Source organism: Chenopodium album, chromosome 4, assembly GCF_948465745.1.
Source record: "Chenopodium album chromosome 4, dcCheAlbu1.1, whole genome shotgun sequence".
Classification (NCBI taxonomy): domain Eukaryota; kingdom Viridiplantae; phylum Streptophyta; class Magnoliopsida; order Caryophyllales; family Amaranthaceae; genus Chenopodium; species Chenopodium album.
In genome coordinates this window covers 52311230-52383318 of record NC_137837.1, presented here as the reverse complement: position 1 = coordinate 52383318, position 72089 = coordinate 52311230, and the positions used below count along the sequence as shown (strand labels likewise).

At 38.9% G+C, this 72089-nt stretch overlaps 2 non-coding genes across 2 annotated transcripts; one reads left to right on the top strand and one right to left on the bottom strand.

Moving 5' to 3' along the window:
• The first annotated feature begins 10998 nt into the window (after positions 1-10998).
• Positions 10999-11105, top strand: LOC145629679 (small nucleolar RNA R71). The gene has a single exon (XR_014111836.1). It is a non-coding gene; the product is annotated as a small nucleolar RNA R71 (small nucleolar RNA).
• A 35543-nt stretch (positions 11106-46648) lies between these two features.
• LOC145629766 (small nucleolar RNA R71) lies at positions 46649-46755 on the bottom strand. The gene has a single exon (XR_014111914.1). It is a non-coding gene; the product is annotated as a small nucleolar RNA R71 (small nucleolar RNA).
• Positions 46756-72089: the final 25334 nt, after the last annotated feature.

Below are 72089 nucleotides of genomic sequence, written 5' to 3'. Positions count from 1 at the left end.
GGGCGCTGCGATTTGGCTCTGTCGCTAGACGCTGGGATCTAGCGCCAGACGCTGAAATCTGTTTCCAGAAAAAGGGTATTCCCTATTCTGCTCTTGCTGCCACTGGGATGCACCTGTATTTATCTTTGACTATAGGACTTTGCTAATCTCTTTAATTATTTTAGGGTTGACCTAAGGTTTAATGTCGCTTGACTCATTGACTTGACATGACTCAAGGTATAAACTTGACTAAATGTGATTGACTCGACGTTGACTCGACTCGAAGTGAAATAACACGTGTGACTCACGACTCGTGGGTGCGTTGTATTGTGATCGTGCGACTCGAAAATGCAAAAAAAGCAAAAATAATCCGTCATTTTTGTGGAGAGTATTGACTTTCTCCCGAAAAAGAAAGACGCGAAAAAAGGATCAAAGTGTTTGAAGGGACATGTTGAATGAGCTTAGTAAAATGTTGTTTGATACTATCTCTCAAGGTGCAAGGATTAACCCATCCTAGGGTATCTCAATTGACTCAATAATGAAAGTATTTAGGGTAACTTAGGCACGGAGGCTAAGCACTTCATACTTCGTGATGCAATGACAATTATGATTGATGAGTGATGGTGATATGACAAGGCATGTTTCAACGTTGTGTTAAGATTCCATGACAAAGGGTTCCTAAGGGAAGTATATTTGGTCATGTATATGTGATGCGTGTGATAGTGACACTAAAGCTAGGCCGCAAGGGCTAAGTGTGTGGAAAGATATTATTTCAAGAAGAGTCAAATGATGGTAACTCTTTAGGCTAGGTAAGCTAATGATGTAAGGATCAAGCCCCCAAGTATAGCTCTAAATGAATGGGGATGAGCATAGGGGATTCCTTGATATGATCATGATGTGTGAATGTGAATGTGAATGCATTTTTATTACGGCCGCACCTCGAGGTGAGGTTGCCTACGTATCCGTTAGGAATCAGGCCGAACGTAGCTCTAGCCGAACCTCGCACAAGTGTATGTATACCTCAAAAAGGTATTTTAAGGGTTGTAACGTGGTTAGGTTAAAGATTGAAGAAGAAGGGGATAAAAGGCTCAAGACCCTAGATAAGCCCCCAAGGTGTGCAACCTTGCTTTTGAATCTTTATATTTTTATGCTTGAGGCTTTCTACTCTTTTTTAGCCTCTTTATTTATTTATTTATTTATTTTTTGCTTTATTTATTTTATTTTTATAAGTGTGGGCAATCTCGATCATGCAGTCTATCACTCACTTGGCATTCATGTTTCTCAGGCACGGTACCGAGCACTCAATAAGAAACGCAATCTGAGACGTGTTCATATTAAAGACATGTTCATGTCAAAGACATTGGAATACTTGCCCTTTTGTACACTTTTATTATTATTATTATTTTTTTTACTTTTTGCTATTTTAGTCACTCAAGCTTTTTGAAGTTGCATAAGTTGCACACCATCCCATCCCAAGGTTAGGTAGATGTGGGTTGAAAACTGAAAGGTCTATCGTTAGACGAGGCTCAAAGTGGTTTATGAAGAAAGGATTATAAATTTGAAGGGTGAAAGGTGATATGATGTGGCTACAAGGGGTGCCTCAAATCATTTGTATACCTTGTGCTTAGTTTGACATGGAATTTTTTTACTTTTTATTTTTTTTTTTGTGCAATGCAATGATCATATGCAAGGAAATAAATGCTCACTTTATTTAAAAAGTGAAGGGTAAAAATCAAACTCTAAGAAATAAATTCAAGGAGGATGAAGGGTGCCTATGCTAGACTTATTAGGGAAAGGGTTTGAAAAAAAAAAAAAAAAAGAAGAAGAAGAAAGCATGAAATCTTGGTGAGAAGTTTGCCTTGTGCATTTGTTTCATCATTACCCTCATTTTTTTGTCAATCACATGACTCAAACTCGATTCAAAATGCATGGATGGAAGAAAGTAGGAAGAATAAAGGTTGTGGTAGAAAATGGAAAGATGATGTTGATGGAGAGATATGACAAAATTAGGAATAGAATGTACCCCCAACTCAAATGACGAAAAAAAAAACCGACTCATGCATGAACCTAAAACATGGTCATGGTGTGAAACTAGTATGTACAAAGTGTGTGCTAAGACTAGTGAGTTTAGGTGACATGTTAACACTTGTGTCAAGACCATGTGGATAGACTATATGACTAGACTCGAACAAAGACTAAGTTAAGACTTCATGTATATGCATTAAACTGGACAGCTTGTGGTATTTTAGTCATCACTTTTGATCTGTGATTCTGATTGGGATAAAACTAACGTCAAATTAAAGATAAACTCGGGGCTACAGATCCATAGGTTATACGACTCGTAGTTCTTCCTATAACTCTGGCTATGACCAAAACAAGTTGACGTTTGTGCAGTATACGGGAATAAAAATTCGGGTTGACTTAAAGGGACTATGACTCGATTTTAGACATATTTATTAGCTCAAATTAATTAATTAATTAAACAAAGTCCTTTAGTCATTAATTAGTTTATTTAGGCTTAATCACAGGTCAAACCAAACGGTTAGTTTAGTCACATAATAAGTATGCACAAGTAAGAGATGCACAAGTAGTCAAGTAGTCACAACATGATGCAATGAGTTTGCAACCTAACCATGGCTCTAGCTCTCTAAAGTTCGGGATATGGGTTAGTTAAAGAGGGTCCATGGTGAATTATCCGGATGCACTGCGCGGAAGCCTAACCGTGAAGGGTTGGCGTGAGTGGATGGGACACCGCAAGTTAAGAAAAACTCGCTTCCATGGTTTGGTGAATTCAACATTCTCGGATTTATCCTTTGTTGCACAAAGCGTTCAATCAGGTAGATGGAGCATGAATTCCCAGAGGGTTATGTCCATATGTAGAACACATATGGGTTTCAGAAAAGTTAGAAAACTCAATCAGGAAGTAGGATCGAGCAAACAATGCTAAAAACTAGTCAAAATTAGAACGCATATTTCTGGCTCGGTATTAGAAGAACTTGGCGCCAACAAACAGAGGCCGGCGCCAACAATTTGGCTTTGGCGCCTGACGACAGAAACTGTCGCCTGGCGCCAGAGTCAAATAAGTGGCGCTAGACTTTGTTTTCTGACGCTAGTTCCTACATGGCTCAGCAACTTTCTGTGCTCGATAAAATTTTCCAGTTTCGCGCAGCATTATTTCGATTCTAGTTTGAAAGATATTCCTCAAATTTCCTACGTGTAAAAATCCTATGTTTTAACTCATTACGGATGGTCTTTCCAATGAGATCTTTTTTATGCATATTACAATAATGTTAATCAAAATTACGCACATGAAATACTTAAAACTTAAGCATGGTGGCGTCCAAAGGGAAAGAAGATAGAGCAAAAGAGTCGCCAACAAGTTTTAGGAACTTGTAAACCGTTCATGAGGTGAAGGTTACACCCCTTAACGATCCAGGAGATCGTCAACTCCAATAGGTCTGGAACCATGACTGGTAGTTCGGGGATGAAGGTACAAATCCAACCTAAAAGAGATTGAACCTGCCCTAATAATAGGCCTCTACTTTATTCTGATCGTATTCATGTGCGCAATCTGACTAACATGCAATCAATAGGATTAACCCTAAACCTGTTTATCTATGTTGGTTGAATATTAATGCACAAACAAATCTATTATTGGCAATCACTTGAATTATAATCATATTAACCCTAAACAAGATTATTAATTATCTTAGTAAGCGTGATTACAAGTACCAATTCCCTTTAAACATGCATAAAAGTTGTGATCAAGCAATAACAATAAATATCAAGCAACATAATAATAATAATAATAATAATAATAATAATAATAATAATAATAATAATAATAATAATAATAATAATAATAATAATAATAATAATAATAAAATAATCATAACAGTCATCATAATCATAATAATAATAATCATCATTAAAATAATCATGTTGAAGCATAATAATAGAAATATCCTAGGCATGATACTAATAAGATTAATAACAAACCCTAGCATGTTAGTAAGCAATAAAAATCAAAGCTTTAGCCTTAACATGATACTAACATGAATATTAGAAAAGAAATAGGAAGCATCATAACAATCATACTTGATTTAAGGAACTTATTCTTTACCCTAAACATGATACTAGGAAGAAATAAAACATCCTAACATGATACGAGGAATCAAAATAACAATTTAAGCATGATTTCTATATCATAATATCAATTAAATCAATTAAAGCACTTACTTAGATGCCTCGTATCTCTTTCTAATAACAAAATACACACGTTAGTAACTTCAAGGAAAATAATAAACAAAACAATTAAATTAAATAATTGAAATAGAAATTAGAAATTTTAGACTAGATTTGGGACCAAACCCTCAGAAATATCAAACCTTTCACGTCTAGGGAGAAGACAACTTCGAATTATGCTAGGTGTGTCTAGTGCTAATGTATGAAGAATTATGTTTGTAAAAATCTAGGCTTAGAAAACGAGAGAGAATCAAGAATTTCTTGATGAGAGTTGGTGAAAGAGAAAGGGGAGATATGACCTCTATTTATAGTGAAAAAAGAGGGTCGAAGAATATGAAGAGAATCCGAATTCGAATCGAAATAGAACTCGATAGACAACAGTTTTTGCGGATTTTGTTTTTATTATATCTTTTGATCCAGAAGTCCAAATAATATATCTAATTCATATCTTTTTCATTATAGCTCGGATTTAATATTATAATATATCATTGGAAAGATAATTTCAAGATCTATCTAACCATATAAAATTTGGATAAAGATTATGAGGCACGAAAATGAAATCTTACTGTCTTTGAACATCTTTAAATTCGAATAGAATTAGGATTTAAGAAAAAGGAAAGTTTTAAAAAAGGAAAGTTTTTATTGAACTCAAATTCTTTAATCTTATCTTTTCAAAAATGATAATTAAGATATTTTAGAAACTTATAGAAGCATCTAATCAATCCTAATTATTTTAGGAATAGGATTAGATCTTTGGACCCTTCACATATTCATTGGGTCGTAGGTAAAATCCGGTTTGGGCCTAGAATAGTATTTTGGTCATAACTTCCTCATTATTCATCGGAATTGGGCTCATAATATATCGTTGGAAAGGTCTTTTCAAGCCCCATCCAACTACACCATTATTGTACCCTTATCATGGACCAAACTAAATTGGAATGCACGTTTTTCAAAAATAGGGTAAGAACAGAAATATTTTCAAAAACAGAAAGAAGAGATATTTTAATAAAAACATCTTCTCACTAGACTTTTCACACTTTCGTTTTGTTCGATAATTAAATGACATGAAATGTATTCATCATTGGGTTTGGTTTTGGGGAGACACATTTGGGTGTCTACACATACGCACATCATTGTTAAGCAAACGGAATTAAATATGAGTAATCAAAGCATTAGTTTTAATCACATTAAAACTAGAAATAAATTCCAAAGTCAAATAATCATAAGTTTCATAATGCATTTGAAAAAAGCCACTCATTCCAATACCCTTGAATAATTTTTCTACCGGTTTATCAAGTCCTAATCTAGACAATGTAGGGTGGTGAACAAAGTGTGTAGAAATTACCTGCCTCTCAATGAGGTTAAGCATCCTAGTCTTTTGCTCGGTTGAGGTGATTACCACTTCGCTCCATCCTGGAATTTGGAGTTTCGGGTCAACCATTGGTTATTGTTGTAGCCTCAAACTCTCACCCCTTTGTTGCCTTGATCTTTTAAAAGTCATTTGAGTATGAATGTTAGGAGTTGAAGCTTTCTCTCTCTTAGGGTTTTGAGAAATCTTGAGAGAAAGTGGTAGAAATTTAGTGGAGAATGTATATGAAGGTGAAAGGATGAAGAATATGTAAATTTTTTTGATTTTTAATGGATGAATTTGAGAAGATCTTGGAAAGAAAGTGAGGTTGAAGGTATGAAAATGGAGGTTTTAGAGAGAGAAAGTGTGAATGAAGAAGAGGAAATAAGGAGGAAAAAGAAAAGAAGGGAGGAGAAAAAGAAATAAGAGGTACGCAATCTTCTACTTATTTTCTTTAAATCTCCATACTTGTTGATCTAATACCTGTACAAAAACATTTTGGAAAGGTAAAATTGCACTCTCCTCACCTTTCTAAAAAAAATAAAAATAAAATAAAGGAAAAACTAGTATAGAAAGCAAGAAATACGGGTTGCCTCCCGCAAAGCGCTGGTTTATCTAGGTTTCGCACGACCCTCTTACCACATTGAAGCTCAAGATGAACCAGAACCGCCTAGGTGAAGTAGTTCAACCGCACCAATTGTAGCCCCCTCATGATATAGCTTAAGTCTTTGGCCATTAACCTTGAACTCATTACCATGCTCATCGAATAACTCCACATAACAAAATTTGTTAGCCCTTTTGACTGTAAAAGGACCCGACAACCTTGACTTTAACTTTCCTGGGAATAGTTTAAGTCTAGAGTTGAACAACAACACTTTATCACCCTCTTTGAACTCTCTTAGAAGCATCATCTTGTCGTGCCATCTCTTTGTCTTCTCCTTGTAGACACGTGCACTATCATAGGGCGTCAACCTAAACTCATCAAGTTGGTTAAGTTGAAGTAACCTCTTTTCTCCCGCTAGTTTAGCATCCAAATAAATCTCCTTAATAGCCCAATATGCCTTGTATTCTAATTCCACCGGAAGATGACATGCTTTGCCGTACACAAGTCTATATGGAGTAGTACCTATTGGGGTCTTAAACGCAGTTCTGTATGCCCAAAGGTTGTCATCTAACTTATCTCTCTAATCTTTCCTCGATTTTGCCACCACGTTCTCTAGAATGGCCTTGATCTCACGGTTATAAACTTCAACTTGGCCGCTAGTTTCGGGGTCGTAGGCTAAACATGTCCTATGGTAAACACCATACTTTTTGAGGAGGGTATCTAACTTCTGCTCGTGAAAGTGGGATCCTCCATCACTGATTATAGCTCTAGGCACTCCAAATCTTGGAAAGATGGTATTCTTGAAAAGTCAGTGGACCACCTTGGCATCATTATTAGGAGTGGCAATGGCCTCAACCCACTTGGATACATAGTCAACGACGACAAGTATATAGCGATTCCCATTTGAAAAAGGGAACGGTCCCATGTAATCAATACCCCAAACATCAAAAATTTCAACTTCTAGAATCCCAGTTTGAGGTATCTCATGCCGCCGCGAGATGTTGCCAGTCCTCTGGAAAGAATCACAAGCCTGCATAAAAGTGTTAGCATACTTAAACATAGTAGGCCAATAGAAACCTGACTCATTAATCTTGGCAACCATTTTGGTGGGGTCATGATGTCCTCCATAAGGTAAAGTGTGGCAACTAGTAAGTACACCTTGAACTTCCCATTCGGGAACACACCTGCGAAATAAACCATCTGCACACTCACAAAACAAAAAAGGATCATCCCAAAAATAATGTTTAACATAAGAAAGGAATTTCTTTTTCTGTTGGTAGGACAAGTCAGGAGGTAGAGTACCACCCACTAAATAATTAGCAAGATCAGCATACCAAGGGTGTTGCTCTACAACTGCATGCAGGTTGTCATCAGGGAAAGAATCATCTATAGGAAGATAATCCTTACCCTCATCATACCTGATACGTGACAAGTGGTCTGCCACTACGTTCTCTGCACCCTTTTTATCCTTTAACTCAATATTGAAATCCTGGAGCAAAAGAACCTAACGGAGTAGCCTAGGCTTTGATTCCGCCTTGGCTATTAAGTACTTCAGAGCTGAATGGCCAGTAAAAATAATAACTTTAGAACCAACAAGATATGATCTTAATTTTTCTAAAGCAAAAATCACAGCAAGAAACTCCTTTTCCGTGGTGGCATAGTTGACTTAGGCTTTATCCACAGTTTTACTTGCATAATAAATAGCATGCAATACTTTGTTCTTTCTCTGTCCGACCACGGCTCCTAGTGCAAAGTCACTTGCATCACACATAATCTCGAAAGGAAGATTCCAATCAGGAGCACATATGATGGGTGCCGATATCAAAGCCTGCTTTATCCTGTTAAAAGCCTCAGGACGCTCGTCAGTAAAAATAAAAGGGGCATCCTTGAGTAAAAGTTGAGTTAGTGGTTTAGCAGTTTTAGAAGAATCTTTGATAAAGCGATGATAAAACCCCGCATGACCTAAGAAACTTCTAACTCCCTTAACATTAACTGGGGGAGGTAATTGCTCAATCATTGAAATCTTAGCTTTGTCTACTTGTATACCCTTATCAGATACAATATGACCCAGAACTACTCCCTCTGTCACCATAAAGTGACATTTCTCTCAGTTTAGCACCAAATTGCATTCTTCACATCGTTTTAAAATTTTAGCGAGATTTACTAAACATGCATCAAATGAAGAACCATACACGCTAAAATCATTCATAAAGACTTCCATAATAGACTTTATGAAATCAGAAAAAATGCTCATCATGCAACGTTGAAAGGTAGCGGGGGAATTACATAAACCAAAGGGCATCCTACGATATGAAAAAGTACCATAAGGACATGTAAATGTAGTCTTTTCCCGATCTTTAGGATGAATTGGAATTTAAAAACATCCCGAATACCCATCCAAATAGCAAAAGAACTTATGATTAGCTAACCTTTCTAGCATTTAATCTATAAAGAAAAGGGGGAAGTGGTCCTTTTTAGTGGCAATATTTAATCTATGATAATCAATGCACATACGTCACCCTGTAACAGTTCTAGTAGGAATCAATTAATTTTCTCGTTCTTAATCACAGTCATCCCACCTTTTTTTGGAACCACCTGTACAGGACTTACCCATTTAGAGTCAGAAATAGGATAGATAATACCTGCATCAAGTAATTTCATAACCTCTTTCTTGACTACTTCTTGCATAGTAGGATTCAACCTTCTCTGGGGTTGAATGCAGGTATTATAGTTGTCCTCTAAATGTATCCTGTACATACAAAAATCAGGACAAATACCTTTGAGATCATCAATGTTGTACCCAATTTCTCTTTTATGGGTTTGAAGAACCTCTAGAAGTTGGGAAGTTTGTAGGTCATCAAGTGCAGTACTGATGATCACAGGGTATAGTTCCTTCTCATCAAGAAAAATATATTTTAAATGAGAAGGGAGAGGTTTTAGTTTAGGTTTCTTAACCTCTGCAGGTTTTGATTCCTGAACTAAATTTACTACCTTCATTGTCTCTTTGGGGTCTAACTCTTCTAGGGAAAGAGCTTTTTCAATGGCATTTACTTCATTACCCCATACGCTTGCATTATCTTCAGATAAATCTCCACAAAGAATTTCCTCCAAGGGATCCCTTACAAGAACCTGTGGTAAGCTATCATCACAAATACCATCCATTATATCAATCACATCAATAAAACAACAATTTTCCTCTAACATAGGTCCTTTCAAAACTTTTCCTAAATTAAAAGTAACATTATCATCACCAACAAAAAGGGTTAGTTTACCATTTTTGACATCAATAATGGCTCCTGCAGTATGGTGAAAAGGCCTACCTAATATAATGGGGATTTGTGTATCCTCAGCCATGTCTAAAACAACAAAATCAATAGGGATAAAAAATTTACCAACTCTGACAGGGACATCCTCTAAAATACCTAAGGGGTACTTAACAGAAAGATCTGCCATTTGCAAAGTTATATTAGTAACTTTTAAATCACCTATATTAAGTTTAGCACAAACAGAAGATGGCATAACACTGACACTAGCACCCAAAACACACAAAGCTTTATCAATATAAACATTTCCTATATGACAAGGGATAGAAAAACTACCATGATCCTTTAACTTAGGAGGGGAATTATTTTGCAATAATGCACTACATTCCTCTGTAAAAGCTACAGTTTCTACCTCATTAAAGGCCCTTTTCCTAGTTAGAATATCTTTCATAAATTTAGCATATGTAGGAACCTGAGTGATTAAATTAGTGAAAGGAACTGTTACCTACAAGTTTTTCACAACCTCCAAAAACTTACCGAATTGTTTATCAAACTTACTCTTCAATTGTCTATTGAGGAATGGTAGTTTAATAACTAGGATTTGCACATCTCCTCCCTTATCTTGAGATTTACCCTGCAAAGAAATATTAGAAGGGTTAGTATCTTTTTGTAGCCCTGTAGGGTTAATCGGATTAGCGTTTGGTATAGAGGAATCAGGAACATGTCCATCTTCCTTTGGCATAGGAGGTCCATCATAATGTGAACCACTCCTTAGAGTGATTTCATTGGCATTATCTGTGGGATTGATTGGTTGGGATGGTAGAGCTCCCTGCTAACGGGTTTGTAGGGTAGATGAAAGCTGCGCAATTTTATTATCCATGATTTTATTATGAGCTATAATTGAATCAATTTGTGCATCCCTACTATCCATATGCTTTTGCATGTTTGTATGCATTGCTCTAATTTCTGTCATAGCAGGGTCAGAAGATGAGGAGGGTTGTGCTTGGTTTTTCTAGCCATAATTAGGATGATAATATTTCTACTGTGGTGGAGATTGCTGTTGTGTTTGTTGTGAAGGTGGAGGGTTTTGTACATTGGTACTCCGGTAAAAAAGATATGGATGGTTTTGAATATCAGGTTTATAAGAGTTAGAGTATGAGTTATTTTGCCTATAGGTTTGAAAGGCATTAACTTGCTCCATAGAACTCCTACAATCTTGCTCCCAATGCCCTACAATTCCACAAATTTTAAACAAAAGCTTCATTGTTAGCAAAACAGTAGCTAAAAAGTTAGGGGCAACAATAAGATTATCTAGTTTATGAAAAATCGATGTTAACTGAGCTTGCAAAAAGGATACGAAATCAACATTATGTTTTCCTTTGTTAGCAAACCCTCTTGGATTCCCGTATTGGGAATTGTGTATTGTCATATCTTCGATAACCTGTCCTGCATCTTCCACATTAAGATTCATGAATCTCCCACTAGCTGCAGAATCTAAAACTGATCTAGATGAATTTCCAAGTCCATTGTCAAAGGCTTGGATCAATTTCCATTGTGCCAGATTATGGTGGGGGCATTCTCTCTGTAGATCCTTGAACCTCTCCCAAGCCACATATAGAGTTTCATCGGCCTCTTGGGCAAAGATTTGAATAGCACTCCTTAGTACAGCTGTTCTCTCTGCAGGGTAGTATTTGTTATAAAATTCAAGGCAAGAGTTTCCCAGTCAGTAATACGAAGTGTAGTTCTAATAAAAAAAATCTCCCTGATTTGGTCCTACGTGACCCCAACTTGTCTAATGGTGTTGCAATACTGGCAGAAATCTGTAATGTGAAGATTAGGATCTTCACCCTTAGCCCCACTGAATTGCTTCCTCTCTATCATTGTGATAAATTGGGGTTTAATTTCAAATTGCACTCCATCAAGGGCCGGAGTGGGAGTAAGGTGTGGAAAATATGTGAGCTTTGGCTGCGAGTAATCACTAAGCTTCTTAGGTACCGCCAACTCTGATTCTGAATTTGAAGGAACTTCTGAATCACTGGAATCAGTTGGAGGGCCTCTTCGATTATTGTCTTCCTCAGAACCCGCTTGGATTTGTCTATAAAGGTTCTTTTGTCTATGGAACGAGCGCTCGATCTCAGGATCGAATGGACTGTAACCTGATCTGGAACACCTGGGCATAAACAAAGAACTAAAAGTGAAATATGAGAATTCCCTCAAAGAACTAATGTTCTATGAGACAAGAGGGGATAATCTAGACTACAAAAATAATTAGAAAATAAAAATAAAACCGTTTCCCCGGCAACGGCGCCAAAATTTGACAAGCTCCACTCATAATCTCCTAATAAAAAGTAATACCTAAATTCACTAACTATGTAGATAGGGAAGAAGGGTCGAACCATAGGGAAACTAGTTAATTTATTCCTAATTAATCAAAATAATCTAAATTATCAAGTAACCAAATTATTATTATAAAGGGTAACTAAACTACTAAGAGTAAGAGTAAGAAGGAATAAAAATATGAGGGAAATCAATGAAATAAAAGCCTAGGGCATAGGTTCACCAATAACCAATATTCCAGGGTAAAACATAACAATCAATCATCAATGTATCAATTAATCAGATCATAAAGGGCTTTCGCTACGTATTACAATCACAAAGTTAATTTACTAGTATTAAATCTCATCTCTCGAATCTCGACTTAACCATTTATAAATTATTCCGCCTATTGAAACTAAGCCTAAAAATCAATTCTCATCACTCGAATCTCGAATCAATATTGCTAAACTCATGCAATCAAACCATGCCTAACCTAATTGCATAGCATTAAATCAATCAATAGAAAAATAATTAAGCATTGACAATCAACAATCATAAATTACCCCTTCAAATTATTTATTGGATCCCCATAAACCCTAGAAATAAAACTACTCACACATAATTAAATCTAAAAAAAATAAACCAATTAAACAAGTCATAAGAGAATAAAGGAATAAAATTGCTGAAATTAATAGAGAAGGAATCGTTACCAAAATCAATGGAACTACAAAGTTGAGTCAAAAACAAGAGTTGAGAGAATTATAGAGAGAGAAATAATCTAAGTAGAGAGAAAGTCAAAGAAAAGAGGTAAACAAAAATCAAGTACTAAATTGTACTTAAACAAACTCTAAAACAATTCTATTTAGAAACTAAGAATTCGGCAAATCAGGTGCTCTAAAAACACGCGCCGATCGAGCGAAGGGCCGCCCGATCGGGCCCACCTTTTTCTTCGCACCTCTTCTAAGTAGCTGCGCCTGATCGAGCTCGACTTGCTAGCAACACTTGACTGCGCGCCCGCCCGATTAGGCGTAAGCTTTCCCGATCGGGACCGGCTTCACCTCGAGGCTTGGACTTCGATTGGGCTTGAATCTTCGCCCCAATCCGGATCTCCTCTTCGGGTCTTGAATAATTGGTCCAAATGCTCCAGTATCACTTATACTGAGCCCTTAATCACCGGCTTGATGACTCTAGTTGGCCTTGGGCTTTTAAAACGGTCGTGCTCCTCTAATTTCCGTAGTTGCTCCATGAAAACCTGAGAAAATGCTCCAAAAGTGCAATTTCCTACAAAACTCAAGCAAAACTACAAAAACACTAGAAAACACCAATTAGTAATAAAAGTGGCTCTAAAGAGCAAAATACACTACTAATCATGACCAAGGGACGGGGGTAAAATACTATATAAATTAGACACATCAGCATCGGTGTAAGAAATAAGACCACTTGTCAAGGAGGGATAAAGATGAAGACCGAGCTGCAAGGTTCCTTAAAGATATCGCAAAATACAGCGAAGAGCATGCATGTGTTCTTGCCTTGGATTATGCATATACAAACATACTTGCTAAACAGCGTATGAAATGTCGGGTCTTGTGAATGTTAAGTACTGAAGTGTGTCGGCCAAGCTACGATAGATACAAGGTGGCATCATCAACTGGCGGTCCAGAAGAGGAGCTCATCTTGGCTTTGTTGTCTATGGGAGTGGCAGATGGCTTGCAAGAAGACATGTTGGCACGAGCAATTATATCGGCCGCATAGGATTTTTGAGAGAGAAATAGACCACCAGAGTGCCTAGTTACCGAAAAGCCAAGGAAGGAGCTCAATGGACCGAGGTCGGTAATAGCAGACTCGGAGCTTAGACAGGACATAATGGAAGTTCGGACGGCATTGGAAGAAGTGGTGAGGACAATGTCGTCAACATATAAGAGAATGTAGGCCAAATCATGACCATGAGAGTAGATGAAAATAGAGTTGTTGGATTTGCTATGAGTGAAGCCAATAGTTGCCACAAATGATGCAAACCGATGATACCAAGCCCAGGGGGCTTGCTTGAGACCATGAAGAGCCTTTTTTAGAAGACACACATGACCCGGTTTGTCCTTATCACGAAGACCGGGTGGTTGATGCATATAGACAGTTTTGGCAATATCACCATTCAAGAAAGCTTTCTTGACGTCCATTTGATGAATGGGCCAAGAATTGGAGAGAACAATGCTAAGAACCATCTGGGTAGTTGCCGGTTTGGCTACCGAACTAAAAGTCTCATCATAATTAATGCCAACCTGTTGATTGCTGCCATTAACCACAAGACGAGCTTTGTGCCTCTCAAAGACACCATTAGCATTCTTTTTATGTTTATAAAGCCACATATAAGGAATGACATTGACATTAGGGGGACGAGGAACCACCTCCCACGTCTTAGTTTTAATAAGAGCATTGAATTCATCAATCATGGCATTTTTCCAATTAGGGTTAGAGAGAGCGACAATGGGATTTTGGGGTAGAGGTGAAGGGAAGGACTCACAGTTTAAATCAATTTTATTTTTTTTGGTTTAAAAATCCCTTGTGAACTCCTAGTTTTAACGACCAAAGGTGGAGGAGGGGGCTTGCGAGCTCTCTGGCCCAAAGCAGAGGGAGTAGGAGTAGGGAATGGCGAGTGGGTCTGAGTGTTTGGGCTTAGATTGGGCATGACATGGATGGATCCAACCTGAACAGGTGGGGTATGGGTGTTGCTGGGCCTAGGGAAGGTGGAGCTCAAAGGTGAAGATGGAGGAATATGGTTTGGCGGACCAAAAAGAGGAACGGACTAGGCCTGCATTGGCTGGGTCGTAGGGGAAGTAATGGGAGATTGCTGATGGGACTCTGAGATTGGGCTAGATGATTTTGAAGGTGATGGACCAAAGAAGGAGGTAGGTCATCGTTTAAGAAGTCATAGTCAGTAGGAGAGGGGGTGTTGATTTTTGCAAATGGGAATTGGGTTTCATAAAAAATCACGTGTCGGGAAATAATGATTTTCCGACTAGAGATGTCATAACATTTGTACCCACGATGATTAGGTGGATAACCCAAGAAGAAACATGGGGTGGAGAGGGATTGGAGTTTGTTGATGGAGGTAGAGGGAAGAAGGGGATAGCATAGACATCCGAAGACCCGTAAATGAGAGTAAGAAGGGTCTTTTTGATATAGAATTTTTGTGGGTGAGTGGTAGTCAAGAAGTTTAGTGGGGAGAATATTGTGGAGGTAAGTAGCCATTTGAAGGGTGTGATGCCAAAACGAGGGAGGCATGGAAGCATGGGCAAGAAGACTACGTATCATGCATATTGTTGATAGTACGGATTTTTATTTCGGCTTTTCCGTTTAGAGGGGAGGTGTGAGGGCAAGAGAAGCGGAACACCATTCCATGAGACAAACAAAAATTTTGAAAAGAATCATTGTCATATTCTCCTCTATTATCACATTGAAAACATTTCACATTTCGTTCAAATTGAGTATGAGCAAAAGTAGTTAATTGTAAGAAGAGAGAATACACTTGAGACTTTCTTGCAATAGGAAAGGTCCAATGAAAGTTAGTGAAAACATCCAAAAAGAGCACATAATAATGATGACCGGCACTACTTAATTTAGGAGAGATCCAAATGTCACTATGTAAAATGTTAAATGGTAAAGTAGTACAAGTAGTAGAGTCATAAAAAGGAAGTTTCACAAGTTTCCCCAAAATACAAGAAGAGCAAATAGTAGAATTCAAAATCCTATTACATTCAATAAAATTGTTCTTCTTGAGAGAGCCCAAAATAGAAGATCTGGGGTGGCCAAAGAGATCATGCCATAGAGTAGAGGAAAGGGCGGTGAGGGCGGTGGGTGTAGAGGATGGTGTGGCGGTGGCGATGAAAGGGTACAATTCCCCCGAGCTATCACATCTCATACGGATTTTCCTCGTCCGTAGGTCCTTCACAGTAAAACCAAAAGGATCAAACTCTATTAAAACCAAATTATCACAAGTAAAATTACGGACAGAAATTAGATTTTTTATGAGATTATGGGCATGAAGAACATTATTTAAAGTGAAGGGACAGAGGGAATCTTAACCATAACAATGAATTGGAATAAGACGAGAGAGTACCTTGATGTGAAGCCATGTGAGAAGTAGCTCCGGTATCCATATACCAATTATCATCAGTTTGTTGCAAGGACAGGGTATGCAAAGCTGCCCGTCGATATGAGCATAACCAATGGAGGAAGGAGCCGGGCTTAAGCGTTGAACGCTTACTGCTGTTGTTGAGGTCGAGGGCCTAGAATGCCCCCTTGAGGTTTTTTCGGCATAGCAGGTGGTCTAGGCCAAGAAGTGGTGGGATATGGGCAGGGCGGTACGACCCAAGGAGGATAGGCAGCCCATGGGAGATATTGCCAAGCATGTGAACCATTCCACTGCCATGGTTGAGAAGCTTGGTGTTGATGTTGTTGTCCATGGCCGCGACCCCCACGACCTTTGTGATGGAGACCACCATTGTTGTGGCCCCTGCCATGACAACTACAACCACTAGCTACCGCGGCCATTCTATTTCTTGTGGGGACGAGGTGTGGTAGGGGAGAGAGAATCAGGGCTGGATTGAGAGCTTCTTACAACAAGAAGAGCGAAACCAGCAACAGTAGCTTCATTAGAGGCTTTAGTGGCTTGTCGAGATTCCTCCAAAATTAGCATCGAACGTGCCTTGTGAAAAGAAACAATGGGATTCGTTTACTAGAGGATGGATGCAATATTGTCATAGGCTTTTGGGAGACCACGGACAAGAGTAATGACAAGACAATGATTGGAGACCTTAGCCCCAACATAAGCAAGTTGATCGGCAAGCATTTTGATGTGTTGACAGTAAGCAAAGACATTAGGGAAGTTATTTAAATCAATTTGAGAAAATTCAAGTTCTAGCTGGATGGCACGATTAATCTAATTGTCTTGGAAGATATCTTTCAATCTTCCCCACGCGGCCTCGGCGGTGGAATCGGGTTCGATGATGGTGTTGAGGAGATCATTAGATTTAGTGCCGTATATATTTATTGAAGTACGATAGCATCGAGGCGGATCCAAAGTTCAGGGTCAGTGGTGGACAGAGAAGTTGAAGGGTCGCTTTGTCAAAAGGAAGGATGTGATTAAGCACTTGATAAGCCCTAGCATGAATCTTGAACGACTCAGCCGAAGAAGAATACTAAGCGTATTTCATCTCCAAAGTAATTGGAATGAGGCTCTTGATGTTGGGAACGGCTAGAGTAGGGTGAAAAGCAGAAGTTTTTGGAGATTCTCCCATGGCGAATAGAAGAAGAAGAAGACAAAGAAAAGGCGGCTAGAGAGAGAAGCAGAGGGGAGAGAGATAGACCTAGCCTGATACCACATAAGGAAATAATCCCTTGGTCTTCCCATTATTGGAAAAAGGTTTATATACAAAGATTACAAATCACTAAGATAGGTCTAAGGTGTGAACATAATAAATACACAATTATATACATAATCTAATAGATGATTCATGATGGGTTGGGATATTTGGGTCGGATAATGATGAGCCATTTTATCCTAACAGGTCAAATCAAATCGGGTTGAACTTGATTAGATTCAAGTCAAAATTGGGTTTGAGTATGGATGAGTACAAACCGAATTTGGTTCAAGTTAAATTCAGGTCGAACCATATTGAGCTCATGTGAGCTCAGATTTGGATCTAACTGGATTTATTTGGGTCATAATGGTTTAATAGCCTTTGGATTGAGTCAAATTCTGTTAGACCTCAGTTCAAATTTATTCAACTATTGGTTAAAATTTGAGTTACAAAATGTTTTGGGTAATTTTACCCATGCCACGTGGCCCAATCAGGCCTTGACACGAGTCATACTCTGGTTGGTCTGAATTAGGCCAATGTCCTTTTGACATGTGTCTCTCCTAGAACTTGGGAGAAAAAGGCGGCCTTCAATTACCCAAATCCCGAGAAAGCCGCAATGCGGCGCAGCCCACAATAATTAGGTTGGAATGACCTACTTAGGGACACATTTCCTAACAATCCTATAAATAGGGAGATTTTACCTCAATTTAGGGACATCTACATTTATCGCAACATACCCTACATTCTCTTACATCAGAGAATCACCTAATCTCGGAATCCAAGAAGATCTTACCACTTTTTCCGCAATTTCTCCCTTTATTCTTCAATTACTAACTTGACCGTCGGAGGCGGAGCTCCAACCACCTGGAGTCTCCGTTGTTTTGTAGGTACGGACCGCGTGCAACTAGTCTCTGAGCTGTAACTCTCTCAAGGGACAAAAACACCCAAAAAATTTGGCGCCGTCTGTTGGAAGAGTACCTCAAGGATGGCTTAAGAGTCTGTACCACCTCCTGACCGTTCGGTTGACTAGCCGGAGGTCTTTACTAACCAGGAGGATGATGATCCTTAAGTCAAAACTTACATTGCCAAAGATGGCTCCCAGATCACTAAACGCATTCGTCCTAGAGACACTATGGAATGGGGAGAGAGCCAGGCGGGTACAAGCCGACCCCTTGGTCAGCCGAAAGGGGAAACCCGTACGGCAAGTGGATCCGCCCCTGTCACCCGGGACAAACTCATGAAATTTATGACTATTTTCAAGGGTGAAATCAAGGATCTGATTACCATGATTAAGGCTGGCCCAAGCAAGGGTCAATCGGCAAAGAAAACTCCTCAAGGGAGGAAAAAGCCAGTCCAGGACATGCAGTCAACTCCTCATCCAAAGGACAAGGCAGTCGGGACCCTCGACTTGTCAAAGATTCTTCTGCCTCAGAAGAACACAAGAAACCCTTGCCGGTTTGAACAGCCGGCGGGAAACAAAAAATCAACTCCTGACGCTCGGGAACGCTGAAGGGGTCAGCAGTTGTCTGAGTCAGCCTCTACTTCGAGCTTTCCAAAAAGCTTCAAGAATACATCAGCAGGGAATACGCAATCCTTGCTTGAGAGCCATACAGGCGGTAATACCGTCAATTCTGGTTCTCAAATGATTGGGAATGCACCGTATGTGCCCCCTATGGTTTACGGTCCGTACTCCCCTCACTTCATGCAGTCGGCCCTCTTTGGGTGTTAGGCGGCATATAACGTCCAACCTTTGAATTGGCAGTTCAGACTTCTCAAACTTGGTGAACAAACTTTGGCGTTCACCAAGGAAATAACCGAAGTCGCATAGCCGGCCAAGGTTAAGAATATGTTGGTAGGTGCTTATTATGGTACCACCAACCCGGAGGACCACCTCATGGCTTACTCTAACCTCATGCACATTTAGGGGCTGAAGGATGCTTTGTGGTGCCGGTGCTTCCCGGCTACATTAAAGGGCGTTGCCCAACAATGGTTTGACAACCTGCCAGCCGGGTGCATAAACATTTTCAGGAAGCTTGCCTTCCATGTCAGGCGGTTTAACCTGGTGATAATTCAAATTCAGGGGTTGTTTGACGAGGTAGCCTATACAGACTTCTTCAAGGGTTTGAAGGACGGGTCGACCTTTAAGTTCGACCTTGTTCGTAAGAGGGTTTTCACCCTTCAAGAGGCGTTGAAAGAGGGAGAGAGCTTTATTCAAGCTACCGACCTCTGCTCGTCTAGCCACCAGTCGGACTCAAAGAAGTCCGACAAGAAAAAAGAGAGTCGGCCTGCTCTGCCGGCTCAGAAAGTTGAAAAGAGCAAAAAGAGAAAAGAAGTTTGGGCGGCTGAGGAACCTGAGCAGCCGTCTAAAAATAAAAAGAAAGAATTCAAACCGTATCTTTCGCGGTATGAATTCAATAAAGACTGCTACACCATCTTTACAGAGGTGAAGGATCGGCTGACTATTGAGAAGCTGAATCCTATGAAAAGTTCCGTTCAGTTGCTGAACAAGAATAAATTCTGCCATTTCCATCAGGAAGTGGGCCATGACACCAACGACTGCTATAGTCTCAAGCTGACGTTGGACCGTCTGGCTAACAAGGGCTTGCTTAAGTCCTATTTCTTGAAGTCCAAAGCGGCTTCTAAGACGAATCCGGAGTAGTCATCAAAAATTGTCCAGACTACTAGTAGTTCAGATACTGATAAGGATCCGGTTAACACCATAGCAGGCGGGTTCGCAAGCGGTGGCCCAACCATCCGGGGCACCAAGGATCATCTGAAAAGGATGATCCATTCAGCCGATGATGGACAGTCCTCCTAAAGCGGGACATTCCCAGACGTCCTCATCACTTAGAAGGATTAGGGCAAGGTTCGCCGACCGCATGACGACCCAATCGTCATTGAATGCAAGGTCGCCAACCAGCTGGTTGGCTGGATCCTCATAGACACAAGTAGCTCTTCTGATCTCATCATCTACAAGTGTCTGTCCCGGCTTAATTACAGGCGGGATGGTCTACGCGACGTCTCCTATCCATTAGTTGGGTTTAGGGGAGGAGTCGTGCACTCAGTCGTGCAAATTGACATTCCCATCCGACTGGGGGAGAAGGGAGAAAGGCGACACATGGTTGTCCGATTTTTGGAAGTTAAGAAGTTGACCGCCTACATCATTTTTGGTTTTCCCACTCTGAACAAGTTCAAGGCCGTCATCATCCCATCTCTCATGCTCCTTAAATATGAAAGGGATGATGGCACCGTTGGCACCCTCAATGGGAATCAAAAGACGGCAAGAGAGTGTTATCTCTCAAACGTCAAGTCGATTGTTTTTGCAGGCGGTCAGCCGAAGGAGCTAATAGACCTAAACGAAGTCAAGAACCCTGGTTCACCCCCTCTAGTAGCCGCAAAGAAAAGAAAAACTGAAAAGCTGCTGGAGGTGAAGAAGGAGAAGAAATAGCAATCACTGACCAGGGAGCGGTCATATGATCTCCGTCCGCTGCCGGCTGGTGAGCACATTGATATCCCTCCGGACGACAGCCCTCCAGAACGGACGGTTAAGGTGGGGACGACTGCCTTTGAAAGGCTTGGTGCAGATCTGCACCTTTTGTTAAAAGAGTTCAAAGACATTTTTGCCTTTGAAGTGGAAGAGATGTCAGGCATCAGCCTGGATCTTGCTGTCCACAAAATCGTCATGGATCTTAAAAAGAAGCCCATTGGCAAAAGAAAAGAAATCACGACGAGAAGAGAAGTCAAGCGGCAGCTGCCAAAGTAAAAAAGCTGCTGGACGCTAGATTCATTCGGCCATGTAACTTCCCCGAGTGGGTTTCGAATGTTGTGCTGGTTAGAAAGTCGAATAGTACCTGGCGTGTGTGACTGTGTGTGTTTATTACACAGACCTCAACAAGGCATGTCCGAAGGACAGTTATCCGCTTCCTAAGATTGACAGTCTGGTCGATTCTACAGCCGGTCATGCCTTTATGAGTTTTATGGATGCCTACTCCAGCTTCCATCAGATACCCCTGTGGAAAAAATATCAAGAAAAGATGGCCTTCGTCACTGACCAGTGGTTATTCTGCTATATTGTGATGCCGTTTGGCTTAAAGAATGCGTCGGCTACCTTTCAGCGGATGATTAATAAGTCTTCATTAATCAGATTGGAAGGAATCCAAGCTACAGACGGATTACCTTGCTGATCTTCGAGAAACCATCACCACACTCACGCGGCATAAGGTCATGTTAAATCCAAAAAGTGTGTTTTTGGTGTTGAGTCTGGGAAGTTTCTCGGATTCCTGATTGATCAAAGGGGAATAGAGGCTAACCCCGAGAAGATACAGGCGGTGATTGACATGAAGTCACCCCGCACTGTTAAAGAAGCATAGAGGCTTACCGGTTGTCTGGCTGCGCTTGGGAGATTTCTCAGCCGGTCAGGTGACAAGTGCCGTTATTTCTTCCAGGGAATCTGGAAAAAGACTAGATTTGAATGGGGGGATGATGCTGAGGAGACCTTTTAGAAATTGAAAGAACATTTACACTCCTTGCCAAGGCTTGTTAGCCCTCTGCCAAAGGAGACGCTCTTCATGTACCTAGCCGTCACATATCATGCCCTCAATGCCATTCTCCTCGCTGAGAGAGACGACAATCAGCTCCCGGTCTATTTCATTAGCCATGTGCTCAAAAATGCTGAACTTTGATACCCCATGGTTGAAAAATTTGGCCTTGCACTTTACATGGCTGTTAAGAAGTTAAAACCATACTTCTTAGCACATCCGGTGGTGATCTATATTGATCAGCCCCTCAAGCGGCCAATGAGAACCCTGGACTCATCCGGAAGAATGCTTAAATGGGCTATTGAAATGCAGAGTCTTGAAATCACCTACGAACCAAGAAAGGCAGTGAAGGGTCAGGCGTTTGCCGACTTCATTATCGAAATGACAAGGCCGGCTTCTCCGGATAAACTTGATCATGTTTGGAAGGTGCATGTAGACAGGAGCTCTACTGTGAACAGTTGTGGTGCAGGCATAATATGTGAATCCCCGGAAGGGGACAGATATGAGTATGCACTACGTTTCAAGTTCCAGGCCTCAAATAATGAGGTGGAATACGAATCCCTGCTAGCCAGTATCCGCATGTGTAAGGCGGCATGGGCAACAAAAATTAACACCTTCTTAAATTTTCTGCCGGTCGTTAGCCAATACCATGGTGAGTTCAAAGCCACCCATCTGGCTATGCTCAAGTATCTGCAGGCGGTCAAAGCTGAAGCGGGGACACTTGAATAATTTCATCTAAGTCAAGTGCCCCGGTCGAAGAACAATTAGGCGGATGCTCTGTCAAAGCTAGCATCCTCCGCCTCTTGTGATGCGCCCTGGTCAGTCTTTTGGGAGATAATGGAAAAAGAAGCGTATTTGAGGATGAGCCCATTGGAATTCTGGACCGAAGTTCGACTTGGATGGATAGCATCCGGGTGTATCTTATAGACGACATGCTCCATGATTCACCCCAGGAGGCAGCCGTGCTTAAAATGCGTGCAGCAAACTTCGAGATCAGAGAAGGAGAGCTCTTAAAAGTGAGTTTTTTAAGCCCTTATTGAAATGTGTTACTCGAAAAAGGGGAGAGAAGTTCATGAAGAGCTGCATGCGGGATATTTCACCTCACACTCAGGCGGAAGATCCCTAGCCATCGGAGCCAAGCGGCATTATTTCTGGCCCACTCTAGAGTCGGATGCTATGGAATTTGTTAAAAAATGTAACAAGTGTCAAAGATTTGGCAAGCTCATCCATCGCCCGGCTACTGATCTGACGGCAATCCACAGCCCAATCCCGTTCGCTAAAAGGGGCATGGACATATTAGGTCCGTATAAGGCCGCACCAGGCGAAAAACGTTGTATTCTTGTGGCTATGGACTATCACACCAAGTGGGTGGAAGTGAAGGTGTTAAAAGGCATCAAGACAAAATATGGCATCTCCTTCATATGAAAGAACATTATCACCCGGTTTGGGGTACCTATGTCTTTGGTATTCGATAATGGACCACAATTTGAAACGCCTAAGCTAAAAACTTGGTTGGGAGATCAAGGGATCTCACACTATTTTGCGTCAGTCGGCCGACCCCAAGCATACAGCCAGGTTGAAGCCTTCAACAAACTCATCTCAGATGGTATTAAGAAGAAAGTTGAAAGAGTCAATGGTTTATGGGCTGAAGAATTAATTCATGTCCTGTGGGCCATCCGGACCACAGAAAAAGGGGAAATCGGAGAGACCCCATTTCTCATGGTTTACGGTGCTGAAGCCATTTTGCACATTGAGTATTATGAACCGACTCTTCGAGTCATGTTATATAATGAAGAGGCCAACTGGGAGGCCATGCGGCTGGCATTGGACTTCCTCCCGGAGCGCAGGGGCAATGCCACCTTGCGTCATGAGATTTACCGTCTGAGGATGACTCGTGCTTACAAAAAGAGAGTGCACAAACGGTCCTTGAAAGTTGGGGACTTTGTGCTACGAAAGATGGAGACAACCGGCAGGGCCAATGAGCAAGGCAAGCTAACTCCCAATTGGGAAGGCCCCTACCGGATTTATGAGGAAGTAAGAAATGGCACCTACCGCCTGGAAACTCCAGACGGCAGGCGGCTTCATAGAACATGGAATGTAGATAACTTGAAAAAGTACTAATTCTGAGGCTTGTAAAATTTTTGTAAATGAAAAGCCTATCAATGAAAAGCTGCTTTTTGTTTCAATATCAATTTAATTATTTTGTATGTATGCATGCGCAAGTTACTGTCTGTGTAAAACACAAACGGACAACAAATCAAATAAGCTAGGTTAAAATTTAGCGGCTAACATAATGCTTACATCAGAACCTCCGTCTGGATAATGCTTAGACGGATATTAAAATATGAAATTAAACTAAGTCAAAAGACATAGTGGCTAAAATTAGAATTAAGACCAAAACCAATGGCCAGATGCAACATTGTTTTTATAAATTTGTCTGCTCCGTTTTGAGTAGGGCGTTCGGCGACGCCCCTCCGGGTGTTATCGTCGCAGAGGGCATTCTATCGTCGACTCTAACAGCATATGATGACGACAAAGATTGAATTGCCAAATTGGTCAAATCATAGCTGTCAGACCAAAATAGTTTATAAGAATGATCAAGTTTAAGGTCGGATGTCAAGAGACATCAGCCGACAAAAAATCGAAGTTCTCTGTTAGACTATTAAACGAAGTTGTGCCAGTTGTTCTAATGGGGTAGGCGATTAAGGTACAATGGACTGAAGATGCCCCAGACGGCCTCTATGGTGTCTGAGACTCAACAAACAGGCAAACAACGTGTCTCCTATTCTATAGATGGTTAGGCGGAAACATCCTGCTTGGCTAGCAATGAAATACCAATTGCCTCAATGGGGCAGGTGATTGAAGGTACTCCAGATGGCCTTAATCCGTTCAAAGGCTATTAGATAGACGGACAGATGGTAATCGCCCGTGTGGCTAGCAGAGAATCCTATATAGATACCCGGATTGGGTACAACGGCTGATGATTGACGGTTGTGCACTTGGTTTGGGGAAATCGCTACTGTGATTGATTGACCTTGGAACATTCCATACTCTTCAAAGTATCAAACATTCCAAAGTCAATCAATCATACAAGTACCAAAACCAATCACACAGCCGCAAGGGGCAAGAATAGCCGGTATACTATTTGACTTTGCCACATGCTTTAAAAAGATGGGAAAAAATTTCAAATTGCAGAATATATATTTGCATAAATCGAAACAAAATAAAATTTCATAAAGCCGATTTAGTCAGCATATTTTCATTCAAAACCGGCAAAAAGCCGGATAAATATTGTTAACCGGATAACATCCGGGAAAAGAGAATAAATTGTTACCCGACTCCACAGTCAGCAAAGAAAACACAAATACTCGGCACACAGGCCGGTAAGATCAAAGAACAAAAAAAATGGCACACTGCCGCTGAAATTAGGGCTGAGGAAGGTTTGCCTAATTCTCTAGATGCTGAATCCCCTCGTTGGTAGCCGCCTGGTCCTCTTTGGGGTTCTCCCCATCAGAAGAGACATCGATGGCTTCCCCTTCTCCAGGTTGATTTTGGAAGGCTCGGAGAACTCTTTGTTCATCCAGGAGGAGAAGGACTCAGGCTCCGGCTCACCCTTCTCCCTTAAATAGACTACAGTCTCGGCATATTGGAAAGCCAGAGACCATAGGCGGTAGTCTTTATCAAGATAAAGGGAACCCGAGGTGATTTTTATCCGAGTGTCAGCATCCTCCTCATTTTGGCGATCACCCTCTCTTCAGCCGCCTCAATGGTTACCTTGAGGTTTTTCTGGACCAGCTCAACGTCCTGCTTCAACTTCTCAACCTCCGCCTTAAGGTCAGCATTCTCCTTGGAGACACCCTACAAGGTCAGGAGGTCTTCCTCCGCCTTCTTGAGCTTGGTCTCAGTCGTGCTGGTTTTCTCCTTTTCCTCCTCTAGAGCCTGCTTGAGACCCTTAACCTCCTCCGCCTGTTACATCAAGATGGCTTTAGTTTCAAGTTCACTAATTGTACACTCATATTCAGCAACATCTTAAGAATCCCTAGCCGATTTAATGGCTCTTTTTACCTCCTCCCTCTTTCGAGCATAAGGTCGCTTAAGTCCCTCAACCCTGAGCATGGTCTGCAAACACAAGCGGTGTCAATCATGCGGGATAATTTATTCTTAATTGCAGAAAAAATGAGTTAGGTGTGCCTCAAACAGCAGTGCCAAGATCCGTTCGACATTGAACATCTCAAAGCCGGGAATAGCATCCTTCTCCCTCTTATTCACAGCCGCCAGAATGGCCCGAGCATGTGCCTGGACATCCGGCCATCGGGGGGATTGATCTGCACCAGATGTTAAAGGTGAGTGATCCATATAGGCGGCACCAGTTTGATACCGGTTGTCTGACGAAGAAGTTTGTTGCGAGTGTGATTTAACTTGCAACGACCAGCCCAGCTCAAGCAGGGATTCGAAGGGATTGAATTTACCTTCAGAAGCTTGTGGGTTTGCTCCACCCACAGGTGCAAAAAGGCCGGATGGGACCAAGTCAAAGCTCACTCCGAAGCCTCCTACAACAATGTTCCTCCCCCCGATCTGGAGGCGGTTCTTTCTAGAAGACCCATTCGGGCCCGTCTTACCTAAAGTCACTTTCGCAGACTTAGCAGGTTTGGTTTGGGTGGAGGCGTCCTCCGGGCCCCGCTTGAAGAGGTTCTTGGTGAAGGATTTTCGGGGTTCTCCTCCCTGCAACATAAATAACAAAGTTTAGCATCCATTGCGCATGATAACATGAGGATATGGGAAGGGAATCTACCTCCGCCCTCAGCTTGGCAGCATTGGCCTCCGCTAGGTCTTTTCTTATTTGAGCGGAGGACTGTCTAGGGTCTTCTCTTTAGCCACCATGTTTATATCTTCTTCTGCAAAATATAACAAAACATTAGATAAATCTTGATTAAGTAGCATAAATACAAGTGGCATTAAACCGGATGCTGGCCAAACATACGTTTTGGAATCATGGTGCTGAGACCACAGGCGGACAAGAACGCCTCGTCTTTGAACCATGCGCACATGGGAATCCAGTTATTAGGGACTTTGATTACGTCCCCGGTTGAGAGAGTCTACGGATGGAGCTCAAAAAACTCGATCTCCATGATTGCGTCATAGTCATCTCCCGATATTTTGGGGAGAGCGCGTTTGCGACTTAGAAGGTCGGGTTTCTTATTATACCAGCGTATCTCCCGGTTCTCTCGGTGGGTTGGGGCAGACAGCAGATAAAACCGTGTCTTCCAACCATCATACTTGGACACTTTATCCAAGGTAATTTGATATTTGGGAAAGGTGGTCAGAGTGTACCACGCTTTCCAGCCGCCTGGGTTGCGACTTAGATAATGCATATGGGTAAAAGCTTGCCAGTTAGGGTTCAAGTTTTGCATCTCATAGGCAGCAACATACCCCAGAATGTTATCCCATGAGTTTAGTGAAAGCTTCCAGACTCCTAGGCCATAAGCTCTAAGAATGGCTCTCACCACATGGTGAAGCGGGAAGCGTAGGCCTACCAAAAACGTCGCCTCATAGTAGCCAAAGTAGGCGTCGGCGTTTGGCTGGTCGTCTTCCCAAGAGATGGTACCTAGCAAAGGCGGTAACCGGATGGTATAGCCTTTTACCCAAGGGCCACTTATTTACAAAGCCCTCAATTTCGCTTGACATGATATCTATATGCTTAGCGGAAATATGAATTTGGAAAGGATCGTCTTTATCCTCCCACTTTTTCTCTCCTCAACCTCACTATCCTCAAGTGGAAGGAGGGCAGTGTAATTGTAATCCTCAGAGCTAGACCCCGAGGCGGAGTCCTCATCGTCTCCTTGGTCACCGTCTGACCCTGAAGTAGACTCTTCCCCATTTCGGTGTACAAGGTCAACTTGATCGATTTCCATCTGGGAGACGGTCTCTTCACCGCCTCTACCCTCATGCAAAATTGTATCGATGGGGGTCCTTGGGATGCCAGGTGGGGAATACTCCCCAAAACTTTCGTTACCCTGAGACCCCTCAACCGGGATTACTTTCTCTAGACGGTACTTCCAAAGTACCGTCTCCTCGACGCCATCTGGTGGCCGTCTGTTTGGTTCTAGCCATCATGTCCTGCACAGACACATAGATGGTTGGTTGGGGAGTATAATGTTGCTCCATGCACCCAGAGCCGGCACTCCTAGTCCTAGACTCAGCTGTCTCAGGTGACCAGCTAACTACTGACCTAGGCCGTGTCGTGTGTGTTGGTGATGAGATCATTTATTGAATGAATTAAAATAAATGAAATAAGTTGAGAAGTGTAGAGGCGGTACCTTACGTTTGTCTCTGAAAGGGGGGCAAACGACGAGGTGCGATTGAGTTGCTGCAAAAGGTCCTGCTTGCTTGAGGCAAAGGCGGGGTGATAACCGGCTGATGCAGGCGGAAGAAATTAAAGGTTTGTGTTCACACACAGAAGGAAGGCAGACTCTCTCTCTCTAGAAACTCTTTGACTTTATCTCTCTAGAATTTTTTAGAAACATCCAAAACTAGAGGGGTAAAGTTAGTATTTATTGAAGTGTAAATTTGAGGGTAATTTCGTAATTTCCCGAGAATGTGAAAAGTTAAAATTTTTACAGCATAAAAAATCCCTTTAAATCGCCACCTATCGTAGAGTGACATGTGTCACAAATGCCATGTGGCGCACCACGTCACATCTGTAAGGGGCAAATGTTTTGTGTAATTTTACCCATGCCACGTGGCCCAATCAGGACTTGACACGTGTCATACTCTAGTTGGTCCGAATTGGGCCAATGTCCTTTTGACATGTGTCTCTCCTAGAACTTGGGAGCAAAAGACGGCCTTCACAACCCAAATCCCGAGAAAGCCGCAATGCGGTGCTGCCCACAATAATTAAATCGGAATGACCTAATCAGGGACACATTACCCAACGACCCTATAAATAGGGAGATTTCCCCCCAATTTAGGGACATCTACATTTATTGCAGCATACCCTACATTCTCTTACATCAAAGAATCACCTGATCTCGGAATCCGAGAAGATCTTACCTCGTTTTCCACACTTTCTCCCTTTATTCTTCAAGTACTAATTTGACCGTCAGAGGCGGCGCTCCAACCACCCGGAGTCTCTGTTGTTTTGCAGGTACGGACCGCGTGCAACCAATCTCTGAGCTGTAACTCTCCCGAGGGAAAAAAACACCCAAAACATGAAACATATCATTTTGATTATGGCCCTATTCTTATCAGATTATTTTCATTTCTCTTCAGATCTAATAAGTTAAGTTCAGTTCAGCTCCTAATTTCCTTTTCTCATAAAATATTCATTTAAGTTCAACTCAGCTCAGCTCAACTTTAATAAGTTTAGTTTAGTTCAATTCAGCTCTATTCAGTCAATGTGAACAAGCCCATATACCTCATTTTAGTTCGAAACATTTTTGTTTCGGATGGAGAATACGAGAACTTCAAACTTCAGTAATATTTGAATTTTAAGATTTTCAGTTAAGTTATACCCCTTCCATTTTGTAATAATTGTCATGTTTTCCTTTTATGTCCAATTAATATGATTGCAATATGTCCTTATGGAGGACTTAATACTATTTTATTAATTCTCTGTCCCGCAAACCTCGTATCCTTACCTAAACAAATATATTAATATGATTTGTTCTTACCAACTCCACTTACAAATGAATGGTGAGAAAGCAAACTTATTTAGGGTGGTTTGCTTTTGGGTGGGGGTATAGGGTTTGGGGCATATTTCGAGGTGGGGCTATAGGGTGAAGAGAGGAGGGTCGTTTTGGGGTGGGGGAAAGAGATGGTTGTTCTAGGGTAGAGGAAAAAGGGGTGGGTGTTAAAGTGGAGGAAAGGGAGGGGGTAGGGGAAGAGGGTGCATGGGGTGGCCGACAGGGGAAGAGGCTGGACACCAGCGAAAGAACACTACACCAAAAACTATATTAGAGATCGCAAAATATAGAACGGTTATTAAAGGTAGGAGTTCTCAAGAAGAATATAGATTGTTTTAATATAAGAGGCGTTCTATATGTTAATACATATAGAACGGTTAGCATAGTTAACCGTTCTGTATTTCAATTTACTCAAATAATTAAAAATAATAATTATTAATTATAGATGATATAGAACGGTCATCTTGACAACCGTTATGTATTATATTAATTAATTATTATTTTTAATTAGGAGGAAATTATATACGTACATACACAATAATAATTTATTCATGTTTTCAAAAACAAAAAAAATACCGAAATTTCCGTAAATTTTTTTTACCCAAAATACTAAAAGGGAAAATTGAAGCAATCATCACTTTCTCTTTCTCATTCATTTGTAAAAAATAAGTGAAACCTTCATTAAACCTTCATCAAACCTCCATAGCATATCTTTCATCAGCCGCTTACTGCACCGCCGCTCCACCGCCGTTCCACGTCTGCAGTACCGCACATGTCTACTGAGCCACCAGTAAATTGAGGTAGGCTCAATTTTTTTTTTGGTTCGAATTTTTATTGTGGTAGAGTAATTAGATTCTGATAATTGTCAATCTAATTGCATGAATCATTCGAATTATGGAGGAAACAGAAGTAAATTAGTAGAATTCGAATTTTAGGTGATTGAAAAAACCTTCAAAGTTCTTGTTTTTGGGATAAATTCATCGATTGTTTGTATGTAAATATTTAAGCCGAATTATTGCAGTATGTTCAATCAAATTACCCTTAATTTTGTCGAATTTACTCAATGAATTCCTGGGGTTTTGATTCGATTTTTTTGCTCGAAATTTCTCGAATTAATGCTCGAATTTGCTCAAATTTTTGCTTGAAGTTGCTTGAATTTGCCCATAATCGAATTTTCTCGAATTAATGCTCGAATTCCTAGGGTTTCTTAGGGTTTTTTTTTGTTGTTTTGCTCGAAATTGGGGGTTTAATTAATGCTCGAATTCCTGCGGTTTGGTTGTTGAATTTGTGGAAATTTTTTTGGTCGAATTTCTGGGGGTTTTTGGGTAGAATTTTTGGGGTTTTTGGGTCGATTTTTTGGGGTTTTTGGGTCCATTTTCTAGGGTTTTTGGGTCGATTTTTGGGTTGAATTTCCTTAAATTTCTGGGTGATTTTTGCTCAAATTTCCTTGAATTTCTGGGTGATTTTTGCTCAAATTTCCTTGAATTTCTGGGTGATTTTTTCCTTGGGGATTGCCTTGGACCTGGGTTTTTTCAGCCTGTGTTTAGAAACTGACTGCTTGAAGCTGTGCAATGCCTTGAAGAAAAGAGATATGCATCCTACTTAGTTTGGTTTGGTAGTGAATAATATCCTGAATTTAGCTGCTAGGTGTCGTGTTTGTTCCTTTTCTTTTGTGAAACGTGATGGCAATCGGGTTGCTCATGAGCTGGAAAAAAATGAGTTGTAAGGCCTTTTGAACAGATTAATGACTTGCATTGTGCAAATGTGCTTAATCCATTGTTTTTAAAACAACTGTCTAAGGCCTGTGTACATAACAGAAGGAAGCACTAATGTTGAAATGGGTGATCTTTTATAGGTAGTTTAAGGGGTCTAATGTTGAAATGAGTAAAATATAGATGATTCGTATGCAGCTAGGTTTGAGATTAGACAATTGCAAGCAATATAAATGATTTGCAACTTTCAAACATAATGTCTTCAAAAGGTTCTTGAGGTGATGTAGGTTAAGGCAGTCATCTGTGTTGTTTTCCTTTTTTTTTTTTCTTTTCTTTTTTTCTCTCTAAAGCTTGGTGTGTTGTGCAGCAAGATAGCAATTATCAATTATCATTGCTGTGAAGTCATCTGATAAACAGTCAACAACCGTGGTTCTTTTCTTTGACTATGTCTGGTGTGGAAAATAGTTAGCATGAATCTGATGTTTGCACTGTTTTAATTTATTTATGGCATATGAGGATTGAGATTCAAGTTTTTTTGTAAGCTTATTCCTTGTCTAAATGATGTTCTTGTAGTTTAATTGACTGATATCGGCTCATATTTATTTTTACAGTAGACAAATCTCAGACAGTTAAACAAAAGAACAATATAAATGGCAGAAGGGGTGATAGAAGAAGTTCTAAAGTTCCATTGAAGGCAAAATTTGTTCCATGAAAGTTGGCTTGACAAACTTCAGTCCCACATGTGGAGGAAGCAATGTTTTTGGTATGAAACGGTATCTCTATTGTGAGATTGCTAAAAAATTTCTGAGACATGCCTGACAGAAACTATTATGCACATGGTTGTTATGTGTATTATGAGCAGCCTTTTTGGATAGTATTTGTTCTTAGGAACTTAGATAAAAAAAAAGGATATGCTTATTTATATTTAATTAGATGAATTTATTGTATATTATTAACTCATATGTATATATTTTACATTGTTTTGTAGTATTTTAAGCAAGTTCCTCCTACATATTCTCAACAACTGATCGACGAGCTTAGAAAAAGGTGGATTTCATATGTTACCGGATACCATCAACCAAATGACGACAACGACAACGATTTCTGTGAATCGTAGATCAATATGGTATTGGTATAGCTAAGCATAATTTTTTTTTTCAATCAACATTAACTAGAAAGGTGTTTTGATATTTAACTCACGTATTTATTTGTATAGTACAAATTTTGTATGAATGATTCAATTTAATTGTGGTTCGATGTTTTAAATTATATATATGAAGTATATTCTGATGGCTTTCGTCATTTCTGGAAATATTTTTGTTGATTTTATTATACAGAAATTTATATTGCACGTATACAGGATCATGGATTTATTTTACATGGGAAATGTGGAATTTTTCTTACAGGATAAATGTACAAGATACAAAACAGGAATACAACAAATACAGGTCTAAATGAAATACAAAAAAAATACAGATTATTAAAATACAGGAATAATACAATATAAAATACATACAAAAGTAATTCGAATTATTATGGCTGGATTAAACAAAAAAAAAAAAAACATTAGAGAACTGTTATCTAACTTAACCGTTCTCTATTGTAATGCAATATAGAACGGTTAAGTTCCTAAGCCGTTCTTTATTCCTTCCTTAGTGTACAAATTTAAGAAGGGAAAAGAGAACGGTTGTGACTAACAACCGTTTTCTATTTGTTATTATATAAAACGCCTAAACGACCCGTTCTCTATACTTTATACATCGCTTAGCAGAAGATTGCCCCTAAGGCGATCTATAAAGCCTATTCTAACAATTCTCTAAGGCCTTTTTTGTAGTAGTGGAAGGGGTGTTGGGCACCGGCGGGGAAGGTGCTGGGTTGCTAGTGGGATAAAGCCAGGATGGCGGGTTGGTTAGGGATGTGGTGGGTTGTCTTTTTAAAAAATTATTTAATCGATAAAAAAATTGGCCATATTATCTTTGGTAATCCGTAATACAAAGTTACGATGATACGTTTTTGGGGATTTATCAATAGTACACTCCGGGTTATGACTTTTATCTTTGTTACATTTCATTAAACTTTCAATATAAACGATACAACCAAACTAAACTACGTTTTATTGCTATAAGCAAAACGTTAATTGTGATTATTGTAGCTGCTTTAAAAGGAAGGGAGTTTAAAAAGACTATAATGCCCCTCCCCTCCCATTTTACTCCCACCAAATTTACCATCATCCACAAAGTAATCACAAATGTTTAATAACACCCAATTTACACTAAATTCGTGTAAATCGGGCTACAATAGGAAACAATTTTGTTTCCTTTTTTAATTCACATGCGCCGGCGGTTTTTTAAAATTCAATAAAACAAATATTTTTCTCTCTCTTCCTCATTCATTCAGCAACTACTTTCTCTCTGTTCTTTCTTCCTCAACTTGCCATTTTCTCTCTCTTCGACCTGTGATTTTCGCTCTCTTCTACCAGAGATTATCTCTTGTGTTTCAGTTGCGAAGTTGTTATTTGCTAATTTCAGGTTTGTTTACTTAATTTTTTGATATATTTGTTAGTTTTAGTTGTTCTTATTCTTCGATTTTTAGGTTTTTCTTTATTTGGTTTTCATTTTTTATTGTGTTTTATTCTGTAATGGTGAAGAAGAGAAGTATAAAGAAGTATTCTGATACTGAAAAAGGTGTGTGTTTTTTAAGTTTTTCATCATTTTTCAAAAATTTCAATTCAATTTACACCTATAAATGTGTTGTTATATGTCGAATTACTAGTGCATATTATTTTTAGAGTTTCCACTTGTTTTTTTTTTTTATGCAGATTATGATAATTGGAATTGATTTTTGAAGTTAATATGTTTAAGTTTGCTTTAATTTTTTGTTCATTGTATTTAATTTGTTAAAAATTGGTTAAATATGTGTTGTTACATGTTAAACAAATTTTGCATTTAATTTTTTTAGAATTTGCTCTTCAATTTTTTGTTTTTGTTTTTTTTTTTTTTTTATTTAAAAAGGAGATTATGATAATTTGTATTGATAATTGTATTTACTTGCTTATAAATTGCTTATTATTTTTCAGAAGTTGCTCTTCGTTATTTTTTGCTTAGGTTTTAGACAGAGCATGCTAATTGGAATTGATCTTTGTTTTAGTTAGATTATGAGAATAGGCAGTATGTCATTATGTTTAAAAATCAAATAAAAGTAAAGGGGAGTAATACTATGTGACATATATGTCACTTATATGCATAACAAGGGTCACTTTATGAAGTTAAAAGGGTAACTTAATTATATGCAAACAAAGGGGATTTTAAAGGGCCACTTTATGCAGTTTAAAAGGTCACTTTTTGCAATTAAAAGGGTCACTTTTTGTAGATAAAAGGGTCACTTTTTTCGGTTAAAAGGGTCAATTTTTTTATATTAGAGTTTGCCTAGGGTAACTTATGAATTAGTAATTTGTGGTAATTTATGAATTGTTAATTTGTAGTAATTTCTTTATACTAATCAGATATATGTAGTTCTATAGGTGGATACTGCTATAATATGCCTTCAATGGGAAAACAATGCCTAAAAAGTCTGTTAAAGCCAAAATAGTTCCTAAGAAGTCCAAAACAATGCCAGAAGAGTCTCCTAAGGGTAAAATAGTACCTAAGAAGGCAAAAACAGTGCCCGAAGAATTTGCTAAGGTCAAAATAGTACGTAAGAATGTCAAAACAGCATTTGATGTAAAGAAGTGAAAGAGGAGTCCTCAATTGGAATTGGATTTTGATTCTGATATTGATACTTCAATGTAAGAGAACTTGTTTTCAGTGATTCTTGATTTGCATTTGTTTATTATATTGTTTTATTTATTCATTGTTTTTTGTTTATTTTTAATTATATAGGATCCAAAGACCTTTGATTACAAGGTATAGACAGTATACCTTGGAAAGTTTGGTGCAGAGCTTTAGTGTTAAACAAAAACAAGTTGTTAAAGAAGTTGGTTTTGGTGGTTTATTACATTTAAAATTGAAAACTCTCTATCGTAAAATGCTACTTTGGCTTGTTAAAAACTTTAATGGTGGTAGCTGCATGTTTAGCATTGTTAGTGGTAAAGAATTTTTTGTTACTAGGAGTTATGTGTTTTGTTTAGAATAAAAAAAACCCTCGCTATGTGGACTAATGCCACAACGACATGTGTCCCTAAGCTCAGCTCTCAATGAGTCAATTAGAGCATGACACGTGTCACTCAATGATAGAAGGGTAAAAATGCTCTTTAAGCCCATAACCCTAGAAACCGTAAAACGGTGGAAAGCAAATCTACGTAGGTTAAATAAACTAAAAGTCACATGTCCCAATGCACTATAAATACTGATCATTTACATCAGTTAGGATACAATCAATATCCTAAAGTGCAATTACTCCCAAAATTGTTCTCCCTTCTCTCTACTTTCTCTCTCTAAAAAACTTTTTTCCGGTCACTAACTTGATTGTCGGAGGAGAACCTCTGACGCAAGGAAAATTTAGGTCGTTTTCTACCCATTCCTAGAGCCAAACTAAATTTGTAAACACTCGACCAACCTAATACGAGTATATGGTAAGTCAAAGGTCGAACCTAAAGGAATGAGTAGGTGCAAGCTATAGCCTATGTCAAGCTACTTCAAAGATTGTAGAAGGTTATGGTTGGTAACTAAGGTATCAAGAAACTAGATAAATCCAAAAATTCAATATGCTAAACACTAGGGATATAGGTTCCACATGCAAGCTTAATGATTATGCTAAATTATAGATTACTCAATTGATTCAAACATTACAAAGGACAAACAATAGTTGCAATCAATGGAATCCAAAAGCTATCTCCTATAAGCCAAGATAGGGTTCACTATGAATGGCTAACAAGGATAATCACAATCAAATTCAATCAATTAAAGTAATTCTCAAATCAAGGGTTCATGTCATTGAAATTTGCAATGCAATCTAGATTAATCTTATAGGTTGATCACTTCTAGTCTAATTAATCACATGCACAACTATGTCAATCAATTTAATTGCAACAATTCAATAAATCATTGATCATCAACTAGCAAAAATCATCAATCAAGCATGCTTCCCCTTCTCCCTAGCCACTAATCTACTCACTAATCATGGAGAAATTGGAAGACAAAATAAATCCAATCGAAAAAAATATTCATTTCAAGTTTAATCAAGAAGGAATTCAATCATTCAATAATTTCTCAAACCTAAACTAATTTTCCAATCAAACATTCAAGTATTAAAGGAAATTGCAATAAAAGTAAATTCAAAGGAAAGAAATCTCACAAATCTTCATTGATATGAAGAAGAAATCTAAACTTGATTGAAGCAAAGTTGTAATACAAATCAAAATCCAAGAACTTTTATCTCTGCTTTCTCTCTAGTTTCTCTCTCTAAAAACTAAGCAAATGAAATCATCTAAAAGTTATCTTTTAAAAGGAAATACAAGAGTATATATAGACAAAGAAGAAAAACTGATCGGTTACGCCCTCTCAAAGAAATCCCACGGTCGCGGAAAAATGGGTACGAAACCTATAACAAACTCCACGGGCAATTTGGGAATCCCCCGCGCCCACGGCAATGACACCCGCACCTGCGGCTAAGGGCGCGACAATGACCCTGCTCCTAAATGAACTTCAGGGGTCCGCGGTCTTTCTATGTTGCAGCGGTCTCTCAAAATCATCCGCGCCCGCGGCTAGGCCGCGGCTAGGGCGCGGGGCGCTACTGCCAAAAATCCTCCATTTTGTGCACTTTACCCGCACCCGCAGCCTTCTAGACCTGCGCCCGCGACTTTTAGCAAAAGATGTGCGCCCTTTCCAAGGCCTCTCCAATCTTTCTCCAAGGAGCTTTTTTCTTCCTTTGCTTTGTCTTTATAGCTCTTCTTGATCCCTTTACAAAGCCAACTCCTTAAGTACCTACAAAAGTAAAAAAAAAGGAAAGAAATAGAAGAGAAATAGAGCCAAATAAAAGGAAAACACGAAGAAATCCACATAAAGGAAAGCAAAACACGAAGGAAATAGAGAATCTAAAGGAGAAAAGACAAAAAAAAATAGGGTGAAAACATCCTAAAAGACTACCCTATGAGTGCCATAAATGACACCCATCAACCTTCGACACCGGAGGTTAGTTGTTTTGCAGGTGACCGAGCCGTTCGGGAGTTGCATTGCAGATCTGTCTCCTGCGAGATGTACATACCCTCCATTCGGGTACGTAAAAAAAACCCCAAAATATTTGGCGCCGTCTATGGGGAGACACATCTGTAATGACACTAAACGGTAGTGGATCACCAACTCAAGAAGGAGAGCCGCCTCATTTTTTGAAAGAAATCCATACTTGGTCAAACAAAATAATCCATGTATGGGACACAATCGGCATTAACTCATCAACCTAGTGCAAAAGAGTTAAACAACCAAGTACAAGAGGCGTCATAAGGTCGTATGTCAAGTACAGCAGACGTCATGAGACCATATGTAAATTACAATAGGCCTCATGAGGCTAAAATATCAGAATATCAAAAAGTATCTATATATTTATGTAGATATAAAATCTATACACCATGCAAAAATTTATGTCTAGCAAGCCAAGTGTCTTGCCGTTCTCAAACAGCTAGCCATCTTGCAGACAAACACATAAGCGGCAATAATGCAATTGCAAAGTGGTTTTCTTTGTCAAATTAGCTTGTCCACCCTATACTTTGCATTAAAACTTGGACATTAAAGGCGGCAATCAACTATCAAAATGGAGACCAGCTACTCCACTTGTTTTAATAAGGTTGCCATGGTTGAACAACATGAACGCCTAACATATCCAGTTATACAGAACATCAAAGCCACTCAAATAGTGGAATCTCAAGCCTAATTGGTTGCATGCACTACTATAAAATTGGCCAAAGAGACCCAATATAAAAGACCTGTTATCTACATAACGGGTCTCTTTGATTCAAGAGACCGCTTATTATTAACAACGGGTCTCAAACTTCATTTATTTGAGGGTAAAAATATTCGACAGACCAGTTATCTAAGAAAATCGGTCTCTTGCGTTTTTTTTAAAATTAATTTTTTTTCGATAAAAATAGTTAGAGACTCATTTTCTAAGAAAACTGGTCTCTCTTTATAAAAAAAAAGAAAAAAAATTAAAATAATTTATTGGGAGAGACCTGTTATACCACTTAATAGGCCTCCCTTATTTACAAATTAGAAAATAAATGAAACCCTACTGCTTTACCCCTCTTCATTTCCGCCTCCATCTCTCTCTATCTCCTCCCTTCTTCTTCTTTCTCTCTCTCCTCCCTTCTTCCTCCTCGCCCTTTCTTTCTTCTTTAAGTCTCTAATCTAACAAATCAGAGCACAATTACAACAATTTTGGGGCTTCGGTATTGGAATTTGTCCCAATTTATACCGTATGTTTGAATTTGTTCAATTTAATTTGATTTTTGTTCGAAAAACTCAAATCTCCTCGATTTGGTTTTGTTCAAAAATAATCTATTCGCTTTAATGTGATTTTGTTCAAATACTCGATTTCTTTGATTCGGTTTGAATTTGTTCTCTCTTTTGTTACTATTGAAATTTTGATTTCTCGATTAGACCAAGCATGCAAGGCCACAAAGAAGGTTAGTTCTTGATTTTACTTTTCATGCTATTTCAAGATCTATAATTAACTTTTCGTCCACTTTTTTTTTTTATATATAACATTGTTCATTTTATTCTTCTTTTATGATAGCCAGATCTGATATGTTGATGTGTTTCTTTTATTTTTATTTTCATTTTCAATATCAGATTATAGTTCTGGTATTTTTTTTTTAAATTTATAGTTTTTCCAGCCAATTCATTCTTTAGCTAGTTTTTGAAATTGGTTAAAATTATTTTTATAAATTCTGGTTTTTATTTTTCTTATTGTGTGCTTAATAGTCATTCCATCAAATTTTTAGTTTTCGTCCTTGTAGGCGTCGTTTGAAGTGCGCCTACGTTAAAGCATGTGTGAATATACTTGGCACTCATAGGAAGTGGGAATAGACATATACGATTAGAGACAAGGAAAGTAGGGAGCCGCCAACAAGTTTTAAGGAACTTGTAAACCGTTCATTGAATATAAAAAGCAACCACGATTAAGGGACAACGAAAGGCAACAACAATTGACCCGTGAAGATTGCACCCCATTCATAATCCATGAGCTTACTAACTCCATATGGTTTGGAACCACGAAAGGAGGATCGAGGATGATGGAACGAAGTGAGTCATGGAGTCACATTCGCCCGTATTGGCCTCTACTCGATTCTTATAGTGAAAAGCAATCCTGCGATCTCAAAGGCATGGAAACAAAATATTCAATTTGCTCCAAACTATTATTAGGCTAAATTGGTTTAATATTAATGCAACATATAATTCTAAAATATTTGTGATCACTTGATTAAATAACAAGATTAAAAAGGAACCTAAACCGGTTGTCCAAATTATCCTATTAGGCGTGATTTTCAATTACATATTTTCTTTAACATGCAATATGGTGATCAATAAATAATAATAGAATCAACATTAATATTTGAAGCAATTTAACAATAAATTATTAGTCAAATCAAATCATAATAAACCTAATCATGATACTAGCAACAAGAATAAAAATAAGAGTAATTAAGTAATTAACTACCCACTTTTCGCGTTTCCTTGAATTGTTACATTATGAATAAACTGTTAGTAACATCAATAAAAATAAATCAAATTGAAATTAAATTAAATTAAAAGTAGAGTTGATTTGGTCCAAATCCTCAGTCAATTATATCTTTCACGCCTTGGTTAAAGTACAGAAATTCAGGTATTATATGAACTCCTTGGAGTGCTTAAAAGAAGGAATAGTGAAAGAATGGGAGACTAGTGTTTAGGCTAATGAGGGAGAAGAGAATGATTTGATGATCTAAATTGTTAATGATTGAAAAAGGTGAGATATGAACTCTATTTAATAAGGAAAAAGAGGGTCGAAAAATCAAGAAAAGATAAGAATTCGAATTGGAATAAAACTCTTGCGATAGACAACAGTTTTTGCGGTTTTTGTTTTTATCATATCTTTTGATCAAGAAATCGGAATAAGAAAAATAAGATATGGTTGGAAAGATATTGAAGTCTTATTTTTAACCTAATTAGAATCAGATTAAAATATTTTGTAGAATAAAAGATATGAACGAACTAATGGGACAATGTCAGTTTTGGATAGAGTTTGATATTTCGTTCATATCTTTTCCGTTATAGCTCGGAATTGATATTATAATATATCATTGGAAATATAATTTCAAGGGATATCAAACCATATAAGATTTGGATGAAAACTATGAAGCATGAAAATAATATCTTTCTATCTTTGAACGTCTTTCAATTCGAATAGAATTAGGACTTTCCAAAAGAAAAAAGTTTAATTAATTTCAAACTCTTTAATCTTATCTTATCAAAAAGAATAATTAAGATATTTTAGAAACTTATAGAATATTCCAATTAATCCTAATTGGTTTAGGGTTGGGATTAAATCTTTGGACCCTCCACATGATCGTTGGGTCATAGGTAAGGTGGGCTTAGGTTCGATCTGGACTCGGTTTAATATTTTGGTCATAACTTATTTGTTATAACTCGGATTTGAGCTAATAATATATCGTTGGAAAGCTATTTTCAAGACCCATCAAACTATTAAATCATTGGACCTATATTATGGACCAAAATAAACTAGACTAAACATTTTTTACAAAAAGGACAAAAAAATGAATGATTTAAAGGAACACAAAATGAATTATTTTTGGTTTAAAGGCACGAAAAGAGGAAAATAAGTTATGCTTTGGGGAAATGGGCTAGAAATTCGGTTGGTTTATGAAATGGAAATATGGATTTAAGCACTGCAAGATTAAATACTCAACCCGACCAATAATGGCGATGAAAGGTTGTTCATCATCGGGTTTGGTTTTGGGGAGACATTTTTAGGTGTCTACAGTCCCGTATTTCATTAATATTGATTATTTTCTTTTCAATTTTAAGATCTTTGTTTTTTGTTTTCATATCTTATTTTTTTTGTACTTTCTTGGTTAAGTTTCCATATTTTTCTTTGTTCTTTTGATTTTTTAATATTTTATTATGTTGGTATATGTAATCTGAATTATTTTACTGGAGACTAATTTTGTTTTGGTTTTAATGTGTTTATGTTTGTGGTTACAGGTAAAGACTTTTGCAAGTTATCATCTACAAGGTCTTTGAAGTAGGAAGTTATCATTTACAGAGTTTTGTATTTTTATTTTATTTTTGTGTACTTGATTTTTAATTATATTTGTATTATGTTTGTAATTTTTGAGGTATATGACATTCAATATTTGTGTACTCATTATTTAATAATGTATAAAATAATTAAATTAGTTATATTGATGAATTGTAATTACAAATTTAAAATTTGTATCAAATAAGCTTTTTTTTTTTTAAATCGATATCCGAGAGACCTGTTAAGTTTAATAACCAGTCTCAAAATTCTTATAAAAGAGATTACTTATCTTCCATAGGCGGTCTCACTTTTTCAAAAAAAAGAGTCTGCCTATATTCAATAGGCGGTCTCAGTTTTCTCATTCTAGAGACCGCCTCTAGTCAATCAGTCTCTTTGCCAAAGAGACCGCTTAGCTAGAGACCGCCTCTAAGGGAGTCTCTTTGGATGATTTAGACGGGTCTCTTTGGCCGATTTTGTAGTAGTGATAAGTTTGCTATGGTACGTGAGGTACCATATGGCTAAGCTTTATAAGCTTTTGTTATTATCATATCATTATTATGATTGTATAAATAAGAAAATAATTTTGATTAAAAAAAAAATTATTAGTGATTCGGCCAAATTGGCCAACAACACTTATATAATCCTTTAGTGATGAGCCGACTCATCATTACCTAAGGGCTACCCCCATATTTGTATGTACATGGCAGCTAGAAAAATATTATCTTGTTTTGCTTGATGATTTCTCTCACTTCTTATGGGTTTATCCTAAAGTATAAATCACAAGTCTATGATATCTTCCCACAATTTCGAGCATATGTTAAAACACAATTTGAAAAGGAAATAAAAATATTTCAATGTGACAATGTTTGTGAATTAGACAAATCACCTGTTCATAAATTTTGTGCGAAAAATGGCATGGTTTTTCGTTTCTCTTATCGAAACACTTCTTCTCAAAATGGCAAGGCCGAGATAATTATCTGTACCATCAATAATATGTCTCGTACTATTCCATTCCATGCCTCTCTTCCTCCGTCTTTTTGGGTCTATTCCGTTTGTATGGTTGCCTATATCCTTAATATACATCCCTTAAAAACCATACAAAATAGGTATCCAACCGAAGTCTTATATCGTAGAGTTCTCTCATACGATCACCTCCGTATCTTAGGTTGTCTATGTTACCCAAATATTAGTGTCATTGCGCCTAATAAGCTTGCTCCTAGGTCTAAGCTATGTATTTTCTTGGGTTTTCCATCTAATCATCAGGTGATATTTGTTATGATTTATCATCTAACAAAACAATAATTTCATGGCATGTTACCTTTGTTAAAGACCTTTTTCTTTTCTCCAATCTTCAAACCTTCAAAGACACTAACTACGAATTCTTGGATTCAAACACCTCTGATGATATCATCCCCATGCTCAACCCATCCCATTCCAAAACACACGGCCCAATCACACAAATCCTAGCAGCCCCTCAAACTCCTACCCAACCACACTCCCTACCTCACAATTAGCCCAGTCCGCAGGTGGGCCGAGGCCAAGGTCAGCAGGTCACAACCTACCGGCAGACCCCCCTGTCTTCTCCCCAAATTCCCCTACCGGCCCACCCGTGTCTCCCTATAGCCCAACTATCCAATTCGGCACTCTTCCCTCCAAAACCCCGGTCAAACATACAACTTAAACTCGGCCCATTCCTCAACCATCTCACTCCATGGCCACACGAGCCAAATGTAGGATATTCAAGCCCAATCCCAAATATCACCCAGCTCATGTCACATTTCATGCTATCTCACCATTGCCTAAAAACTCAAAAATTGTCATGAATGATCGTAGTTGGAATGCTGCCATGAATGAGGAATACAATGCTCTTACTAAACAACACACTTGGGATCTTGTTCCAAGACCAAAAAGGGTGAATATTATTCAATGTATGTGGTTTTTTAAACACAAATACAGGGAAAACAGTGAATTAGAGAGACATAAGGCAAGACTTGTTGTGAATGGCAAGTCTCAACAGGTTGGAGTTGATTGTGATGAGACTTTTAGTCCTGTAGTGAAGCCGTCAACGATTTGTACTGTTTTGAGTATTGCTATGGGTAGGGATTGGCCAATTCATTAGTTAGATGTCAAAAATGTGTTTCTTCAAATGGATATCAAAGAGACTGTGTTTATGCATCAACCATCGGGTTTTGTAAATCCAAATGCCGCCTCCTATGATTTTTGGCTCCACAAGTCACTTTATGGTCTTAAATAGGCCCCACGGGCGTGGTATCAACGCTTTGCTAACTATCTTTTGTAGATTGATTTTAATTGCAGAAAAAGGGATAATTCCCTCTTTATTTTGCGACACGGTGCTAATGTTGCATTTTTTTACTCTATGTTGATGATATTGTTCTTACATCTTCTTTTGAAAAACTCAAGATTAATATTATTGCTGTTCTTAAGTCCGAATTCTCCATGACTGACTTGGGGAAATCGATTTATTTTTTGGGGTAATTCTGTAACACGAACAAAGGACTCAATGATCCTTTGTCAGAGTAAGTATGCAGAGGAAATTATTCACATGGAAAAAATGGACAGTTGCAAACCAGTTGTCACACCCGTCCACATTAAGTCAAAACTCGGGGCTCACGATGGTGAGCCAGTGAAGGATCCCTCTCTCAATCTACAAGAGTCTTGCAGGTGCACTACAAATACCTCACCTTTACAAGATCTGATATTGCTTATGCTGTTCAGTAGATCTGTTTATTTATGCATGCTCCAACGGAACCGGACCTTAACGCTCTTAAGCGTATTATCCGATATATCAAAGGCACTTCAGATTATGGTCTACATTAATACCGTTCTGCACCTACGAGACTTCTTTCTTACACAGAGCTCCATGTTAGTAATAACTCATGTAAAATATCATGCTTGAGCATTTTAATTAATGAAGTTGGACAAAATTAGGTGTTCAGCTCACAACATAACTTCAAGAGCAACCAGCATTCCCCCAACCCCGCAATCACAAGAGAAAACTATGCTCTGGGTCGATTTGAGGGAGCAACTCTGCAAACCCAAGCGGCAAATATGCCGACTCAAAATATCAAGCAAAGCATCTTGTGACTATAAGAGACAAGCGGCATTATTACGCATGAGTAGCACAATTAGTTGGCAGTTAAGATCAACTCATGTCAAGCAGGCATAACCGTCTCTTGAAAGCCAAGAGGTCAAGAATTGAGCAAGGCATCCGGCCATGGTGCTGAGTGTCATGCCAAGAGCTTGATATGTCCAATTTATATAGTGTTTTACCCCATCCCATGGTAATAATTAGTAGTGTTTCTGGTTCTTTAGGGCCACTTTTATTACTAATTTGTATTTTCTAGTGTTTAGTTGAGTTTTACAGGAAATTGCACTTTTAGAGCATTTTCCCGGGTTTTCATGGATCAACTACGGAAGCTAGAAGGATACGACCATTCTTGAAGCCCATAATCGGTGAGAGCCGGTGATTAAGGTATGTGATACCGGGGCTATTGGATCAATTAATTAAGACCCGATGAGGAAATCCGGATTGGACCTAGTAATTAAGCCCAATCGAAATCCAAGCCTCGAAGAAGAAGCCGGGCCCGATCGGGCAAGCATACGCCCGATCGGGCGAGCGCACGCAATGCAGCCTCAAGGGAGAAGTCGCGCCCGATCGGGTGAGCGTAGGATCGATCGGGCGCAGCATACCAGCAAGGGGCATAGTAAAACGGCGGGCCCGGTCAGGCGGCCCTTCGCCCGATCAGGCGCGTGTTTTTCTAAGTAGCTGATTAGCTTTGTTTTTGTTTTTGTTTTTGTTTTAGGAGTGTTTAAGTACGAATTATGTACGTAATTTTTTATACCTTCTCTTCGAGATTTTCTCTCTCTACTTAGGATATTTACTCTCTCTTAAATTCTCTCTTAACTTTGTTCTTAATTACTTTCATTAATCTAGATTTCTTTTGGTAACAATTTCTTCTCTTTTAATTTCAGTTATTTTATTTACTTCTTTGATTATGTCTTGCTTTATTTATTTGATTAGTTTAGATATGATGATGCTTGAGTAGTTTTATTTCTAGGGTTTATGGGGATCTAATAAATATTATGAAGGGGTAAATTTGTGATTGTTGATTATCAATGCTTGGTTAATTTCCTATTGATTGATTTAATGCTATGCAATTAGGTTTGGCCAGATTTAATTGTATGAGTTTAGCAATATTAATTAGAGATTCGATAAATGAGAATTGATGTTTAGGCTTAGTTTCAATTGGCAGACTAATTTATAAATGGTTAAGTCGAGATTCGACAGATGAGATTTAATATTGGTAAATTAACTCTGTGATTATAATACGTAGCGAAAGCCCTTTATAATCTGATTAATCAATGCTTGATGATTTCTTATTATGATTTACCCTGGAATATTGTTTATTAGTGAACCTATGCCCTAGGTCTTTTAATATTTAATTTCTCCCTACTTTATTTCCTCCGATCTTATTCTTCGTATTATAGTATTTATTTACAACAATATTGGTTACCTTGATAATTTAGATTATAATAATTAATTAGGAGTAGAAAGACTTGTTTCCCTGTGGATTCAAACCTACTTCCCTATCTGCATTAGTTAGAGGACTTAGGTAATACTTTTGATTAGGGGATACGACTCTACCCTGTCAAAATTTGGCACCGTTGCCGGGGAAACGGTTTTATTTTTATTTTCTGATTTTTTTTTTTTTTTGTAGTCTAGATTATCCCCTTTTGTCTCAAAGAATGTTAGTTCTTTGAGGCAATTCTCATATTTGTCTTTTAGTTCCTTGTTTATGCCCAGGTGTTCCAGATCAGGTTACATCCCATTCGATCCTGAGATCGAGCGCTCATTTCATAGGCAAAGGAAAATCTATAGACAAATTCTGGCGGGTTATAAGGAGGACAACAGTCGAAGAGATCCTCCCTCTGATTCTAGTGACACAGAAATTCCTTCAGATTCAGAATCAGAGATGACGGCCCAGATAAACTCACTGACTACTCGCAGCCGAAGCTCACAGATTTCCCGCACCTTACTCCCACTCCGGCGCTAGATGGAGTTCAGTTTGAGATCAAGCCCCAATTTATCACTATGATAGAGAGGAAGTAATTCAGTGGAGCTAAGGGTGAAGATCCTAATCTTCACATTGCACATTTCTGCTAGTATTGTAACATCATTAGACAAGCCGGGGTCACGCATGACCAAATTAGGGAGATTCTTTTTCCCTTTTCATTATGTGGCAAAGCTAAATTTTGGTTTAATGGTTTGAATAGAACTGCACTTGGTATTACTGACTAGGAAACTCTTGCTTTGAATTTCTATAATAAATATTATCTTGCAGAGAGAACAACGGTATTAAGGAGTGCTATTCAGAACTTCGCTCAAGAGGCCGACGAAACGTTATATGAGGCTTGGGAGAGGTTCAAGGATCTACAGAGAGAATGCCCCCACCACAATCTAACACAATGGAAACTGATCTAAGCATTCTACAATGGACTTGGAAATTCTTCTAGATCAGTTCTTGATTCTGCAGCCAGTGGGAGATTCATAAATTTAAATGTGGACGATGCAGGACAGGTTATCGAAGACATGGCAATTCACAATTCCCAATACGGGAATCCGAGAGGGTTTACAAATAAAGGAAAACATAATGTCGATTCCGTATCCTTTTTGCAAGCTCAATTAACGTCTATTTGTCAAAAATTATATAATCTTACAGCTTCTCCTAACTCTGTAGCTAATGTTTCTGATGTTGCTAACAATGAAGCTTTTTGTGAAAATTGTGGAATTTTAGGGCATTGGGAGCAAGATTGTAGGAGCTCCATGGAACAAGTTAATGCCTTTCAAACCTATAGGCAGAATAACTCAAATTCAAAATCTTACAATGCCGGTTATCGGAACCATCCATATCTTTCGTACCGGAGTACCAATGTACAAAACCCTCCACCTCCACAACAACCACAACATCAACCCCCACCACAGCAAAAATATTACCACCCAAATTCCGGCCAGAAAAGCCAAGCATCACCCTCATCATCTTCTGACCCTGCCATGACAGAAATTAGAGCAATGCTTGCCAATATGCAAAAGCATATGGAGAGTATGGATGTGCAAATTGAATCTATTTTAGCCCACAATAAAATCATGGATAATCAAATTGCACAACTTTCATCTACCCTACAATCCCGACAGCAGGGAGCTCTACCATCACAACCTATCCATCCTATAGATCATGTTAATGCAATCAGTCTAAGGAGTGGTTCACATTATGATGGACCTCCTATGCCAAAGGAAGGTAGACCATTTCCTGATCTTGATTCCTTTATACCAAACGCTAATCTTGCTAACCCTGGAGGGCTACAAATAGATACTAACTCTACTAATGTTTCTGTGCAGGGAAAATCTCAGGATAAGGGAGGAGATGTGCAGAGCCCGATTATCAAACTACCATTCCCTAATAGACAACTGAAGAGTAAGTTTAATAAACAATTTGGTAAGTTCTTAGAGGTTGTGAAAAACCTGCAGGTAACAATTCCTTTCACTGATTTAATCACTCAAGTTCCTGCTTATGCTAAATTTATGAAAGACATTTTGACTAGGAAAAGGGACTTTAATGAAGTAGAAACTAGAGCTTTCACAGAGGAGTGTAGCGCTCTATTGCAAAATAAATCCCCTCCTAAATTAAAGGATCCCGATAGTTTTTCTATCCCTTGCCATATAGGGAATGTTTTTATTGATAAAGCTTTGTGTGATTTGGGTGCTAGTGTCAGTGTTAGTGTTATGCCATCGTCTGTTTGTGCTAAACTAACTTTGCAAATGGCAGATCGCTCTGTAAAAAACCCCTTAGGTATTTTAGAGGACGTCCCTGTCAGAGTTGGTAAATTTTTTATTCCTGTTGATTTTGTTGTTTTAGACATGGCAAAGGATACGCAAATACCCATTATATGAGGTAGGCCTTTTCTCCATACTGCAGGAGCCATTATTGATGTGAAAAATGGCAAACTAACCCTTTCTATAGATGATGATAATGTTACTTTTAATCTAGGGAAATTTTTTAAAGGGCCTATGCTAGAGGAAAATTGTTGTTATATTGATATAATTGATATAATGGATGATATTTGTGATGATAGCTTGCCACAGGTTCTTGCGAGGGATCCCCTGGAGGAAATTCTCTGCGGGAATTTATCTAAAGACAATGCAAGCGTTTGGGATAATGAGGTACAGGATATTGAAAGAGCTCTTTCCTTAAAAGAGTTAAGCCCAAAGGAAACAATGAAGGTAGTAAATTTAGTTCAGGAATCAAAACCTGCAGAAGTCAAGAAACCTGAACTAAAACCTCTCCCTTCTCATTTAAAATATATTTTTCTAGATGAACAGGAACTATACCCCGTGATCATCAGTATTGCACTTAATGACCTACAAACTTTCCAAATTCTAGGGGTTCTTCAAACCCATAAGAAAGCTATTGGGTACAATATTGATCATCTCAAGGGTATTAGCCCTGATTTTTGTATGCACAGGATACATCTAGAGGACAACCATAAGCCCTGCATTTAACCCCAAAGAAGATTAAATCCCAACATGCAGGAAGTAGTCAAGAAAGAGGTTATTAAATTACTTGATGCAGGTATTATCTATCCTATTTCTGACTCCAAATGGGTAAGTTCTGTACAGGTAGTGCCTAAAAAAGGTGGGATGACTGTGATCACTAATGAAAAAAATGAATTAATTCCCACTAGAACTGTAACAGGGTGGGGTATGTGTATTGATTATCGTAGACTAAATATCGCCACTAAAACAGACCACTTCCCTCTTCCCTTTATAGATCAAATGCTTGAGAGGTTAGCTAACCATAAATTCTTTTGCTATTTGGATGGGTATTTGGGATTTTTACAAATTCCGATTCACCCTGAAGATCAGGAAAAGACAACTTTTACATGCCCTTATTGCACTTTTGCTTATCGTAGAATGCCTTTCGATTTATGTAATTCACCTGCTACCTTTCAACGTTGTATGATGAGCATCTTTTCTGATTTCATAGAGTCTATTATGGAAGTCTTTATGGATGATTTTAGTGTGTATGGTTCTTCATTTGATTCATGTCTAATTAATCTCGCTAAAATTTTAAAACGATGTGAAGAATGCAATTTAGTTCTAAATTGGGTGAAATGTCACTTTATGGTGATAGAGGGAGTAGTTGTAGGTCACATTGTATCTAATAAGGGCATACAAGTAAACAAAGCTAAGATTTCAATGATTGAGCAATTACCTCCCCCCAGTTAATGTTAAGGGAGTTAGAAGTTTCTTGGGTCATGCGGGGTTTTATCGCCGCTTTATCAAAGATTTTTCTAAAATTGCTAAACCACTGAATCAACTTTTGCTCAAGGATGCTCCTTTTATTTTTACTGACGAGTATCTAGAGGCTTTCAATAGGATTAAGCAGGCTTTGATATCGGCACCCATCATATGTGCTCCCGATTGGAATCTTCCTTTCGAGATCATGTGTGATGCAAGTGACTTTGCACTAGGAGTCGTGCTCGGACAAAGAAATAACAAGGTTTTGCATGCTATTTATTATGCAAGAAAAACTTTGGATGAAGCCCAAGTTAACTTTGCCACTACGGAGAAGGAGTTTCTTGCTGTTATTTATGCTTTAGAAAAATTTAGATTATATCTTATTGGTTCTAAAGTCATTGTTTTTACTGACAATGCAGCGTTGAAGTACTTGATAGCTAAGGCGGAATCAAAGCCAAGGCTACTGCGATGGGTTCTTTTTCTCCAAGATTTCAACATCGAAATAAAGATAAAAAGGGAGCAGAGAACGTAGTGGCAGACCACTTGTCACGTATCAGGTATGATGAGGCTAAGGATTCTCTTCCTATAGATTTCTCTTTCCCTGATGACAACCTATATGCAGTTGTAGAGCAACACCCATGGTATGCAGATTTTTCTAATTATTTAGTTGGTAGTACTCTACCTCCTGACTTTTCCTACCAAAAAAAAAAGAAACTCCTTCCTTATGTTAAACATTATTTTTGGGATGATCCTTTTTTGTTTCGTGAGTGTGCAGATGGATTGTTTCGCAGGTGTGTTCCCAAATGGGAAGTCAAAAGTGTGCTTACTAGTTGCCACACCTCACCATCTGGAGGACATCATGGCCCCACTAAACCGGTGGCCAAGATTAATGAGTCGGGTTTTTAATAGCCTACAATGTTTAAGAATGCTAACATTTTTGTGCAGGCTTGTGACTCTTGCCAGAGGACTGGCAACATCTCGCGGCGGCATGAGATGCCTCAACCGGAATTTTAGAAGTTGAAATTTTTGACGTTTGGGGTGTTGATTACATGGGACCGTTCCCTTCTTCAAAAGGGAAGCGTTATATTCTTGTCGCCGTCGACTATGTATCCAAGTGGGTTAAGGACATCGCTACTCCTACTAATGATGCCAAGGTGGTCCACTGACTTTTCAAGAAGACCATCTTTCCAAGATTTGGCGTGCCTAGAGCGATAATAAGTGATGGAGGATCTCACTTCCATGAGCGGAAGTTAGACACCCTCCTCAAAAAGTATGGTGTCTACCATAGGACAGGTTTAGCCTACCACCCCCAAACTAGTGGCCAAGTTGAAGTTTCTAACCGTGAGATCAAGGCCATTCTAGAGAAGGTGGTGGCAAAGTCAAGGAAAGATTGAAGCGACAAGTTGGATGACACCCTTTGGGCGTACATAACTGCCTTCAAGACCCCTATAGGTACTACTCCGTATAGACTCGTTTACGATAAAGCATGTCATCTCCCGGTCGAATTGGAATATAAGGCATATTGGGCTATTAAGGAGCTCAATTTGGATGCCAAACTAGCGGGAGAAAAGAGGTTACTTCAACTTAACTAACTCGATGAGTTTAGGTTGACGGCCTATGATAGTGCTCGAGTCTACAAGGAGAAGACAAAGAGGTGGTACGACAAGATGATCCTTCCTAGAGAATTCAAAGAGGGTGATAAAGTGTTACTGTTCAACTCTCGACTTAAACTCTTCCCAGGATAGTTAAGCTCAAGGTGGTCGGGTCCTTTTATTGTAAAAGGGGCCAATAAATTCGGTTCCGTGGAGGTTTTTGGTGAACATGGTAACCAGTTTAAGGTTAATGGCCAAAGACTCAAGCTATATCATGAGGGGGCTACAATTGGTGCAGTTGAATTACTTCACCTAAGCAGTTCCAATTCACTTTGAGTTTCAATGTGGTAAGAGGGTCGTGCGGGAGGCAACCCGTATTTCTTACTTTCTAGACTAATTTTTTTGTTATTTTTATTTTTATTTCTTTTTAGAGAGGTGAGGAGAGTGAAATTTTACCTTTCATGAGTGTTTTGTACAGGTTTTAGATCACAAAGTACGGAGGTTTCAAGAGAAAAAGGCGAAGAAAGAGAAGCTCTAGGATTGGATGGGGCCCGATCGGGCGAGGCTCGCCCAATCAGGCGCGCACTTGAGGGACAAAATTTAAGAATATTTCGCCCGATCGAGCAAGGAGTCCCGATCGGGCGCGAAATATTTATTTTATCGTAGCATTATTTCGCCTGATCGGGCAAGGAGTCCCGATCGGGCGCGCAAGTGAGGAAGAAAATCAAGGGAATCTTTGCCCGATCGGGCGGAAAATTTGAGAAATCGAGTGCCACAAAAAGAAATATCGGGCGAGGAATTTGGCGATTTTGAGGTTCGTGATCGCGCCCAATCGGGTGGAGGTCGCCCGATCGGGCGCGCACTTTACATTTCAGCAAAAACTACCTTCCCCCGATCGGGCGCGCCTATTTATCCGGAGGTTTCAATCCTCCTTCTCCCTTTCTCCTTTATTTTTCTTTCTTAATTCTTCTTCCTCATTCACACTTTCTCTCTCTAAAACCTCCATTTTCAAACCTTCAACCTCACTTTCTTTCCAAGATCTCCTCAAATTCACCCATCAAAACCTTAAAATTTTTGCATATTCTTAATCCTCACACCTTCCTCTACATTTTCCACCCACTTTCTCCCACTTTCTCTCATAATTTCTTCTAACCCTTAGAGAGAGAAAGCTTCAATACCCAAATTTCCACCTACATATGGCTTTCAAACATTCTAGACAACAAAGGGGCGAAGGTTTGATGCAATAACAACCAATGGTCGACCCGGAGCTTCAAATACCGGGATGGGAGGAGGTTGTTATCACCTCGGCGGAACAACGGGCAAGGATGCTCAATCTCATCGAGAGGCAGGTAATCTCAACCCGTTTTGTTCATCATCCTTCATTATCTAGATTAGGTTTTGATAAATATGTAGAAAAATTATTTAAGGGTATAGGCATGAGTGGTTTCTTCCAAATGCATCATGATACTTATGATTATTTAACATCAGAATTTATCTCTAGTTTTAATGTTATTAAAATGAATGTTATAATCACTCATGTACAATTCCGATTATTAAACAACGATGTGCAATTAAATCTAAAAGAATTTGGGAAGTTGTTTGAATTAAAATCGGATAAACCTATCGAACCCTCCCAAGACCACATTGTCGTGGTCTACAAGAGACTCACTGGGGAGGGTTTGGCTAACCTCCAACACGCTAAAGGGACGTGGATTCAACATCCCGTCCAAAGTTTTGGCAAAGGTTTGTCGGCCTCACTATTTTTGGGAGGCATGGACCGACAAACGTGAGGAGGGAGGAATTAGAATTATTGGCATCCTATATAATCCCTAATGCTGAAAAATTAAACATACCTCATAGAATTGCCAATCACTTTCAAAGGGCGGCCAATGCGGCCGAAACGGGTAGGTCTAGGGCACCTATCTATTTTGGGGGGTTAGTGACCCATATTGCCATCAAACACCTAGGTTGGAACCCGGATGGGCATAGGAAAGTAGTGGGCTCAACCCTCATGGACCTAGCTGATTTAGGGAGCCTAAACTGGTGCAACCCATGGGAGGTGAGACTTGGTGGATGGTCCACCGGCAATCGGGTAGGAGAGACCAAGCCTTTACCTTACCTAACCCTGCCTTGACCAAATTTGAAAAGGGGAAGCCTTCTTACACTTTCGAGATAAACGGTCAAGACGAGGTTCAATAACCTCACCTTTCTCCATAACCCCACCAATTACCCCAAGACCATTTGTTGATATTAAAAAGTTTTGATGATGAGGAACTTAAACTACAGCAAACTCATTTAATAAAGGTTTTTCAAGTGTTTGTTTAGTTTAGGTGAAATTGATCTTGGAGATGAAAGAAGTAACTGAAACTAAGAAGACTTGATGAAGTTCTTTATTCAAGAAGGTTATTCGAAACAGAAGAAGTGTTCCCTCACAGGAACTGAGTTCCTTAACAGGAACGTTCCTTTACAGGAACTTGAAGATGGCTGGCTAAGATCTTTGGAGGAACTTAGTAAGCGTGGAGCCCAAGTAAACCTACCAGTACAGGAGTGCGGCGCAGCAATGAGTTAGTTAAAGATTTTATCTTTTAGATTTATTGTTAAATATGTTAAGCAGGATATGCATGAAGTCTATTAGAAGCCTGACAAGTTAGCTTGGCAAATAAATTAAAATCGGAAAACATAAAAGATAGAATTCGAAAAAGATTTTCTTTAAATGTTTATTTCTTAAAATCAGTTTGTTAAAAAGATATTATGCTTTTTAACTAAATCTTTCTATCTTATTTTTCGGAAAATATTTTCTTCCAAATGATTAACATAAAAACCGTGTATAAAGACAAGTTAAGTTTAACTTATTTATCTTTAAGAAAACCTACTTGCTATACAAGTAATGCTTGTATAAATAGTAGAGAAAAAAAGGAGTTTAGGTTTTTTTGTGAGTTTTATCATCTTGTTATATTAGTTTCGGGTTTCATGCATAGCTTGCCGATCATATACTAGGTGTCTTTACTTGTAATTGGTTCGGGTTATTTGGGTGAGAGTGTTTTTATTATCATTGCATACAGAGAGAGAGCTTCTGTTGAGAAGTTGAGAAGATCTGTGCTTAGGGAGTACGAGAGAAAGTCTGAGTGTGGGACTTAGACTGGGTAGAATAGAATCCTATTCTGTAGCAAGTTCGTTCAGGAACTTGTGAGTAGAGGTTTGATTATAATAGGTTGTTACTTGGTGTTTGCCCTATTATAGTGAAATTGTTTGTGTTCAAAATCCCTAAGGTAGGGTCGAGTTTTTACTTCTAGTTGGGCACTAGAAGGTTTCCTCGTAAAATCCTGTGTGCATTGCAAGTTCCTATTTTATTCAGTTTTATATTTGAAAAAGTAGTCACTAGGAACTCACCTACAATTCACCCCCCCCCCCTCTTGTAGTGTTCGTCTTAACTAACAATTGGTATCAGAGCAAGGTTCTCACTTGCAAGCAGATAACTTTGCTGAGTAAGTTTAGGGAGAGATGAATTACAAGGAGAAACTTGAAGAATGGTACTCAACCCAACGTCCACCTATGTTCAATGGTAAGTTTTATGCCTACTGGAAGAACAGGATGGAGATCTTCATCAAGGCAGAAAATTACCAGGTTTGGCGTGTTATTGAAACTGGTGATTTTGAAATAACTGCAACCAATGACAAACATGAGGTAGTTTCTAAATCTATTTCTGATTATGACAAAGAAGATTATCATAAACTTGAACTGAATGCTTTAGCAATAAAGTATTTACACTGTGGACTTGGACCCCATGAACATAACCGTATCATGGGATGCAAGTCTGCCAAACAGATTTGGGATTTGCTACAGGTAACTCATGAAGGTACTAACGAGGTAAAACATTCTAAAATAGATTTATTGACGTCTAGATATGAAAGGTTTGAAATGCAATCTAAAGAAACCAAAGAAGAGATGTTTACCAGATTCAATGATATTATTAATGAACTGAACTCCCTTGGCAGGCATATTCCTATTGATGATTAGGAAAGAAAGATCCTAAGCAGTCTACCACAAGATGAACGTTGGAGATCCAAGGTTACTACTATGCAGGAAGCTAAGGATTTCACCAAGTTTAATATGGAACAACTAGTTGGATCATTGATGACACATGAACTTCATCTGAGTTCCAATACTGAAAGTTCCAGAAGTAAAATCCTTGCACTTAAGGCTCAAGATTCAGAAGAATCGGAAGTTGATGAGGAAGAGATGGCTATGCTAGTGAGGAAATTTAAAAAGATGATGAATAATAAGAAGTTCGACAGGAAAAAGAAGTTCACAAGTTCCAGAAACACAACGTGCTTCAGGTGTGGGTCAAAAGATCACTTCATTAAGGATTGCCCTGCATAGGTGGAGAGAAAGGAAAGACAAAAGGAAAAGAACAATCCAAAGAGTCAAAAGTCTATAAGCCTTACTTCACCAAGGACAATGTGAAGAAAGCCATGCTAGCTGCTTGGGGAGATACAGATTCAGAAGAAGAGGAGGACCAACCATTAGAAGAAACCGCTCATTTATGTTTAATGGCAAAAACTGATGAAGCTGCCAAACTAAAGGAGCTTGAGTCTAAGGTATGGTTCTCTTACAACCAATTAAAACATCTGTCTAAAGATAATCTAATAAATACTGTTTTGGAAATTCAAGAAGATTTAAAGGAATTACATAGATCCAAACAGCAAAGTGATAAAGCTTTAGTTACTTACAAAGAGAACAGTGAATGGGTTGATAACATGAAGTTTGACATTCAATACAGGTTCTTTAGTCTGTTTGATGATAATAAAAATTTAAAAGAGACTATAGAGAATCTGAAACAAGATAACATACTCCTGAATGTGGAATTGTCTTTGTTAAAACTTAGTGTCGATACTCCTAACTCTGAAGTTCCTCCACCTACTGATTATCCAAATTTTGAAAAATTAAAACATGATTTGGAAGATTTAAAAACGGATAAGGCACGTCTTGAGGGGGAACTTGAGAGAGCTAGGAAAGGTAAGCAACCAATAGAGTATAGAGTTCCTGATTGGATCACTAAGGCTCAAACCAAGAATACTGAAGGTTTAGGTTTTAAAAACAAGTTCCAGAAAGAAAAGAAGTATGTAAACTTGCCTAGTAGCATGGTTTGTTATTTCTGTGGCAATACAGGACATAAGCAGGTCAAGTGTCCTAAGAAAAAACAAAGCACACAGAAGAATGTCAAACATGTAGAACAAATCTAGATCAAGAAAAATGAATCAACTCCTGTTACACAGGAACCCAAGGAAACCTGGGTTCCTGACTCTAACGTTTAATTCTTCTTGCAGGTTCCAGTGAGGGGGAACAACACTTGGTACCTCGACAGTGGTTTTTCTAAGCACATGACTGGAGATAAATCTAGATTTCTCTCACTGGATGCCTACTATGGTGGAACAGTGACCTTTGGTGATAATATGAAAGGTGATATAATTGCTATTGGAAAGATAGGAAGGTCACGTTCCCATGCCATTGATAATGTATTTTTAGTCGAGGGCCTCAAACACAATTTGTTAAGTATTTAACAGTTTTGTGACAAAGGTAATTCTGTTAGCTTTACTTTTAATAAGTGTAGAATCATCCACAATGACAGTGGGAACATTATCTTGGAAGGAACTCGTAAAGGGAACACATATATTGTGGATCTAAATGAGGTTCCTAACAGCAGTTTAACATGTCTTAGTGTTATTGAGGATGATCCCCTTTTATGGAACAGAAGGTTTGGCCATGCAAGCTTTTCTTTACTTGATAAAATAAGATCTAAGAACTTAGTGGAAGGACTTCCTTGCATTAAGTTCTTGTATGACAAAGTGTGTGAAGCTTGTGCTAGAGGAAAACAGACTCGAATTTCCTTCAAGTCCAAAAAGATGGTAAGTACCAAAAGACCTTTGGAACTCATTCATATGGATCTCTGTGGTCCAATGAGAATCCAAAGTAGAAGTGGTAAGAAATATGTAATGGTTATTGTTGATGATTTTTCAAGGTTCACTTGGGTTTTCTTTCTTGTAAGTAAGGATGAAACGTTTGATGAGTTTGTTGCTTTTGTAAAGAAAGAACAGAGAAGAACAAGCAATCAATTGATACATCTTAGATCAGATCATGGAACAGAATTCGAGAATTCAAAATTTGATGAATTCTGTACTGAGTATGGTATGAATCACAACTTCTCTGCCCCAAGAACTCCACAACAAAATGGAGTGGTGGAACGCAAGAATAGAAGCCTTGAAGACATGGCCAGGACAATGCTGATATCAAGCAGGCTGCCTAGGAACTTTTGGGATGAAGCAGTTAACACATCATGTTATATACTTAACAGAGTATCTGTTAGGGCCATCATCACCAATAAAACTCCCTATGAACTTATGAAAGGGAGAAAACCTAATATTTCCTACTTTAGATCTTTTAGATGTAAATGCTTTGTTCACAATAATGGTAAAAGGAACTTGGGTAAATTTGATAAACGTAGTGATGAGGCAGTATTCCTAGGATATGCCTCTAATAGTAAAGCTTACAGAGTCTATAATAAAAGAACTATGTGTGTTGAGGAGTCTGTACATATTATATTTGATGAAACTAAACATTTGGTTGATGTACAGGATTGTGATGATGATTTCGAAATTGGACTTGTGCGTAAGCAGAATCCAGATGAGGAACCAGCATCACAGCAGAAGCAGCAAGTTGAAATTGCTGAAGTAACGAATCTTGAAGCAAACGCTGAACCTGAGATGGAGAATGCACCAGGAACTCCACTTCAAGAACAGACTTATGTTCATAATGAAGACCAGGATGTGGAAACACCTGAAGAAGTTCAAACTGAGTTCCATGAACAAGTTTCTACAGAAGAACCAGTCAACAATGATGAAGAAAAATTGTATCAAATCAAGGATTTCACTCCAAGGCCCTGGAAATATCAGAAATCACATCCAGTTGATGTAATCATGAGTGATATCACAAAAGGAACTCAAACCAGATCTCAGCTTAGGAACTTCTGTGCATTCAGTGCATTCCTTTCCTTCATGGAACCTAAGAATTATGTTGAAGCTTTAACTGACGCTGATAGGATTAATGCTATGCAGGCTGAATTAAATGAATTTGAAAGAAATAAAGTTTGGCATCTGGAACCTAGACCAAAAGATAAGAAGTCCATTGGACTAAAATGGGTATTCAGAAACAAACTAGATGAACATGGTATTATTGTCAGGAACAAAGCAAGACTAGTTGTACAAGGTTTCAACTAGCAGGAAGGAATAGACAATGAAGAGACATTTGCTCCAGTAGCCAGGTTAAAGGCTATTCGTTTACTTATTGCCTTTGCTGCTTATATGGGATTTAGGTTGTACAAGATGGATGTGAAATGTGCTTTCTTAAATGGATATTTAAATGAGGAATTCTATGTGGAACAGCCTCCTGGGTTTTAAAATCCAGAGTTCCCAAACCATGTCTATAAGCTTGACAAAGCTCTTTATGGGCTAAAGCAAGCTCCTAGAGCATGGTATGAAAGATTATCTAAGTTCCTTTTGGCTAATGGTTTTAAACGTGGCAAAATTGATAAAACTTTGTTTTTAAAGTCAAATGGAACTGATATCTTAGTTGTACAAATTTATGTTGATGATATTTTATTTGTTGCAACTAACGAATCTTTATGCAAGTATTTTGCTGACCTTATGAGTGGATAATTTGAAATGAGCATGACTGGAGAATTAAATTTCTTCCTTGGCTTGCAAATCAAGCAAACTGAAGAGGGAATCATGATTCATCAGCAAAAATATATTAAGGAACTGATCAAGAAATACAAGTTGGAAAATGCCAAAACCAATAATACTCCTATGAGAATTGCTACTAGATTAGATGAAGATCCATCTGGAACTTGCATAGATCAATCTATGTATCAAGGTATGATAGGATCACTACTCTACTTAACAGCTAGTAGACCTGACATATCTTTTAGTGTAGGTCTGTGTGCCAGGTTCCAAGCAAATCCAAAGGAGTCTCACCTGACAGCAGTAAAAAGAATTCTAAGATACTTGGAAGGAACTGATGATTTGAGTCTCTTCTATTCCAGAAGTGATTCTTTTGATTTGAATAGTTTTACTGATGCTGACTATGCAGGTGATCTGGTTAATAGAAAAAGCACTTCAGGTATGGTACAATTTTTAGGTCCCTGTTTAGTTTCTTGGGGTTCCAAGAAGCAAAACACAGTTGCTTTATCTACTGCAGAAGCTGAATATGTAGCAGCAGCAGCATGTTGCTCACAAGTTCTATGGATAAAATAACAGGTCAGAGATTTTGGAATTATTTTTGAATGTATACCTATTTACTTTGATAATACTAGTGCTATATGTATTTCTAAGGATCTAGTTCAACACTCAAAGGTAAAACACATCCACATTAGGCATCACTTTCTAAAAGATAACGTGGAGCAAGGGAATATAAAGTTAGAATTTTGTCAAACTGAAAATCAAATTGCAGATATTCTAACCAAGCCCTTGAACAGAGAAAGATTTAAGAAATTGAGACTGGAACTTGGGATGATCAAGCTGAAGTACTAGCCTCTGAAGTTCCAAGATATGGCAAAGTAAAAAATAATGTAAATAAAGCAAAAAGAGCTTCTGCCACAACCTTGGTGTGATAAACATAGCTAAAGTGTCACCGTTGTTAATCACTGAAGGTAAGTTCATTAAACGCTCAATTAATTTTGCTAATAGTAATGTACATTGTATATGTGTAGAAAAAGTGTTCCAATTGCGTATTTATAAACAGAAACTTCTTTTTTAAATGAACTTCGAAAGAAAAGGAGTTTTTGGTAAATTCATCCTGCGCATTTTATTTTTGGAAAATTAATTGAATTTGTTCAATTAATGTCTGCTCAGTAAACCCCTTAAAATTCCTTACACCGCTTCATTAAATATAAAAGGCACTCACAACCACCTTACATCATTACACTGTCAAATCAAATTTACTCCACTGTGAAAAATTTCTACACTCTTCTAAAACCTCTTAAAGAAGAAAACCATGGCCATAATCACATCCCTCAGTTCATCTGAAAATTCACACAACAACCATCCCTCTGAACAAGAAGAAGTTTCATCACTTCCGATTGTTTCTTGCACTGAGACTCAAATCATAAACCCTCCTTCATCTACCATGCAAAACCCTAACCCTAAACAGCTGGAGAACATCACCAAGACGGTACTAGACAAATTGAAAGAATGGAAGGAAAAGAAAGGTCAAGAAAAGACTCTGGAGGATCACATTGAGGAAGTTGAGGAGTTTGCTCGCAATTTGGAGGAGGAGGGATCTGAAAAGGAGAAATCAGAGGACGAAGAAGAAATTGATCAAGCTGAGCTTGAATCACAAGCAGGAAGGTATGTTGTTGGTCATCGTATTGATTTAGATTGGTGTAGAAGTGCTAGGTTTCTAGAATTCGTTGATTTGATTAAGTTCTAAGGATGGGAGTATCTGTTGGTTAAAGTTTCTGATAATTTCATGTATCCGATTGCTATGACTGAGTTCTGTCAAAATTTTCAAGCAAAATTGGGTATAATTACCAGTAAGGTGGGTGGTATAAATATTGAATTAGATGTGGAAACACTTAGTAAAATTCTGAAAACCCCTATGGAAGGGTATGAGACTTACAGTAAGGGTAAGACAAGTGTTAAGGTTGGGAATTACTTAAGTGGTGACATAGTTGAAGCCCTTGGAGGAAAAAGGGGGAAGAACACTATGAGTCATAATGATCTGAGTCCTTTAAATAAGCTATTGTTTAACCTTGTTAAGAAAACCATCTTGCCAAGGACTGCAAAAAAGGGTGAAGCATGTTTGATGGACATGGCTGTGATTTTCTGTCTGTCAAGGAGAATTAAAGTTAATTTTCCCTCTCTTATGTATCAGCACTTGGCACACTGTGTTCCAAGTGGAACAAAAGTAGGATATGGTGCTATTTTGTCCACTGTGTTTGAAAGTCTTGGAGTGCAGTTGAAAGGAAAGTATGGGGGCTTAGATGAGAAGCTAGAGAATGTGATTAACGCTGATACTCTGGCTGGTCTGAGCTTAGAGGTGGTTCAAGGAATGATTCAGAAGTTAGAGAAGGAAGAAGAGAAGGCAGAAAGGTCTACAGGGAAGAGAAAACAGAAGGAAATGAGTGACAAACCTGTAAGAAAAAGCACGAGGTTATCTGAAAATGCTTTGCTTCAGACCAGCATGGAGAAACCTTTGGAGCTGGAAACTGATGAGAAAGTACTTGAGGGGCAAGTGGCTGAACTGACGGATTGAATGGAGAGGGTTGAAATTCAAGCCAAGGAATCAGCTGGAAAGGTTCAGCTTTAGAAGCTGGAGATAATGGTGTAGGAGCAGGGCAAGGCACTAAAAGATCAGAAGAAACTTGTGCAGGTACAGGACAAGGCTCTGAAGGAACAGAAGGAGGAGTTCCAACAGAAGCTACAGAGTCTTGAGCAAAGGTTGACAGCTCTTATTGCACAACAAAAAGAAGACAGCAAACAGATTCTCAACCTCTTGCAGACTTAGCCATTTCCCTCTTAATCTTCCTAAAACTAGCCTGCCTTAACATCCTTTAGCAGTCATGAACAATTTCAGTTTATGTTTTTTTTTAAAAAAAAAATTCTTGAACTTTTTCCTTGGTTTGTAATTATTTTTATCAAGCAGGATGATAAATCTTTTGATTTCAATGAATGCTTTTGGAACTGTCTATACATGTGTGCTTTAGTATGTTATGAATGCTTAAACAGGAGAGTGGAAATTTCCTAAGGGAAGTTAGCAGCGCTGCCTTTAGTTTCCCACACTCGATAAATTGATTGTGGGGCTGTGGGTAGTTTCTTAATAAACTTGAAAAAGCAGGACTTTTTGATAATGCCAAAAGGGGGAAAAGAAGAAGCAAACATGGAGGCTGAAGTTGTTCTGGGTTCCAGTTGATAAAGTATCAGAACGTTCTTCTGATATGATTCTGGTAGATTAGTTTACTTTTTGTCTTAGTTATTTCTGTCTATTTTTTATTTTAATTTCTGTTTTTAATTCAGTTGTGTGTTTACTTTTTAGTTATAAATAAAAAATACAAAAATACGTCCTTATATTTTGTTTTAACTTTCTCTAGAGTTTGCTTAAGTTTGTCATCATCAAAAAGGGGAAAATTGTTGATGTTTAAAGGTTTTGATGATGAGGAACTTAAACTACAGCAAACTCATTTAATAAAGGTTTTTCAAGTGTTTGTTTAGTTTAGGTGAAATTGGTCTTGGAGATGAAAGAACTAACTGAAACTAAGAAGACTTGAAGAAGTTCTTTATTCAAGAAGGTTATTCGAAACAGAAGAAGTGTTCCCTTACAGGAACTGAGTTCCCTAACAAGAACGTTCCTTTACAGGAACTTGAAGATGGCTGGCTAAGATCTTTGGAGGAACTTAGTAAGCGTGGAGCCCAAGTAAACCTACCAGTACAGGAGTGCGGCGCAGCAATGATTTAGTTAAAGATTTTATCTTTTAGATTCATTGTTAAATATGTTAAGCAGGATATGCATGAAGTCTATTAGAAGCCTGACAAGTTAGCTTGGCAAATAAATTAAAATCGGAAAAAATAAAAGATAGAATTCGAAAAAGATTTTCTTTAAATGTTTATTTCTTAAAATCAGTTTGTTAAAAAGATATTATGCTTTTTAACTAAATCTTTCTATCTTATTTTTCGGAAAAGATTTTCTTCTAAATGATTAACATAAAAACCTTGTATAAAGATAAGTTAAGTTTAACTTATTTATCTTTAAGAAAACCTACTTGCTATACAAGTAATGCTTGTATAAATAGTAGAGAAAAAAAGGAGTTTAGGTTTTTTTGTGAGTTTTATGCGTGAAGAATTTACAGAGCTTTAATTGTGTAAGTTTGCCAAGCTTATCATCTTGTTATATTAGTTTCGGGTTTCATGCATAGCTTGCCGATCATATACTAGGTGTCTTTACTTGTAATTGGTTCGGGTTATTTGGATGAGAGTGTTTTTGTTATCATTGCATACAGAGAGAGAGCTTCTATTGAGAAGTTGAGAAGATCTGTGCTTAGGGAGTACGAGAGAAAGTCTGAGTGTGGGACTTAGACTGGGTAGAATAGAATCCTATTCTGTAGTAAGTTCGTTTAGGAACTTGTGAGTAGAGGTTTGATTATAATAGGTTGTTACTTGGTGTTTGCCCTATTATAGTGAAATTGTTTGTGTTCGAAATCCCTAAGGTAGGGTCGAGGTTTTACTTCTAGTTGGGCACTAAAAGGTTTCCTCGTAAAATCCTGTGTGCATTGCAAGTTCCTATTTTATTCTGTTTTATATTTGAAAAAGTAGTCACTAGGAACTCACCTACAATTCACCCCCCCTCTTGTAGTGTTCGTCTCAACTAACACCATTCCCCCCAACACCATTCACCAAACTACCCACCACCCCCACCCTTTACCTATGGCATACCCATCTCCTCAGTCGATTATAACATCGACCCCAATGCCCCTTATGACATTTTGGCTTTTAGGAGCCAACTGACCGTATAGAGATGGGGCAAGGGAGAGTAGAGGGCATAGTGCAAAACCTAGATTCTAGGTTAAGCACTTTGGATAGTCGGGTGGGTCATATAGAGAGGAACCTTGGGAGGGGTCTATACCCCATGTACGATGACTATGCACGCCGAGGGGCTATTCCCCCCGAGGCATTAGTTCCCGACTGGTTCCAATACCCCCAAGGAGGGTATTCCACCCCCGGAGCATTTGGTACTTATGTGGACTACTCTTCACTCCATGGATATGGGGGTGATGCTCCTTTTGGGGGTGTGGGGGGAAATGTGAACCCTAACTACTTTGCAGGTGGTTCAGGTTACGGTGGTGCTGGAACGAGCCAGGGTGTTGCCGGCTCAAGCTATGGAGGAGGGTACGAGAGGATGGATGATGATGAGGAGTAGCTTCTCCTAGCTACCTTCCCAAGTCAATGAGGGCATTGCTTGATTTGGCTTGGGGGGAGATTTCTTGTATATATGTTAACTCTCTTTCTCTTTTTCTCTATTTATTACTTTCCTAGTGTATTTTTATTGCTTTCCTTTATGAAAAAAAAAATACAAAAAAATTTGAAAAAAAAATAATAAAATTAATTCAAAAATACGTTCCAATGAATTATAAATCATGCTTCTCTGTGTCCCATACTTAGAAAATATTTTTTTGATTCTTGGTATATGATAATGAGTTTTGTGAATTTGTTGATCATGATTTTAAGTTTAATTGTTTGGATTCCTAAACATGAGTCAATTTTGCCAACTATTTGTGAATATAGTGCTTGACTAGTTGATTTGGTTAGGAATGTGTGTTAGTTCCTGGTATGTCAATGAATTTGAGTATCGGTTTGCAACTATTAGTAATGTTTATATAGCTCAATATTATGCACATTGAGGAGGACGAAGGCATTTGTTCTTTTAGGAAGCCTTCAGACGATATTAGATACATTTGTTTTCTTCTTGTTACCCATGTTGTTGCTTGTTCCCTTTTATTGTTTATTTAGCCACATTACAAGCCTATATGAGCCCTATTGGTTACTAGTCCCAAGCTTGGCTTGGGGGAGCTATTAGTTAGTGAAGTGAGGGAGTTGTGGTGTGCATATCATTTGCACAATGTGGGAATAAAAGAAGAGTGATTGTTCTTTGATATTATGATTGGAAAATATTGATGTTTTGTGTTACAAAGTTGAAAATTTCCAATATAAGGTAAGAAGAAAAAAAAAAGAGCAAAGAAAAAAAAAGGTTGTTTCATATGTTCAAATGTTCTATTTGAAGGTTGTTCAAGGAAAAAAAAAGAAAAAAAAAATTCAAAAGAAAAAAAAGAGTTCAAGTTTGAAAAAAAAAAAAGAAAGAAAAAGAATAAGTGGTTCAAAGTTTGTTTTAATTCACTCTATTTCTTATTATCATATTTTGTGAGTGAATATGTAAGTGTTGGGATTGTGTTGTATATATGATTGTTTGGTGAAATTTTGTGGAGTTGAGTTGTAATTGGAGATGTTTGGGTCATCACTTTTTGTGACCTTGAGTTTTATTAGGATATGGCTCCCTTAAGCATGGCTTTACTCTCACATTTTCCTAAATTTATCCTACCCTTTACCCTAGCCTTACATTACAAGATTTAAAGACCTTCCGACCTTTGTGCATAAGAGTTGTATGAATATGGAAGTGTTGTTTATCAATGCAAGTTATGATTTGACATATTTCGAGTCGACTAGTAGGTTGAGCGTTCATTGTTTTAAACACACGAGAGTGTTAGTTTGGAGGGCATTGTTCACAAATAAAGGGGTTGGTTGGAGAGCGATCGAGTACATCTTTTACTCGCCACATAAATGAGAGTTGAGTGCATGAGCACTAGTCTTGAATTCTATATGCTCATGTGGTTTGCTTTACTTGACAATTGTTGGGGATGAAGGATGATTAGATGAATGAGATTGATTGGCGTTGAAGCATGTTCATTAGATTTATCTTGAATCGTTTGTGCTTGATTGTGTTTATTGGGATGAGGCATGTTTTATATGTTCATTGATGAGCTCTTTGCTTAGGGACAAGCAAAGGTTTGGCTTAGGGGAGTTTGATAAGTCCAATTTATATAGTGTTTTACCCCCGTCCCATGGTCATAATTAGTAGTGTTTTTGGCTCTTTAGGGCCACTTTTATTACTAATTTGTGTTTTCTAGTGTTTTCGTAGTTTTAGTTGAGTTTTACAGGAAATTGCACTTTTGGAGCATTTTCCCGGGTTTTCATGGATCAACTACGGAAGCTAGAAGGACACGACCATTCTTGAATCCCAGGATCGCTGAGAGCCGGTGATTAAGGGCTCGATATGTGATACCGGGGCTATTGGATCAATTGATCAAGACCCAATGAAGAAATCCGGATTGGGCCGAGTAATCGAGCCCAATCGAAATCCAAGCCTCGAAGAAGAAGACGGGCTCGATCGGGCAAGCATACGCCCGATCAGGCGAGCACGCCCAATGCAGCCTCAAGGGAGAAGCCGCGGCCGATCGAGTGAGCGTAGGCTCGGTCGGGCGCAGCATACCAGTAAGGGGCATAGTAAAAAGGCGGGCCCGATCGGGCGGCCCTTCACCCGATCGGGTGCGTGTTTTTCTAAGTAGCAGATTAGTTTTGTTTTTGTTTTTGTTTTAGGAGTGTTTAAGTACGAATTATGTACGTAATTTTTTATTACATTCTCTTTGAGATTTTCTCTCTCTACTTAGGATATTTTCTCTCTCTTAAATTCTCTCTTAACTTTGTTCTTAATTACTTTCATTAATCCAGATTTCTTTGGGTAACAATTTCTTCTCTTTTAATTTCAGTTATTTTATTTACTTCTTTGATTATGTCTTGCTTTATTTATTTGATTAGTTTAGATATGATGATGCTTGAGTAGTTTTATTTCCAGGGTTTATGGGGATCTAATAAATATTATAAAGGGGTAAATTTGTTATTGTTGATTATCAATGCTTGGTTAATTTCCTATTGATTGATTTAATGCTATGCAATTAGGTTTGGCCATATTTAATTGTATAAGTTTAGCAATATTAATTAGAGATTCGATAGATGAGAATTGATGTTTAGGTTTAATTTCAATAGGCAGACTAATTTATAAATGGTTAAGTCGAGATTCGACAGATGAGATTTAATACCGGTAAATTAACTCTGTGATTATAATACGTAGCGAAAGCCCTTTATAATCTGATTAATCAATTCTTGATGATTGCTTATTATGATTTGCCCTGAAATATTATTTATTAGTGAACCTATGCCCTAGGTCTTTTAATATTTAGTTTCTCCCTACTTTATTTCCTCCGATCTTATTCTTCGTAGTATAGTATTTATTTACAACAATATTGGTTACCTTGATAATTTAGATTATAATAATTAATTAGAAGTAGAAAGACTTGTTTCCCTGTGGATTCGACCCTACTTCCCTATCTGCATTAGTTAGAGGACTTAGGTAATACTTTTGATTAGGGGATACGACTTTACCCTGTCAGAGCTCGCTTACCATGTGTAGACACCCATTTGTGTGTCCCTAAAACCAAACCCAGTGATGAGTACCTTTCACGTCGAATCATAATCGAATGAAGTGAAAGTGTGGAAAGTCTAGTGTTGCTGTTAGTTTTATTTCTTTTCTTTTTCTCTGATTTTAAAAAACTATTTTAAGAAAACAGTCAATCCAGTTTAGTTTGGTCTACGGCAAGGGTCCAATAATAGTATAGTTGGGTCAGGTTCGAAAAGAGCTTTCCAATGATATATTATAAGTGTTTAGGGTAAAAATACCCTAGACACGTGTACCAATAAGAGAAGGCCACGTGTCAAGTGCAAGCTAACCAAAGTGGCCCCCCATAGCCACCTGACACGTGTCCCCTTCAGATAGCTTCTGAAATGGTGGCCTTCGAGGGCCAAAATCCCAAGGAGCGTCATATTTCGGCGATATTTCCCTATTCTAGGTTAAGTGACTTAGATAAGGGCACACCTACCAATGACCCTATAAATAGGGAAATATTTCCCCATTTTGGGAACACATTAAATCATTTATTACACCTTCTTTCCCTCTCATCAGAGAAACACCTGAGCTTGGAATCCAAGCAGATACCCAGCTAAATTTGCGTACTCTTTATTCTCTTTCAAGTTACTAACTTGATCTTCGGAGGCGGAGCTCCAACCACCCGGAGTCTCCGTTGTTTTTGAAGGTACAGCTCAGCCGGACCAGTCTTTGTGACGTAACTCTCCCGAGGGACAAAAACACCTAAAACAATTTGGGGGAGAGTACCTCAAGGATGGTTCATGAGTCTGTACCACCTCCTGAGCGTCTGGTAGACCAATCAGAAGTCTTTACTGACCAGGAGGATGATGATCCTCAAGTCGAAACCTATATAGCCAGTGACGGCTCTCTGATAAACAAGCGCATCCGGCCCAGGGAAACTCTGGAGTGGGGGCCAGCCAGGCGGGTACAAACCAACCCCCCTAGACAGCCGGAAAGGGAAACCCATACGGCCCGGTGGATCTGCTCCAGTTACTCGAGACGAACTCATGAAATTCATGACTAGTTTCAAGTGTGAAATTAAAGATCTGATCACCAAGAGTCGGGCTGGCCCGAGTAGGGGTCATTCGGCAAGGAAGACTCCTATGAAGAAAGGGAAGTTAGTCAGAGATAGGCAGCCAACTCTACATCCAAAAGAGAAGACAACCGGGACTAGGGATGACAGTGGATCTGGACCCGACCCAGATCCGTGGATCCAGATCCGTTTTTCACGAATATGGGTCCTCAAATTTTAGACCCGACGAATCCTGGTCGGATCCGGATCCTGCTAGAAAAAAGGATCTGGGTCCGGGTCTACCTCTTAGATCCGGACCCGGATCCATGGATCCGTTTATAAATTAAAAAAAACACTAAAATTTAAAATAGTCATAACTTTCGACCCAACCAATATCAGAAACCAAAGATACAATTTAATTACAAACCCTAACTTTCTTTCTCTAGTTTCTATTCTCCAATCTTCACTACTCTCCACCCCGTACTCCCTGTCAAATTGGCGGCAAACGAAACAGCACCAACTCACCAAGGACCTTCTCCTTGTCAAATCAATTGTAGTTCATTTTTGTTTTTGATATTTCTACTACCCTTGTTCACGTCGGCGACTATAGCGAGCAAAACTCCATCAATTCAGCGAATCAACGATTGAACCTCCATTACTAAGAACCAAGGAGCTTCTCCAAGTGCTGACCAACCTCCATTTATTAAGTCCCTTCCCTTTCTTCTATGTTTTGATATAAATTTATTCCAAGTAATTCATTTTTTGTTTTTGATTTTTCTCTACAAATTTGAAGAAATTCTAGCATAATTATATGTATGTATGCTGCAATTTTGTGTTTTTTTTTTTTAATTTTTTGTTGTTTTTTTTAAATATTGGTCCAAACAATTACGGAGTAGACAAGAAGTCCCACAAGAAATTTTATCAGATTTAATGTCTATGGCGATTTCAACTAGCCTAATTGAAAGAAACTAAATAATAAGTCTTGGCTGCATATATACTAAAGCTATTATAAATTTATTTCATTAAAAATTGAAAGTAAAGGAACAATTTAGGCCAAAACGTGTAGGATCCATTTTGGACCCGGATCCGGTGGACCCGTCGAATCTGGATCTGGATCTTTATTTTCTAGACCCGATGGATGTGGGGCGGATCTGGATCCGGGTCCACCTGGACCCGGTCCAGATCCGACCCATTTTCATCCCTAGCCGAGACCATCAATTGGTCCAAGATTCTTCTGCCTAAGAGGAATACCAACAATACCCACTGGAGTGAACAACCAGTGGGAAATAAAAAATCAACTCTTGATGCCCGGGAGATCATCACCCGCAAGAGGAATCAACAGTTGTATGAGTCGGCTTCTACATCAAGCTTTCCAGACAGCTTTAAGAATACATCTGCAGGGAATGTGCAATCCTTGCATGAGAGCCATACCGGCGGTAATACCGTCCATTCTGGCCCTCGGATGATTGGGAATGCACCGTATGTACCACCTATGGTCTACGGTCCGTATTCTCCTCATTTCATGTAGTCGGCCTTCTTCGGAGGTCAGGCGGCATACAGTAATGTCCAAGCACTTGACTGGCAGCTTCGTCTGCTCCGCCTGGGTGAACAACCTTCTGCGTTCACCCGGGAATTAACCGAGGCGGCACAGCCGGCCAAGGTTAAAAATGTGTTGTTGGGTACTTATGACGATACCTCCAACCCGGAAGATCACCTCATGGCTTACACCAACCTCATGTATTTACAAGGGTTGGATGATGCCACTTGGTGTTGATGTTTTCCGGCTACATTGAAGGGCATTGCCAAACAATAGTTTGGCAACCTGCCAGCCGACTCCATCGATAGTTTCAAGAAGCTTGCCTTTTTGTTTGATTCCAATTTCTCAATGAACATCCCTACGAAGAAAATAAGTCTCGACTTGAGCACCATTAAGCAGGGAGAGAGAGAAGGATTGCGCTCCTACGTCAGGCGGTTCAATCCGACCAGAATTCAGATTCAAGGACTGTGAGACGAAGTAGCTTTTATAGACTTCTTTAAGGGTCTGAGAGACGGGTCAACCTTTATGTTCGACCTTGTCAGAAAAGGGGCTTTTACCTTGAAGGCGGCCCTGAGGGAGGCAGAAAGCTATATTCAAGCAATCGACCTCTGCTTGCTTGGTAGCCAGTCGGACTCCAAGAAGTTTAACAGGAAAAAAGACAGCCGACCTGCTCAGCCGGCGAAGAAAAAAGATGAGAGCAAGAAAAGAAAAGTAGTCTGGGCGGTGAGTGATTCTGACCAGCCGTCCTAGAAGGAAAAGAAAGAGTTTAAACCGTACGTCCCCAAGTACGAGTTTAATAAGGACTGCAACTCCATCCTCATGGAGATCAAGGACCGGCTGTCTCTAGAGAAGCCAAATCCAATGAAAAGTTCCATTCAATCAAGGAAGAAAAATAAATTCTGCCAATAACATGAGGAAGTTGGCCATGACACCAACGACTGCTTCAGCCTTCAACGGGCGTTGGACCGTCTGGCTGACAAGGGGATGTTTAAGTCCTACATTTCTAAGTTCAAAGGGAATAATAAGAACAACTCGGGGCAGTCATCTAAGACACCCCAGCCTTCTAGTAGTTCGGACACAAATAAGGAGCCGGTCTACACCACAGTAGGCGGGTTCTCATGCGGTGGCCCTACTATCCGGGGCACCAAGAGCCATCTTTGAAATATGGACAATGATGATGATGATGAGAAGGCGGCAGCTAGCTCCTCTTTCCTAGACGTTCTGATCACTGAGAAGGACAGGGGCACAGTGCGTTGTCCGCATGACGATCCGGTCGTCATTAAATGTAAGGTCGCCAACCAGCTGGTTGGTCGAATCCTTATTGACACCGGAAGCTCGTCGGACATCATCAGTCTCCGGTGCCTGCAAAAGCTGAAATACAACCTCAACAGTATGCATCCGGTTACCCGTCCTTTGGTTGGTTTTGGGGGTGGGATGGTTTACCCGGTCAATAGGATTGAATTACCTATCTGGTTGGGTAAAAAGGGAAAAGGACGACATCTGGTCGTCAAATTCTTGGTCGTTGAGGAACTGATCGCCTATAACATCATCCTAGGCCGTCCAACCCTCAACGAAGCCAAGGCTGTGATCATCCCTTCTCTCATGCTCATTAAGTATGCTTAGGATGATGGCTCTATTGATTCCTTGAATGGGGAACAAAAGACGGCCCGAGAGTGTTACCTACTCTGTCGTCTAAGATACTGTGGCCCTAGACGGCCAAGGGCAGGAACCAATAGACCTTGACAATGTCAAGGAAACCAGCCCAGCCTCACCAGCAGCCAGGAAGAAAAGAAAAGATCATCAGCTGGTGGAGGTGAAGAATGAGAAAATAGCAATCACTGAATGGGGAACGACCATGAGCTCCATCCCCAACCGCCTGGAGAAGATATTGATATACCTCTGGACGACAGCCGTCCAGAGCATACTGTTAAGGTTGGGACGGCTGCTTATGCTAAGTTGGGTGCAAATCTGCACCTATTGCTGAAAGAATTCAAAGACATTTTTTCCTTTGAAGTGGAAGAGATGCCAGGCATGAGCCCGGATCTCGCTGTCCACAAACTCGTTGTGGATCCAAAAAAGAAGCCCATCCAGCAAAAGAAAATAAATCACGGCGAGGAAAGAAGTTAGGTGGCAGATGTAGAAGTAAAAAAAGTTGTTGGATGCTGGGTTCATTTGGCCATGTAATTTCCTCGACTGGGTGGCGAATGTTATGCTTGTAAAGAAGCCGAATGGTACCTGGCGTATGTTTTTTGATTACACAGACCTCAACAAGGCATG